Source organism: Pan troglodytes, chromosome 18 (genome assembly GCF_028858775.2).
Source record: "Pan troglodytes isolate AG18354 chromosome 18, NHGRI_mPanTro3-v2.0_pri, whole genome shotgun sequence".
NCBI classification, from domain to species: domain Eukaryota; kingdom Metazoa; phylum Chordata; class Mammalia; order Primates; family Hominidae; genus Pan; species Pan troglodytes.
The window spans coordinates 90,013,708-90,085,796 of record NC_072416.2 but is presented as its reverse complement, the minus strand read 5'-3'; positions in this window follow the sequence as shown (position 1 = coordinate 90,085,796).

Below are 72,089 nucleotides of genomic sequence, written 5' to 3'. Positions count from 1 at the left end.
AGAGATATCTACACAGCCCTCTGTATAAATATGGAAATATCTGCATAGGCATCTGTGTAAACATGGAAATATCTGCACCGCTATCTGTATAAACATGGAAATACCTACACCGCTGTCTCTATAAACATGGAAATATGTACACCGCTATGTGTATAAACATGGAAATATCTCCACTGCTCTCTGTATAAACATGGAAATATCAACAGCGCCATCTATATAAACAATGAAATATCTACACTGCCATCTGTAAAAACATGGAAATATCTACACAGTCATCTGAATAAATATGGAAATATCTACACCACCATCTGTATAAACATGGAAATAGCTACAATACCATCTGTATACACATGGAAATATCTACACCGATATCTGTAAAAACATGGAAATATCTACACCGCCATCTGTATAAACATGGAAATACTTACAAAGTTATCTGTATAAACATGGAAATATCTACACCGCCTTCTGTATAAACATGGAAATATCTACACAGCCATGTGTACATACATGGAAATATCTACACCGCTATCTATATAAACATGGAAATAACTACACCGCTATCTGTATAAACATGGAAATATCTACACCGCCATCTACACATCCATGGATATATCTGCGCCGCCATCTGTATAAACATGGAAATATCTACACGGTCATCTGTGTATAGATGGAAATATCAACACCGCCATCTGTACAAACATGGAAATATCTGCACCGCTATCTGTATAAACATGGAAATATCTACACCGCGGTCTGTATAAACATGGAAATATCAACACCGCTATCGGTATAAACATGTAAATATCTACACCCCTATCTCTATAAACATGGAAATATCTACACCGTGATCTGTATAAACATGGAAATATTTACACCGCTATCTGTATAAACATGGAAACTTCTACACCGTTATCTGTATAAATATGGAAATATCTACACCGCTATCTCTATAAACTTGGAAATATCTACACCGCCATCTGTATAAACATGGAAATACCTATACAGTCATCTGTGTAAACATGGAAATATCTACACCACCATCTGTATAAACATGGAAATATCTACAATGCCATCTGTATACACATGGAAATACCTACACGGCAATCAGTGTATAGATGGAAACATCAACACCGCCATCTGTACAAACATGGAAATATCTACACTGCTATCTCTATAAACATGGAAATATCTACACTGCGGTCTCTATATACATGGAAATATCTACACCATGATCTGTAAAAACATGGAAATATATACACCGCTATCTTTATAAACATGGAAATATCTGCACCGCTATCTCTATAAACATGGAAATAACTACAAAGACATCTGTATAAACTTGGAAATACCTACACAGTCATGTGTAGGAACATTTAAATATCTACACTGCCATCTGTATAAATATAGAAATATCTACACAGCCCTCTGTATAAATATGGAAATATCTGCATAGTCCTCTGTGTAAACATGGAAATACCTGCACCGCTATCTGTATAAACATGGAAATAACTACACCGCTGTCTCTATAAACATGGAAATATGTACACCGCTATGTGTATAAACATGGAAATATCTCCACTGCTCTCTGTATAAACATGGAAATATCTCCACCGTTATCTGTATAAACATGGAAATATCAACAGCGCCATCTATATAAACATTGAAATATCTACACTGCCATCTGTAAAAACATGGAAATATCTACACATTCATCTGAATAAACATGGAAATATCTACACCACCATCTGTATAAACATGGAAATAGCTACAATACCATCTGTATACACATGGAAATATCTACACCGACATCTGTATAAATATGGAAATATCTACACGGCCATCTGTATAAACATGGAAATATCTACACTGCCATCTGTAGAAAGATGGAAATATCTACACCGCTATCTCTATAAATATGGAAATATCTACACCGCCATCTGTATGAACATGAAAATATCTACACTGCCATCTCAATAAAGATGGAAGTATCTACTCCGCCATGTGTATAAACACGGAAATATCTACACCACCATCTGTGTAAACATGGAAATACCTACACCGCTATCTGTATAAACATGGAAATAACTACACCACCATCTGCATGTCCTTGGAAATATCTACGCCGCCATCTGAATAAACATGGAAATATCTACACGGCCATCTGTGTATAGCTGGAAATATCAACACCGCCATCTGTACAAACATGGAAATATCTACACCGCTATCGCTATAGACATGGAAGTATCTGCACCGCCATCTGTAAAAACATGGAAATACCTATACAGTCATCTTTATAAACATGGAAATATCTACAATGCCATCAGTAGAAAGATGGAAATATCTACACCGCAATCAGTGAAAACATGGAAATATCTACACCGATATCTGTAAAAACATGGAAATATCTACACCGCGATCTGTATAAACATGGAAATATCTACACCGCGATCTGTATAATCATGGAATTATCTACACCGCGATCTGTATAAACATGGAAATATCTACACCGCGATCTGTATAAACATGGAAATATCTACACCGCGATCTGTATAAACATGGAAATATCTACACAGTTATCTCTATAAACATGGATATAACTACACCGCCATCAGTATAAACATGGAAATACCTACAAAGTCATCTGTATAACATGGAAATATCTACACAGCCATCTGTATAAACATGGAAAAATCTACACAGCCAGCTGTATATACATGGAAATATCTACACAGCCATCTGTATAAACATGGAAATAACTACACCGCTATTTGTATAAACAAGGAAATATCTACACTGTGATCTGTATAAACATGGATATATCTACACCGCCATCTCTATAAACAGGGAAATATCTACACCCCTATCTGTATAAACATGGAAATATACACACCTCTATCTCTATAAACATGGAAAAATCAACACCGCTATCTCTATGAACATGGAAATATCTACACCGCCATCTCTATAAACATGGAAATGTCTACACCACGATCAGTATAAACATGGAAATATCTACACCGCTATCTGTATAAACATGGAAATATCTCCACTGCTATCTCTATAAACATCGAAATATCTACACCGCCATCTGTATAAACATGGAAATACTTACAAAGTTATCTGTATAAACATGGAAATATCTACACCGCCATCTCTATAAACATGGAAATATCTACACAGCCATGTGTACATACATGGAAATATCTACACCGCCATCTACATATACATGGAAATATCTGCGCCGCCATCTGTATAAACATGGAAATATCTACACGGTCATCTGTGTATAGATGGAAATATCAACACCGCCATCTGTACAAACATGGAAATATCTGAACCGCTATCTGTATAAAGATGGAAATATCTACACCGCGGTCTGTATAAACATGGAAATATCAACACCGCTATCGGTATAAACATGGAAATATCTACACCGCTATCTCTATAAACATGGAAATATCTACACCGTGATCTGTATAAACATGGAAATATTTACACCGCTATCTGTATAAACACGGAAACTTCTACACCGTTATCTGTATAAATATGGAAATATCTACACGGCCATCTGTATAAACATGGAAATATCTACACTGCCATCTGTAGAAAGATGGAAATATCTACACCGCTATCTCTATAAATATGGAAATATCTACACCGCCATCTGTATGAACATGAAAATATCTACACTGCCATCTCAATAAAGATGGAAGTATCTACTCCGCCATGTGTATAAACACGGAAATATCTACACCACCATCTGTGTAAACATGGAAATACCTACACCGCTATCTGTATAAACATGGAAATAACTACACCGCCATCTGCATGTCCTTGGAAATATCTACGCCGCCATCTGAATAAACATGGAAATATCTACACGGCCATCTGTGTATAGCAGGAAATATCAACACCGCCATCTGTACAAACATGGAAATATCTACACCGCTATCTCTATAGACATGGAAATATCTGCACCGCCATCTGTAAAAACATGGAAATACCTATACAGTCATCTGTATACACATGGAAATATCTACAATGCCATCTGTAGAAAGATGGAAATATCTACACCGCATTCTGTGTAAACATGGAAATATCTACACCGATATCTGTATAAACATGGAAATATCTACACCGCGATCTGTATAAACATGGAAATATCTACACCGCGATCTGTATAAACATGGAAATATCTACACCGCGATCTGTATAAACATGGAAATATCTACACAGTTATCTCTATAAACATGGAAATATCTACACCGCCATCTGTATAAACATGGAAATACCTACAAAGTCATCTGTATAAACATGGAAATATCTACACAGCCATCTGTATAAACATGGAAATATCTACACAGCCATCTGTATATACATGGAAATATCTACACCATTATCTGTATAAACATGGAAATAACTACACCGCTATTTGTATAAACAAGGAAATATCTACACTGTGATCTGTATAGACATGGAAATATCTACACCGCCATCTACATATCCATGGAAATATCTGCGCCGCCATCTGTATAAACATGGAAATATCTACACGGTCATCTGTGTATAGATGGAAATATCAACACCGCCATCTGTACAAACATGGAAATATCTGCACCGCTATCTGTATAAAGATGGAAATATCTACACCGCGGTCTGTACAAACATGGAAATATCAACACCGCTATCGGTGTAAACATGGAAATATCTACACCGCTATCTCTATAAACATGGAAATATCTACAGCGTGATCTGTATAAACATGGAAATATTTACACCGCTATCAGTGTAAACATGGAAACTTCTACACCGTTATCTGTATAAATATGGAAATATCTACACCGCTATCTCAATAAAATTGGAAATATCTACACCACCATCTGTATAAACATGGAAATACCTATACAGTCTTCTGTGTAAACATGGAAATATCTACACCACCATCTGTATAAACATGGAAATATCTACAATGCCATCTGTATACACATGGAAATACCTACACGGCAATCAGTGTATAGATGGAAACATCAACACCGCCATCTGTACAAACATGGAAATATCTACGCTGCTATCTCTATAAACATGGAAATATCTACACTGTGGTCTCTATATACATGGAAATATCTACACCATGATCTGTATAAACATGGAAATATATACACCGCTATCTTTATAAACATGGAATTATCTGCACCGCTATCTCTATAAACATGGAAATAACTACAAAGACATCTGTATAAACTTGGAAATACCTACACAGTCATGTGTAGGAACATTTAAATATCTACACTGCCATCTGTATAAATATAGAAATATCTACACAGCCCTCTGTATAAATATGGAAATATCTGCATAGGCATCTGTGTAAACATGGAAATACCTGCACCGCTATCTGTATAAACATGGAAATAACTACAACGCTGTCGCTATAAACATGGAAATATGTACACCGCTATGTGTATAAACATGGAAATATCTCCACTGCTCTCTGTATAAACATGGAAATATCTCCACCGTTATCTGTATAAACATGGAAATATCAACAGCGCCATCTATATAAACATTGAAATATCTACACTGCCATCTGTAAAAACATGGAAATATCTACACATTCATCTGAATAAACATGGAAATATCTACACCACCATCTGTATAAACATGGAAATAGCTACAATACCATCTGTATACACATGGAAATATCTACACCGACATCTGTATAAATATGGAAATATCTACACGGCCATCTGTATAAACATGGAAATATCTACACTGCCATCTGTAGAAAGATGGAAATATCTACACCGATATCTCTATAAATATGGAAATATCTACACCGCCATCTGTATGAACATGAAAATATCTACACTGCCATCTCAATAAAGATGGAAGTATCTACTCCGCCATGTGTATAAACACGGAAATATCTACACCACCATCTGTGTAAACATGGAAATACCTACACCGCTATCTGTATAAACATGGAAATAACTACACCGCCATCTGCATGTCCTTGGAAATATCTACGCAGCCATCTGAATAAACATGGAAATATCTACACGGCCATCTGTGTATAGCTGGAAATATCAACACCGCCATCTGTACAAACATGGAAATATCTACACCGCTATCTCTATAGACATGGAAATATCTGCACCGCCATCTGTAAAAACATGGAAATACCTATACAGTCATCTTTATAAACATGGAAATATCTACAATGCCATCAGTAGAAAGATGGAAATATCTACACCGCAATCAGTGAAAACATGGAAATATCTACACCGATATCTGTATAAACATGGAAATATCTACACCGCGATCTGTATAAACATGGAAATATCTACACCGCGATCTGTATAAACATGGAAATATCTACACCGCGATCTGTATAAACATGGAAATATCTACACAGTTATCTCTATAAACATGGAAATATCTACACCGCCATCTGTATAAACATGGAAATACCTACAAAGTCATCTGTATAAACATGGAAATATCTACACAGCCATCTGTATAAACATGGAAATATCTACACAGCCATCTGTATATACATGGAAATATCTACACCACTATCTGTATAAACATGGAAATAACTACACCGCTATTTGTATAAACAAGGAAATATCTACACTGTGATCTGTATAAACATGGAAATATCTACACCGCCATCTCTATAAACAGGGAAATATCTACACCCCTATCTGTATAAACATGGAAATATCCACACCGCTATCTCAATAAACATGGAAAAATCAACACCGCTGTCTCTATGAACATGGAAATATCTACACTGCCATCTCTATAAACATGGAAATGTCTACACCACGATCAGTATAAACATGGAAATATCTACACCGCTATCTGTATAAACATGGAAATATCTCCACTGCTATCTCTATAAACATCGAAATATCTACACCGCCATCAGTATAAACATGGAAATACTTACAAAGTTATCTGTATAAAGATGGAAATATATACACCGCCATCTGTATAAACATGGAAATATCTACACAGCCATGTGTACATACATGGAAATATCTACACCGCTATCTATATAAACATGGAAATAACTACACCGATATCTGTATAAACTTGGAAATATCTACACCGCCATCTACATATCCATGGAAATATCTGCGCCGCCATCTGTATAAACATGGAAATATCTACACGGTCATCTGTGTATAGATGGAAATATCAACACCGCCATCTGTACAAACATGGAAATATCTGCACCGCTATCTGTATAAGCATGGAAATATCTACACCGCGGTCTGTATAAACATGGAAATATCAACACTGTTATCGGTATAAACATGGATATATCTACACCGCTATCTCTATAAACATGGAAATGTCTACACCGTGATCTGTATAAACATGGAAATATTTACACCGCTATCTGTATAAACATGGAAACTTCTACACCGTTATCTGTATAAATATGGAAATATCTACACCGCTATCTCAATAAACTTGGAAATATCTACACCACCATCTGTATAAACATGGAAATACCTATACAGTCATCTGTGTAAACATGGAAATATCTACACCACCATCTGTATAGACATGGAAATATCTACCATGCCATCTGTATACACATGGAAATACCTACACGGCAATCAGTGTATAGATGGAAATATCAACACCGCCATCTGTACAAACATGGAAATATCTACACTGCTATCTCTATAAACATGGAAATATCTACACTGCGGTCTCTATAAACATGGAAATATCTACACCATGATCTGTATAAACATGGAAATATATACACCGCTATCTGTATAAACATGGAAATATCTGCACCGCTATCTCTCTAAACATGGAAATAACTACAAAGACATCTGTATAAACTTGGAAATACCTACACAGTCATGTGTAGGAACATTTAAATATCTACACTGCCATCTGTATAAATATAGAAATATCTACACAGCCCTCTGTATAAATATGGAAATATCTGCATAGGCATCTGTGTAAACATGGAAATATCTGCACCGCTATCTGTATAAACATGGAAATACCTACACCGCTGTCTCTATAAACATGGAAATATGTACACCGCTATGTGTATAAACATGGAAATATCTCCACTGCTCTCTGTATAAACATGGAAATATCTCCACCGTTATCTGTATAAACATGGAAATATCAACAGCGCCATCTATATAAACATTGAAATATCTACACTGCCATCTGTAAAAACATGGAAATATCTACACATTCATCTGAAGAAACATGGAAATATCTACACCACCATCTGTATAAACATGGAAATAGCTACAATACCATCTGTATACACATGGAAATATCTACACCGACATCTGTATAAATATGGAAATATCTACACGGCCATCTGTATAAACATGGAAATATCTACACTGCCATCTGTAGAAAAATGGAAATATCTACACCGCTATCTCTATAAATATGGAAATATCTACACTGCCATCTCTGTGAACATGAAAATATCTACACTGCCATCTCAATAAAGATGGAAGTATCTACTCCGCCATGTGTATAAACACGGAAATATCTACACCACCATCTGTGTAAACATGGAAATACCTACACCGCTATCTGTATAAACATGGAAATAACTACACCGCCCTCTGCATGTCCTTGGAAATATCTACGCCGCCATCTGAATAAACATGGAAATATCTACACGGCCATCTGTGTATAGCTGGAAATATCAACACCGCCATCTGTACAAACATGGAAATATCTACACCGCTATCTCTATAGACATGGAAATATCTGCACCGCCATCTGTAAAAACATGGAAATACCTATACAGTCATCTGTATAAACATGGAAATATCTACAATGCCATCTGTAGAAAGATGGAAATATCTACACCGCAATCTGTGTAAACATGGAAATATCTACACCGATATCTGTATAAACATGGAAATATCTACACCGCGATCTGTATAAACATGGAAATATCTACACCGCGATCTGTATAAACATGGAAATATCTACACCGCGATCTGTATAAACATGGAAATATCTACACAGTTATCTCTATATACATGGAAATATCTACACCGCCATCTGTATAAACATGGAAATACCTACAAAGTCATCTGTATAAACATGGAAATATCTACACAGCCATCTGTATAAACATGGAAATATCTACACAGCCATCTGTATATACATGGAAATATCTACACCATTATCTGTATAAACACGGAAATAACTACACCGCTATTTGTATAAACAAGGAAATATCTACACTGTGATCTGTATAAACATGGAAATATCTACACCGCCATCTTTATAAAGAGGGAAATACCTACACCCCTATCTGTAAAAACATGGAAATATCCACACCGCTATCTCTATAAACATGGAAAAATCAACACCGCTATCTCTATGAACATGGAAATATATACACCGCCATCTCTATAAACATGGAAATGTCTACACCACGATCAGTATAAACATGGAAATATCTACACAGCTATCTGTATAAACATGGAAATATCTACACCGCCATCTGTATAAACATGGAAATACCTACAAAGTCATCTGTATAAAAATGGAAATATGTACACAGCCATCTGTATAGACATGGAAATATCTACACAGCCATCTGTATAAACATGGAAATATCTACACAGCCATCTGAATATACATGGAAATAACTACACCACTATCTGTATAAACATGGAAATAACTACACCGCTATTTGTATAAACAAGGAAATATCTACACCTTGATCTGTATAAACATGGAAATATCTACACCGCCATCTCTATAAACATGGAAATAACTACACCGCTATTTGTATAAACAAGGAAATATCTACACCGCAATCTGTATAAACATGGAAATATCTACACAGTTATCTCTATAAACATGGAAATATCTACACCGCCATCTGTATAAACATGGAAATACATACAAAGTCATCTCTATAAACATGGAAATATCTACACAGCCATCTGTATAAACATGGAAATATCTACACAGCCATCTGTATATACATGGAAATATCTACATCACTATCTGTATAAACATGGAAATACCTACAAAGTCATCTGTATAAACATGGAAATACCTACAAAGTCATCTGTATAAACATGGAAATATCTACACAGCCATCTGTATAAACATGGAAATATCTACAAAGCCCTCTGTATAAATATGGAAATATCTGCATAGGCATCTGTATAAACATGGAAATATCCACACCGCTATCACTATAAACATGAAAAAATCAACACCGATATCTCTATGAACATGGAAATATCTACACCGCCATCTCTATAAACATGGAAATGTCTACACCATGATCAGTATAAACTTGGAAATATCTACACCGCTATCTGTATAAACATGGAAATAACTCCACTGCTATCTCTATAAACATCGAAATATCTACACCGCCATCTGTATAAACATGGAAATACTTACAAAATTATCTGTATAAACATGGAAATATCTACACCGACATCTGTATAAACATGGAATATCTACACAGCCATGTGTACATACATGGAAATATCTACTCCGCTATCTATATAAACATGGAAATAACTACACCGCTATCTGTATAAACATGGAAATATCTACACTGCCATCTACATATCCATGGAAATATCTGCACCGCCATCTGTATAAACATGGAAATACCTACAAAGTCATCTGTATAAACATGGAAATATCTACACAGCCATCTGTATAAACATGGAAATATCTACACAGCCATCTGTATATACATGGAAATATCTACACCATTATCTGTATAAACACGGAAATAACTACACCGCTATTTGTATAAACAAGGAAATATCTACACTGTGATCTGTATAAACATGGAAATATCTACACCGCCATCTCTATAAACAGGGAAATACCTACACCCCTATCTGTATAAACATGGAAATATCCACACCGCTATCTCTATAAACATGGAAAAATCAACACCGCTATCTCTATGAACATGGAAATATCTGCACCGCCATCTCTATAAACATGGAAATGTCTACACCACGATCAGTATAAACATGGAAATATCTACACAGCTATCTGTATAAACATGGAAATATCTACACCGCCATCTGTATAAACATGGAAATAACTACAAAGTCATCTGTATAAAAATGGAAATATCTACACAGCCATCTGTATAGACATGGAAATATCTACACAGCCATCTGTATAAACATGGAAATATCTACACAGCCATCTGAATATACATGGAAATAACTACACCACTATCTGTATAAACATGGAAATAACTACACCGCTATTTGTATAAACAAGGAAATATCTACACCTTGATCTGTATAAACATGGAAATATCTACACCGCCATCTCTATAAACATGGAAATAACTACACCGCTATTTGTATAAACAAGGAAATATCTACACCGCAATCTGTATAAACATGGAAATATCTACACAGTTATCTCTATAAACATGGAAATATCTACACCGCCATCTGTATAAACATGGAAATACATACAAAGTCATCTCTATAAACATGGAAATATCTACACTGCCATCTGTATAAACATGGAAATATCTACACAGCCATCTGTATATACATGGAAATATCTACACCACTATCTGTATAAACATGGAAATACCTACAAAGTCATCTGTATAAACATGGAAATACCTACAAAGTCATCTGTATAAACATGGAAATATCTACACAGCCATCTGTATAAACATGGAAATATCTACAAAGCCCTCTGTATAAATATGGAAATATCTGCATAGGCATCTGTATAAACATGGAAATATCCACACCGCTATCACTATAAACATGAAAAAATCAACACCGATATCTCTATGAACATGGAAATATCTACACCGCCATCTCTATAAACATGGAAATGTCTACACCACGATCAGTATAAACATGGAAATATCTACACCGCTATCTGTATAAACATGGAAATAACTCCACTGCTATCTCTATAAACATCGAAATATCTACACCGCCATCTGTATAAACATGGAAATACTTACAAAATTATCTGTATAAACATGGAAATAATTACACCGACATCTGTATAAACATGGAATATCTACACAGCCATGTGTACATACATGGAAATATCTACTCCGCTATCTATATAAACATGGAAATAACTACACCGCTATCTGTATAAACATGGAAATATCTACACTGCCATCTACATATCCATGGAAATATCTGCACCGCCATCTGTATAAACATGGAAATATCTACACCGCGGTCTGTATAAACATGGAAATATCAACACCGCTATCGGTATAAACATGTAAATATCTACACCGCTATCTCTATAAACATGGAAATATCTACACCGTGATCTGTATAAACATGGAAATATTTACACCGCTATCTGTATAAACATGGAAACTTCTACACCGTTATCTGTATAAATATGGAAATATCTACACCGCTATCTCTATAAACTTGGAAATATCTACACCGCCATCTGTTTAAACATGGAAATACCTATACAGTCATCTGTGTAAACATGGAAATATCTACACCACCATCTGTATAAACATGGAAATATCTACAATGCCATCTGTATACACATGGAAATACATACACGGCAATCAGTGTATAAATGGAAACATCAACACCGGTATCTGTATAAACATGGAAATATCTACACCATGATCTGTATAAACATGGAAATATATACACCGCTATCTGTATAAACATGCAAATATCTGCACCGCTATCTCTATAAACATGGAAATAACTACAAAGACATCTGTATAAACATGGAAATACCTACACAGTCATGTGTAGGAACATTTAAATATCTACACTGCCATCTGTATAAATATAGAAATATCTACACAGCCCTCTGTATAAATATGGAAATATCTGCATAGGCATCTGTGTAAACATGGAAATATCTGCACCGCTATCTGTATAAACATGGAAAAATCAACACCGCTGTCTCTATAAACATGGAAATATGTACACCGCTGTGTGTATAAACATGGAAATATCTCCACCGTTATCTGTATAAACATGGAAATATCAACAGCGCCATCTATATAAACATTGAAATATCCACACTGCCATCTGTAAAAACATGGAACTATCTACACAGTCATCTGAATAAACATGGAAATATCTACACCACCATCTGTATAAACATGGAAATAGCTACAATACCATCTGTATACACATGGAAATATCTACACCGCCATCTCTATAAACATGGAAATATCTACACCACTATCTGTATAAACATGGAAATATCCACACCGCTATTTCTATAAACATGGAAAAATCAACACCGCTATCTCTATGAACATGGAAATATCTACACCGCCATCTCTATAAACATGGAAATGTCTACACCACGATCAGTATAAACATGGAAATATTTACACCGCTATCTGTATAAACATGGAAACTTCTACACCGTTATCTGTATAAATATGGAAATATCTACACCGCTATCTCCATAAACTTGGAAATATCTACACCGCCATCTGTATAAACATGGAAATACCTATACAGTCATCTGTGTAAACATGGAAATATCTACACCACCATCTGTGTAAACATGGAAATATCTACAATGCCATCTGTATACACATGGAAATACCTACACGGCAATCAGTGTATAGATGGAAACAACAACACCGCCATCTGTACAAACATGGAAATATCTACACTGCTATCTCTATAAACATGGAAATATCTACACTGCGGTCTGCATAAACATGGAAATATCTACACCGGTATCTGTATAAACATGGAAATATCTACACCATGATCTGTATAAACATGGAAATATATACACAGCTATCTGTATAAACATGGAAATATCTACACCATGATCTGTATAAACATGGAAATATATACACCGCTATCTGTATAAACATGGATATATCTGCACCGCTATCTCTATAAACATGGAAATAACTTCAAAGACATCTGTATAAACATGGAAATACCTACACAGTCATGTGTAGGAACATTTAAATATCTACACTGCCATCTGTATAAATATAGAAATATCTACACAGCCCTCTGTATAAATATGGAAATATCTGCATAGGCATCTGTGTAAACATGGAAATATCTGCACCGCTATCTGTATAAACATGGAAATACCTACACTGCTGTCTCTATAAACATGGAAATATGTACACCGCTATGTGTATAAACATGGAAATATCTCCACTGCTCTCTGTATAAACATGGAAATATCTCCACCGTTATCTGTATAAACATGGAAATATCAACAGCGCCATCTATATAAACATTGAAATATCTACACTGCCATCTGTAAAAACATGGAACTATCTACACAGTCATCTGAATAAACATGGAAATATCTACACCACCATCTGTATAAACATGGAAATAGCTACAATACCATCTGTATACACATGGAAATATCTACACAGACATCTGTATAAATATGGAAATATCTACACGGCCATCTGTATAAACATGGAAATATCTACACTGCCATCTGTAGAAAGATGGAAATATCTACACCGCTATCTCTATAAATATGGAAATATCTACACCGCCATCTCTATGAACATGAAAATATCTACACTGCCATCTCCATAAAGATGGAAGTATCTACTCCGCCATGTGTATAAACACGGAAATATCTACACCACCATCTGTGTAAACATGGAAATACCTACACCGCTATCTGTATAAACATGGAAATAACTACACCGCCATCTGCATGTCCTTGGAAATATCTACGCCACCATCTGAATAAACATGGAAATATCTACACGGCCATCTGTGTATAGATGGAAATATCAACACCGCCATCTGTACAAACATGGAAATATCTACACCGCTATCTCTATAGACATGGAAATATCTGCACCGCCATCTGTAAAAACATGGAAATACCTATACAGTCATCTTTATAAACATGGAAATATCTACAATGCCATCTGTAGAAAGATGGAAATATCTACACCGCAATCTGTGTAAACATGGAAATATCTACACCGATATCTGTATAAACATGGAAATATCTACACCGCCATCTGTATAAACATGGAAATATCTACACAGCCATGTGTACATACATGGAAATATCTACTCCGCTATCTATATAAACATGGAAATAACTACACCGATATCTGTATAAACATGGAAATATCTACACCGCCATCTGTGTAAACATGGAAATATCTACAATGCCATCTGTATACACATGGAAATACCTTCACGGCAATCAGTGTATAGATGGAAACATCAACACCGCCATCTGTACAAACATGGAAATATCTACACTGCAATCTCAATAAACATGGAAATATCTAGAGTGCGGTCTGTATAAACATGGAAATATCTACACCGGTATCTGTATAAACATGGAAATATCTACACCGGTATCTGTATAAACATGGAAATATCTACACCATGATCTGTATAAACATGGAAATATATACACCGCTATCTGTATAAACATGGAAATATCTGCACCGCTATCTCTATAAACATGGAAATATCTACAAAGACATCTGTATAAACATGGAAATACCTACACAGTCATGTGTAGGAACATTTAAATATCTACACTGCCATCTGTATAAATATAGAAATATCTACACAGCCCTCTGTATAAATATGGAAATATCTGCATAGGCATCTGTGTAAACATGGAAATATCTGCACCGCTATCTGTATAAACATGGAAATACCTACACTGCTGTCTCTATAAACATGGAAATATGTACACCGCTGTGTGTATAAACATGGAAATATCTCCACTGCTCTATGTATAAACATGGAAATATCTCCACCGTTATCTGTATAAACATGGAAATATCAACAGCACCATCTATATAAACATTGAAATATCTACACTGCCATCTGTATAAACATGGAACTATCTACACAGTCATCTGAAAAAACATGGAAATATCTACACCACCATCTGTTTAAACATGGAAATAGCTACAATACCATCTGTATACACATGGAAATATCTACACAGACATCTGTATAAACATGGAAATATATACACGGCCATCTGTATAAACATGGAAATATCTACACTGCCATCTGTAGAAAGATGGAAATATCTACACCGCTATCTCTATAAATATGGAAATACCTACACCGCCATCTCTATGAACATGAAAATATCTACACTACCATCTCCAAAAAGATGGAAGTATCTACTCCGCCATGTGTATAAACACGGAAATATCTACACCACCATCTGTGTAAACATGGAAATACCTACACCGCTATCTGTAAAAACATGGAAATAACTACACCGCCATATGCATGTCCTTGGAAATATCTACGCCGCCATCTGAATAAACATGGAAATATCTACACGGCCATCTGTGTATAGATGGAAATGTCAACACCGCCATCTGTATAAACATGGAAATATCTACACCGCTATCTCTATAGACATGGAAATATCTGCATCGCCATCTGTAAAAACACGGAAATACCTATACAGTCATCTGTATAAACATGGAAATATCTACAATGCCTTCTGTAGAAAGATGGAAATATCTACACCGCAATCTGTGTAAACATGGAAATATCTACACCGATATCTGTAAAAACATGGAAATATGTACACCGCGATCTGTATAAACATGGAAATATCTACACCGCGATCTGTATAAACATGGAAATATCTACACAGTTATCTCTATAAACATGGAAATATCTACACCGCCATCTGTATAAACATGGAAATACCTACAAAGTCATCTGTATAAACATGGAAATATCCACACCGCTATCTCTATAAACATGGAAAAATCAACACGGCTATCTCTATGAACATGGAAATATCTACACCGCCATCTCTATAAACATGGAAATGTCTACACCACGATCAGTATAAACATGGAAATATCTACACCGCTATCTGTATAAACATGGAAATATCTCCACTGCTATCTCTATAAACATGGAAATATCTACACCGCCATCTGTATAAACATGGAAATACTTAGAAAGTTATCTGTATAAACATGGAAATATCTACACCGCCATCTGTATAAACATGGAAATATCTACACAGCCATGTGTACATACATGGAAATATCTACACCGCTATCTATATAAACATGGAAATAACTACACCGCTATCTGTATAAACATGGAAATATCTACACCGCCATCTACATATCCATGGAAATATCTGCGTCGCCATCTGTATAAACATGGAAATATCTACACGGTCATCTGTGTATAGATGGAAATATCCACACCGCCATCTGTACAAACATGGAAATATCTGCACCGCTATCTGTATAAACATGGAAATATCTACACCGCGGTCTGTATAAACATGGAAATATCAACACCGCTATCGGTATAAACATGGAAATATCTACACCGCTATCTCTATAAACATGGAAATATCTATACCGTGATCTGTATAAACATGGAAATATTTACACCGCTATCTGTATAAACATGGAAACTTCTACACCGTTATCTGTATAAATATGGAAATATCTACACCGCTATCTCTATAAACTTGGAAATATCTACACCGCCATCTGTATAAACATGGAAATACCTATACAGTCATCTGTGTAAACATGGAAATATCTACACCACCATCTGTATAAACATGGAAATATCTACAATGCCATCTGTATACACATGGAAATACCTACACGGCAATCAGTGTATAGATGGAAACATCAACACCGCCATCTGTACAAACATGGAAATATCTACACTGCAATCTCAATAAACATGGAAATATCTACACTGTGGTCTGTATAAACATGGAAATATCTACACCCGTATCTGTATAAACATGGAAATATCTACACCATGATCTGTATAAACATGGATATATATACACCGCTATCTGTATAAACATGCAAATATCTGCACCGCTATCTCTATAAACATGGAAATAACTACAAAGACATCTGTATAAACATGGAAATACCTACACAGTCATGTGTAGGAACATTTAAATATCTACACTGCCATCTGTATAAATATAGAAATATCTACACAGCCCTCTGTATAAATTTGGAAATATCTGCATAGGCATCTGTGTAAACATGGAAATATCTGCACCGCTATCTGTATAAACATGGAAATACCTGCACCGCTGTCTCTATAAACATGGAAATATGTACACCGCGGTGTGTATAAACATGGAAATATCTCCACTGCTCTCTGTATAAACATGGAAATATCTCCACCGTTATCTGTATAAACATGGAAATATCAACAGCGCCATCTATATAAACATTGAAATATCTACACTGCCATCTGTAAAAACATGGAACTATCTACACAGTCATCTGAATAAACATGGAAATATCTACACCACCATCTGTATAAACATGGAAATAGCTACAATACCATCTGTATACACATGGAAATATCTACACAGACATCTGTATAAATATGGAAATATCTACACGGCCATCTGTATAAACATGGAAATATCTACACTGCCATCTGTAGAAAGATGGAAATATCTACACCGCTATCTCTATAAATATGGAAATACCTACACCGCCATCTCTATGAACATGAAAATATCTACACTACCATCTCCATAAAGATGGAAGTATCTACTCCGCCATGTGTATAAACACGGAAATATCTACACCACCATCTGTGTAAACATGGAAATAGCTACACCGCTATCTGTATAAACATGGAAATAACTACACCGCCATATGCATGTCCTTGGAAATATCTACGCCGCCATCTGAATAAACATGGAAATATCTACACGGCCATCTCTGTATAGATGGAAATATCAACACCGCCATCTGTATAAACATTTAAATATCTACACCGCTATCTCTATAGACATGGAAATATCTGCATCGCCATCTGTAAAAACATGGAAATACCTATACAGTCATCTGTATAAACATGGAAATATCTACAATGCCTTCTGTAGAAAGATGGAAATATCTACACCGCAATCTGTGTAAACATGGAAATATCTACACCGATATCTGTAAAAACATGGAAATATCTACACCGCTATCTGTATAAACATGGAAATATCTACACCGCGATCTCTATAAACATGGAAATATCTACACCGCGATCTGTATAAACATGGAAATATCTACACCGCTATCTGTATAAACATGGAAATATCTACACAGATATCTCTATAAACATGGAAATATCTACACCGCCATCTGTATAAACATGGAAATACCAACAAAGTCATCTGTATAAACATTAAAATATCTACACAGCCATCTGTATAAACATGGAAATAACTACACAGCCATCTGTATATACATGGAAATATCTACACCACTATCTGTATAAACATGGAAGTAAATACACAACTATTTGTATAAACAAGGAAATATCTACACCGTGATCTGTATAAACATGGAAATATCTACACCGCAATCTGTGTAAACATGGAAATATCTACACCGATATCTGTATAAACATGGAAATATCTACACCGCGATCTGTATAAACATGGAAATATCTACAACGCGATCTGTATAAACATGGAAATATCTACACCGCGATCTGTAAAAACATGGAAATATCTACACAGTTATCTCTATAAACATGGAAATATCTACACCGCCATCTGTATAAACATGGAAATACCTACAAAGTCATCTGTATAAACTTGGAAATATCTACACTGCCATCTGTAGAAAGATGGAAATATCTACACCGCTATCTCTATAAATATGGAAATATCTACACCGCCATCTCTATGAACATGAAAATATCTACACTGCCATCTCCATAAAGATGGAAGTATCTACTCCGCCATGTGTATAAACACGGAAATATCTACACCACCATCTGTGTAAACATGGAAATACCTACACCGCTATCTGTATAAAAATGGAAATAACTACACCGCCATCTGCATGTCCTTGGAAATATCTACGCCGCCATCTGAATAAACATGGAAATATCTACACGGCCATCTGTGTATAGCTGGAAATATCCACACCGCCATCTGTACAAACATGGAAATATCTACACCGCCATCTGTATAAACATGGAAATACCTATCCAGTCATCTGTGTAAACATGGAAATATCTACACCACCATCTGTATAAACATGGAAATATCTACACCGCTATCTCTATAGACATGGAAATATCTGCATTGCCATCTGTAAAACCATGGAAATACCTATACAGTCATCTGTATAAACATGGAAATATCTACAATGCCATCTGTAGAAAGATGGAAATATCTACACCGCAATCTGAGTAAACATGGAAATATCTACACCGCGATATGTATAAACATGGAAATATCAACACCGCTATCTGTATAAACATGGAAATATCTACACAGTTATCTCTATAAACATGGAAATATCTACACCGCCATCTGTATAAACATGGAAATTCCTACAAAGTCATCTGTATAAACATGGAAATATCTACACAGCCATCTGCATAATCATGGAAATATCTACACAGCCATCTGTATATACATGGAAATATCTACACCGCTATCTGTATAAACATGGAAATATCTACACAGTTATCTCTATAAACATGGAAATATCTACACCGCCATCTGTATAAACATGGAAATACCTACAAAGTCATCTGTATAAACATGGAAATATCTACACAGCCATCTGTATAAACATGGAAATATCTACACAGCCATCTGTATATACATGGAAATATCTACACCACTATATGAATAAACCTTGAAATAACTACACCGCTATTTGTATAAACAAGGAAATATCTACACCGTGATCTGTATAAACATAGAAATATCTACACCGCCATCTCTATAAACAGGGAAATATCTACACCCCTATCTGTATAAACATGGAAACATCCACATCGCTATCTCTATAAACATGGAAAAATTAACACCGCTATCTCTATGAACATGGAAATATCTACACCGCCATCTCTATAAACATGGAAGTGTCTACAACACGATCAGTATAAACATGGAAATATCTACACCGCTATCTGTATAAACATGGAAATATCTCCACTGATATCTCTACAGACATCGAAATATGTACACCGCCATCTGTATAAACATGGAAATATCTACACGGTCATCCGCATATAGATGGAAATAACAACACCGCTATCTGTACAAACATGGAAATATCTGCACCGCTATCTATATAAACAATGAAATATCTACACCGCGGTCTGTATAAACATGGAAATATCAACACCGCTATCTGTATAAACATGGAAATATCTACACCGCTATCTTTATAAACATGGAAATATCTACACCGTGATCTGTATAAACATGGAAATATTAACACCGCTATCTGTATAAACATGGAAACTTCTACACCGTTATCTGTATAAATATGGAAATATCTACACCGCTATCTCTATAAACTTGGAAATATCTACACCGCCATCTGTATAAACATGGAAATACCTATACAGTCATCTGTGAAATCATGGAAATATCTACACCACCATCTGTATAAACATGGAAATATCTACAATGCCATCTGTATACACATGGAAATACCTACACTGCAATCAGTGTATAGATGGAAACACCAACACCGCCATCTGTACAAACATGGAAATATCTACACTGCTATCTCTATAAACATGGAAATATCTACACTGTGGTCTGTATAAACATGGAAATATCTACACCGGTATCTGTATAAACATGGAAATATCCACACCATGATCTGTATAAACATGGAAATATATACACCGCTATCTGTATAAACATTGAAATATCTGCACCGCTATATCTCTAAACATGGAAATAACTACAAAGACATCTGTATAAACATGGAAATACCTACACAGTCATGTGTAGGAACATTTAAATATCTACACTGCCATCTGTATAAATATAGAAATATCTACACAGCCCTCTGTATAAATATGGAAATATCTGCATAGGCATCTGTGTAAACATGGAAATATCTGCACCGCTATCTGTATAAACGTGGAAATACCTACACCGCTGTCTCTATAAACATGGAAATATGTACACCGCTATGTGTATAAACATGGAAATATCTCCACTGCTCTCTGTATAAACATGGAAATATCACCACCGTTATCTGTATAAACATGGAAATATCAACAGCGCCATCTATATAAACATTGAAATATCTACACTGCCATCTGTAAAAACATGGAACTATCTACACAGTCATCTGAATAAACATGGAAATATCTACACCACCATCTGTATAAACATGGAAATAGCTACAATACCATCTGTATACACATGGAAATATCTACACAGACATCTGTATAAATATGGAAATATCTACACGGCCATCTGTATAAACATGGAAATAACTACACTGCCATCTGTAGAAAGATGGAAATATCTACACTGCTATCTCTATAAATATGGAAATATCTACACCGCCATCTCTATGAACATGAAAATATCTACACTGCCATCTCCATAAAGATGGAAGTACCTACTCCGCCATGTGTATAAACACGGAAATATCTACACCACCATCTGTGTAAACATGGAAATACCTACACCGCTATCTGTATAAACATGGAAATAACTACACCGCCATATGCATGTCCTTGGAAATATCTACGCCGCCATCTGAATAAACATGGAAATATCTACACCGCCATCTGTGTATAGATGGAAATATCAACACCGCCATCTGTACAAACATGGAAATATCTACACCGCTATCTCTATAGACATGGAAATATCTGCACCGCCATCTGTAAAAACATGGAAATACCTATACAGTCATCTGTATAAACATGGAAATATCTAAAATGCCATCTGTAGAAAGATGGAAATATCTACACCGCAATCTGTGTAAACATGGAAATATCTACACCGATATGTGTAAAAACATGGAAATATCTACACCGCTATCTGTATAAACATGGAAATATCTACACAGTTATCTCTATAAAGATGGAAATATCTACACCGCCATCTGTATAAACATGGAAATACCTACAAAGTCATCTGTATAAACATGGAAATATCTACACAGCCCTCTGTATAAACATGGAAATATCTACACAGCCATCTGTATATACATGGAAATATCTACACCACTATCTGTATAAACATGGAAATAACTACACCGCTATTTGTATAAACAAGGAAATATCTACACCGTGATCTGTATAAATATGGAAATATCTACACCGCCATCTCTATAAACAGGGAAATATCTACACCCCTATCTGTATAAACATGGAAATATCCACACCGCTATCTCTATAAACATGGAAAAATCAACACGGCTATCTTTATGAACATGGAAATATCTACACCGCCATCTCTATAAACATGGAAATGTCTACACCACGATCAGTATAAACATGGAAATATCTACACCGCTATCTGTATAAACATGGAAATATCTCCACTGCTATCTCTATAAACATCGAAATATCTACACCGCCATCTGTATAAACATGGAAATACTTACAAAGTTATCTATATAAACATGGAAATAACTACACCGCTATCTGTATAAACATGGAAATATCTACACCGCTATCTGTATAAACATGGAAATATCTACACCGCGATCTGTATATACATGGAATTATCTACACCGCGATCTGTAGAAACATGGAAATATCTACACTTCTATCTGTATAAACATGGAAATATCTACACAGTTATCTCTATAAACATGGAAATATCTACACCGCCATCTGTATAAACATGGAAATACCTACAAAGTCATCTGTATAAACATGGAAATATCTACACAGCCCTCTGTATAAACATGGAAATATCTACACAGCCATCTGTATATACATGGAAATATCTACACCACTATCTGTATAAACATGGAAATAAATACACCGCTATTTGTATCAACAAGGAAATATCTACACCGTGATCTGTATAAATATGGAAATATTTACACCGCCATCTCTATAAAGAGGGAAATATCTACACCCCTATCTGTATAAACATGGAAATATCCACACCACTATCTCTATAAACATGGAAAAATCAACACGGCTATCTTTATGAACATGGAAATATCTACACCGCCATCTCTATGAACATGAAAATATCTACACTGCAATCTCCATAAAGATGGAAGTATCTACTCCGCCATGTGTATAAACACGGAAATATCTACACCACCATCTGTGTAAACATGGAAATACCTACACCGCTATCTGTATAAACATGGAAATAACTACACCGCCATCTGCATGTCCTTGGAAATATCTACGCCGCCATCTGAATAAACATGGAAATATCTACACCGCCATCTGTGTATAGATGGAAATATCAACACCGCCATCTGTACAAACATGGAAATATCTACACCGCTATCTCTATAGACATGGAAATATCTGCACCGCCATCTGTAAAAACATGGAAATACCTATACAGTCATCTGTATAAACATGGAAATATCTACAATGCCATCTGTAGAAAGATGGAAATATCTACACCGCAATCTGTGTAAACATGGAAATATCTACACCGATATGTGTAAAAACATGGAAATATCTACACCGCTATCTGTATAAACATGGAAATATCTACACCGCGATCTGTATAAACATGGAATTATCTACACCGCGATCTGTAGAAACATGGAAATATCTACACCGCTATCTGTATAAACATGGAAATATCTACACAGTTATCTCTATAAAGATGGAAATATCTACACCGCCATCTGTATAAACATGGAAATACCTACAAAGTCATCTGTATAAACATGGAAATATCTACACAGCCCTCTGTATAAACATGGAAATATCTACACAGCCATCTGTATATACATGGAAATATCTACACCACTATCTGTATAAACATGGAAATAACTACACCGCTATTTGTATAAACAAGGAAATATCTACACCGTGATCTGTATAAATATGGAAATATCTACACCGCCATCTCTATAAACAGGGAAATATCTACACCCCTATCTGTATAAACATGGAAATATCCACACCGCTATCTCTATAAACATGGAAAAATCAACACGGATATCTTTATGAACATGGAAATATCTACACCGCCATCTCTATAAACATGGAAATGTCTACACCACGATCAGTATAAACATGGAAATATCTACACCGCTATCTGTATAAACATGGAAATATCTCCACTGCTATCTCTATAAACATCGAAATATCTACACCGCCATCTGTATAAACATGGAAATACTTACAAAGTTATCTATATAAACATGGAAATAACTACACCGCTATCTGTATAAACATGGAAATATCTACACCGCTATCTGTATAAACATGGAAATATCTACACCGCGATCTGTATATACATGGAATTATCTACACCGCGATCTGTAGAAACATGGAAATATCTACACCGCTATCTGTATAAACATGGAAATATCTACACAGTTATCTCTATAAACATGGAAATATCTACACCGCCATCTGTATAAACATGGAAATACCTACAAAGTCATCTGTATAAACATGGAAATATCTACACAGCCCTCTGTATAAACATGGAAATATCTACACAGCCATCTGTATATACATGGAAATATCTACACCACTATCTGTATAAACATGGAAATAAATACACCGCTATTTGTATAAACAAGGAAATATCTACACCGTGATCTGTATAAATATGGAAATATTTACACCGCCATCTCTATAAAGAGGGAAATATCTACACCCCTATCTGTATAAACATGGAAATATCCACACCGCTATCTCTATAAACATGGAAAAATCAACACGGCTATCTTTATGAACATGGAAATATCTACACCGCCATCTCTATGAACATGAAAATATCTACACTGCCATCTCCATAAAGATGGAAGTATCTACTCCGCCATGTGTATAAACACGGAAATATCTACACCACCATCTGTGTAAACATGGAAATACCTACACCGCTATCTGTATAAACATGGAAATAACTACACCGCCATCTGCATGTCCTTGGAAATATCTACGCCGCCATCTGAATAAACATGGAAATATCTACACCGCCATCTGTGTATAGATGGAAATATCAACACCGCCATCTGTACAAACATGGAAATATCTACACCGCTATCTCTATAGACATGGAAATATCTGCACCGCCATCTGTAAAAACATGGAAATACCTATACAGTCATCTGTATAAACATGGAAATATCTACAATGCCATCTGTAGAAAGATGGAAATATCTACACCGCAATCTGTGTAAACATGGAAATATCTACACCGATATGTGTAAAAACATGGAAATATCTACACCGCTATCTGTATAAACATGGAAATATCTACACCGCGATCTGTATAAACATGGAATTATCTACACCGCGATCTGTAGAAACATGGAAATATCTACACCGCTATCTGTATAAACATGGAAATATCTACACAGTTATCTCTATAAACATGGAAATATCTACACCGCCATCTTTTTAAACATGGAAATACCTACAAAGTCATCTGTATAAACATGGAAATATCTACACAGCCCTCTGTATAAACATGGAAATATCTACACAGCCATCTGTATATACATGGAAATATCTACACCACTATCTGTATAAACATGGAAATAACTACACCGCTATTTGTATAAACAAGGAAATATCTACACCGTGATCTGTATAAATATGGAAATATCTACACCGCCATCTCTATAAACAGGGAAATATCTACACCCCTATCTGTATAAACATGGAAATATCCACACATCTATCTCTATAAACATGGAAAAATCAACACGGCTATCTGTATGAACATGGAAATATATACACCGCCATCTCTATAAACATGGAAATGTCTACACCACGATCAGTATAAACATGGAAATATCTACACCGCTATCTGTATAAACATGGAAATATCTCCACTGCTATCTCTATAAACATCGAAATATCTACACCGCCATCTGTATAAACATGGAAATACTTACAAAGTTATCTATATAAACATGGAAATAACTACACCGCTATCTGTATAAACATGGAAATATCTACACCGCTATCTGTATAAACATGGAAATATCTACACCGCGATCTGTATATACATGGAATTATCTACACCGCGATCTGTAGAAACATGGAAATATCTACACCGCTATCTGTATAAACATGGAAATATCTACACAGTTATCTCTATAAACATGGAAATATCTACACCGCCATCTGTATAAACATGGAAATACCTACAAAGTCATCTGTATAAACATGGAAATATCTACACAGCCCTCTGTATAAACATGGAAATATCTACACAGCCATCTGTATATACATGGAAATATCTACACCACTATCTGTATAAACATGGAAATAAATACACCGCTATTTGTATAAACAAGGAAATATCTACACCGTGATCTGTATAAATATGGAAATATTTACACCGCCATCTCTATAAAGAGGGAAATATCTACACCCCTATCTGTATAAACATGGAAATATCCACACCGCTATCTCTATAAACATGGAAAAATCAACACGGCTATCTTTATGAACATGGAAATATCTACACCGCCATCTCTATGAACATGAAAATATCTACACTGCCATCTCCATAAAGATGGAAGTATCTACTCCGCCATGTGTATAAACACGGAAATATCTACACCACCATCTGTGTAAACATGGAAATACCTACACCGCTATCTGTATAAACATGGAAATAACTACACCGCCATCTGCATGTCCTTGGAAATATCTACGCCGCCATCTGAATAAACATGGAAATATCTACACCGCCATCTGTGTATAGATGGAAATATCAACACCGCCATCTGTACAAACATGGAAATATCTACACCGCTATCTCTATAGACATGGAAATATCTGCACCGCCATCTGTAAAAACATGGAAATACCTATACAGTCATCTGTATAAACATGGAAATATCTACAATGCCATCTGTAGAAAGATGGAAATATCTACACCGCAATCTGTGTAAACATGGAAATATCTACACCGATATGTGTAAAAACATGGAAATATCTACACCGCTATCTGTATAAACATGGAAATATCTACACCGCGATCTGTATAAACATGGAATTATCTACACTGCGATCTGTAGAAACATGGAAATATCTACACCGCTATCTGTATAAACATGGAAATATCTACACAGTTATCTCTATAAACATGGAAATATCTACACCGCCATCTGTATAAACATGGAAATACCTACAAAGTCATCTGTATAAACATGGAAATATCTACACAGCCCTCTGTATAAACATGGAAATATCTACACAGCCATCTGTATATACATGGAGATATCTACACCACTATCTGTATAAACATGGAAATAACTACACCGCTATTTGTATAAACAAGGAAATATCTACACCGTGATCTGTATAAATATGGAAATATCTACACCGCCATCTCTATAAACAGGGAAATATCTACACCCCTATCTGTATAAACATGGAAATATCCACACAGCTATCTCTATAAACATGGAAAAATCAACACGGCTATCTTTATGAACATGGAAATATATACACCGCCATCTCTATAAACATGGAAATGTCTACACCACGATCAGTATAAACATGGAAATATCTACACCGCTATCTGTATAAACATGGAAATATCTCCACTGCTATCTCTATAAACATCGAAATATCTACACCGCGATCTGTATAAACATGGAAATACTTACAAAGTTATCTATATAAACATGGAAATAACTACACCGCTATCTGTATAAACATGCAAATATCTACACCGCCATCTACATATCCATGGAAATATCTGCGCCGCCATCTGTATAAACATGGAAATACCTACACGGTCCTCTGTGTACAGATGGAAATATCAACACCGCCATCTGTACAAACATGGAAATATCTGCACCGCTATCTGTATAAACATGGAAATATCTACACCACGGTCTGTATAAACATGGAAATATCAACACCGCTATCGGTATAAACATGGAAATATTTACAACGCTATCTCTATAAACTTGGAAATATCTACACCGTGATCTGTATAAACATGGAAATATTTACACCGCTATCTGTATAAACATGGAAACTTCTACACCGTTATCTGTATAAATATGGAAATATCTACACCACTATCTCTATAAACTTGGAAATATCTACACCGCCATCTGTATAAACATGGAAATACCTATACAGTCATCTGTGTAAACATGGAAATATCTACACCACCATCTGTATAAACATGGAAATATCTACAATGCCATCTGTATACACATGGAAATACCTACACGGCAATCAGTGTATAGATGGAAACATCAACACCGCCATCTGTACAAACATGGAAATATCTACACTGCTGTCTCTATAAACATGGAAATAAGTACACTGTGGTCTGTATAAACATGGAAATATCTACACCGGTATCTGTATAAACATGGAAATATCCACACCATGATCTGTATAAACATGGAAATATATACACCGCTATCTGTATAAACATGGAAATATCTGCACCGCTATCTCTATAAACATGGAAATAACTACAAAGACATCTGTTTAAACATGGAAATACCTACACAGTCATGTGTAGGAACATTTAAATATCTACACTGCCATCTTTATAAATATAGAAATATCTACACAGCCCTCTGTATAAATATGGAAATATCTGCATAGGCATCTGTGTAAACATGGAAATATCTGCACCGCTATCTGTATAAACGTGGAAATACCTACACCGCTGTCTCTATAAACATGGAAATATGTACACCGCTATGTGTATAAACATGGAAATATCTCCACTGCTCTCTGTATAAACATGGAAATATCTCCACCGTTATCTGTATAAACATGGAAATATCAACAGCGCCATCTATATAAACATTGAAATATCTACACAGCCATCTGTAAAAACATGGAAATATCTACACAGTCATCTGAATAAACATGGAAATATCTACACCACCATCTGTATAAACATGGAAATAGCTACAATACCATCTGTATACACATGGAAATATCTACACAGACATCTGTATAAATATGGAAATATCTACACGGCCATCTGTATAAACATGGAAATATCTACACTGCCATCTGTAGAAAGATGGAAATATCTACACCGCTATCTCTATAAATATGGAAATATCTACACCGCCATCTCTATGAACATGAAAATATCTACACTGCCATCTCCATAAAGATGGAAGTATCTACTCCGCCATGTGTATAAACACGGAAATATCTACAAAACCATCTGTGTAAACATGGAAATACCTACACCGCTATCTGCATAAACATGGAAATAACTACACCGCCATCTGCATGTCCTTGGAAATATCTACGCCGCCATCTGAATAAACATGGAAATATCTACACGGCCATCTGTGTATAGCTGGAAATATCAACACCGCCATCTGTACAAACATGGAAATATCTACACCGCTATCTCTATAGACATGGAAATATCTGCACCGCCATCTGTAAAAACATGGAAATACCTATACAGTCATCTGTATAAACATGGAAATATCTACAATGCCATCTGTAGAAAGATGGAAATATCTACACCGCAATCTGTGTAAACATGGAAATATCTACACCGATATCTGTATAAACATGGAAATATCTACACCGCGATCTGTATAAACATGGAAATATCTACACCGCGATCTGTATAAACATGGAAATATCTACACTGCGATCTGTATAAACATGGAAATATCTACACAGTTATCTCTATATACATGGAAATATCTACACCGCCATCTGTATAAACATGGAAATACCTACAAAGTCATCTGTATAAACATGGAAATATCTACACAGCCATCTGTATAAACATGGAAATATCTACACAGCCATCTGTATATACATGGAAATATCTACACCATTATCTGTATAAACACGGAAATAACTACACCGCTATTTGTATAAACAAGGAAATATCTACACTGTGATCTGTAAAAACATGGAAATATCTACACCGCCATCTCTATAAACAGGGAAATACCTACACCCCTATCTGTATAAACATGGAAATATCCACACCGCTATCTCTATAAACATGGAAAAATCAACACCGCTATCTCTATGAACATGGAAATATCTACACCGCCATCTCTATAAACATGGAAATATCTACACCACGATCAGTATAAACATGGAAATATCTACACAGCTATCTGTATAAACATGGAACTATCTAAACCGCCATCTGTATAAACATGGAAATACCTACAAAGTCATCTGTATAAAAATGGAAATATGTACACAGCCATCTGTATAGACATGGAAATATCTACACAGCCATCTGTATAAACATGGAAATATCTACACAGCCATATGAATATACATGGAAATAACTACACCACTATCTGTATAAACATGGAAATAACTACACCGCTATTTGTATAAACAAGGAAATATCTACACCTTGATCTGTATAAACATGGAAATATCTACACAGTTATCTCTATAAACATGGAAATATCTACACCGCCATCTGTATAAACATGGAAATACATACAAAGTCATCTCTATAAACATGGAAATATCTACACAGCCATCTGTATAAACATGGAAATATCTACACAGCCATCTGTATATACATGGAAATATCTACACCACTATCTGTATAAACATGGAAATACCTACAAAGTCATCTGTATAAACATGGAAATACCTACAAAGTCATCTGTATAAACATGGAAATATCTACACAGCCATCTGTATAAACACGGAAATATCTACAAAGCCCTCTGTATAAATATGGAAATATCTGCATAGGCATCTGTATAAACATGGAAATATCCACACCGCTATCACTATAAACATGAAAAAATCAACACCGATATCTCTATGAACATGGAAATAACTACACCGCCATCTCTATAAACATGGAAATGTCTACACCACGATCAGTATAAACATGGAAATATCTACACCGCTATCTGTATAAACATGGAAATAACTCCACTGCTATCTCTATAAACATCGAAATATCTACACCGCCATCTGTATAAACATGGAAATACTTACAAAATTATCTGTATAAACATGGAAATATCTACACCGACATCTGTATAAACATGGAAATATCTACACAGCCATGTGTACATACATGGAAATATCTACTCCGCTATCTATATAAACATGGAAATAACTACACTGCTATCTGTATAAACATGGAAATATCTACACCGCCATCTACATATCCATGGAAATATCTGCACCGCCATCTGTATAAACATGGAAATATCTACACGGTCATCTGTGTATAGATGGAAATATCAACACCGCCATCTGTACAAACATGGAAATATCTGCACCGCTATCTGTATAAACATGGAAATATCTACACCGCGGTCTGTATAAACATGGAAATATCAACACCGCTATCGGTATAAACATGGAAATATCTACACCGCTATCTCTATAAACATGGAAATATCTACACCGTGATCTGTATAAACATGGAAATATTTACACCGCTATCTGTATAAACATGGAAACTTCTACACCGTTATCTGTATAAATATGGAAATATCTACACCGCTATCTCTATAAACTTGGAAATATCTACACCGCCATCTGTATAAACATGGAAATAACTATACAGTCATCTGTGTAAACATGGAAATATCTACACCACCATCTGTATAAACATGGAAATATCTACAATGCCATCTGTATACACATGGAAATACCTACACGGCAATCAGTGTATAAATGGAAACATCAACACCGCCATCTGTACAAACATGGAAATATCTACACTGCAATCTCAATAAACATGGAAATATCTACACTGCGGTCTGTATAGACATGGAAATATCTACACCGGTATCTGTATAAACATGGAAATATCTACACCATGATCTGTATAAACATGGAAATATATACACCGCTATCTGTATAAACATGGAAATATCTGCACCGCTATCTCTATAAACATGGAAATAACTACAAAGACATCTGTATAAACATGGAAATACCTACACAGTCATGTGTAGGAACATTTAAATATCTACACTGCCATCTGTATAAATATAGAAATATCTACACAGCCCTCTGTATAAATATGGAAATATCTGCATAGGCATCTGTGTAAACATGGAAATATCTGCACCGCTATCTGTATAAACATGGAAAAATCAACACCGCTGTCTCTATAAACATGGAAATATGTACACCGCTGTGTGTATAAACATGGAAATATCTCCACCGTTATCTGTATAAACATGGAAATATCAACAGCACCATCTATATAAACATTGAAATATCTACACTGCCATCTGTAAAAACATGGAACTATCTACACAGTCATCTGAATAAACATGGAAATATCTACACCACCATCTGTATAAACATGGAAGTAGCTACAATACCATCGGTATACACATGGAAATATCTACACCGCCATCTCTATAAACATGGAAATATCTACACCACTATCTGTATAAACATGGAAATATCCACACCGCTATCTCTATAAACATGGAAAATTCAACACCGCTATCTCTATGAACATGGAAATATCTACACCGCCATCTCTATAAACATGGAAATGTCTACACCACGATCAGAATAAACATGGAAATATTTACACCGCTATCTGTATAAACATGGAAACTTCTACACCGTTATCTGTATAAATATGGAAATATCTACACCGCTATCTCCATAAACTTGGAAATATCTACACCGCCATCTGTATAAACATGGAAATACCTATACAGTCATCTGTGTAAATATGGAAATATCTACACCACCATCTGTGTAAACATGGAAATATCTACAATGCCATCTGTATACACATGGAAATACCTACACGGCAATCAGTGTATAGATGGAAACAACAACACCGCCATCTGTACAAACATGGAAATATCTACACTGCTATCTCTATAAACATGGAAATATCTACACTGCGGTCTGCATAAACATGGAAATATCTACACCGGTATCTGTATAAACATGGAAATATCTACACCATGATCTGTATAAACATGGAAATATATACACAGCTATCTGTATAAACATGGAAATATCTACACCGCTATCTCTATAGACATGGAAATATCTGCATCGCCATCTGTAAAAACATGGAAATACCTATACAGTCATCTGTATAAACATGGAAATATCTACAATGCCTTCTGTAGAAAGATGGAAATATCTACACCGCAATCTGTGTAAACATGGAAATATCTACACCGATATCTGTAAAAACATGGAAATATCTACACCGCTATCTGTATAAACATGGAAATATCTACACCGCGATCTCTATAAATATGGAAATATCTACACCGCGATCTGTATAAACATGGAAATATCTACACCGCTATCTGTATAAACATGGAAATATCTACACAGATATCTCTATAAACATGGAAATATCTACACCGCCATCTGTATAAACATGGAAATACCAACAAAGTCATCTGTATAAACATTAAAATATCTACACAGCCATCTGTATAAACATGGAAATAACTACACAGCCATCTGTATATACATGGAAATATCTACACCGCCATCTATATAAACATGGAAATATCTACACAGCCATGTGTACATACATGGAAATATCTACACCGCTATCTATATAAACATGGAAATAACTACACCGCTATCTGTATAAAAATGGAAATATCTACACCGCCATGTGTACATACATGGAAATATCTACACCGCTATCTATATAAACATGGAAATAACTACACCGCTATCTGTATAAACATGGAAATATCTACACCGCCATCTACATATCCATGGAAATATCTGCGGCGCCATCTGTATAAACATGGAAATATCTACATGGTCATCTGTGTATAGATGGAAATATCAACACCGCCATCTGTACAAACATGGAAATATCTGCACCGCTATCTGTATAAACATGGAAATATCTACACCGCGGTCTGTATAAACATGGAAATATCAACAACGCTATCGGTATAAACATGGAAATATCTACACCGCTATCTCTATAAACATGGAAATATCTACACCGTGATCTGTATAATCATGAAATATTTACACCGCTATCTGTATAAACATGGAAACTTCTACACCGTTATCTGTATAAATATAGAAATATATACACCGCTATCTCAATAAACTTGGAAATATCTACACCGCCATCTGTATAAACATGGAAATACCTATACAGTCAACTGTGTAAACATGGAAATATCTACAACACCATCTGTATAAACATGGAAATATCTACAATGCCATCTATATACACGTGGAAATACCTACACGGCAATCAGTGTATAGATGGAAACATCAACACCGCCATCTGTACAAACATGGAAATATCTTCACTGCTATCTCTATAAACATGGAAATATCTTCACTGCGGTCTGTATAAACATGGAAATATCTACACCGGTATCTGTATAAACATGGAAATATCTACAGCATGATCTGTATAAACATGGATATATACACACCGCTATCTGTATAAACATGGAAATATCTGCACCGCTATCTCTATAAACATGGAAATAACTACAAAGATATCTGTATAAACATGGAAATACCTACAAAGTCATGTGTAGGAACATTTAAATATCTACACTGCCATCTGTATAAATATAGAAATATCTACACAGCCCTCTGTATAAATATGGAAATATCTGCATAGGCATCTGTGTAAACATGGAAATATCTGCACCGCTATCTGTATAAACATGGAAATACCTACACCGCTGTCTCTATAAACATGGAAATATGTTCACCGCTATGTGTATAAACATGGAAATATCTCCACTGCTCTCTGTATAATCATGGAAATATTTCCACCGTTTTCTGTATAAACATGGAAATATCAACAGTGCCATCTATATAAACATTGAAATATCTACACTGCCATCTGTAAAAACATGGAAATATCTACACAGTCATCTGAATAAACATGGAAATATCTACACCACCATCTGTATAAACATGGAAATAGCTACAATACCATCTGTATACACATGGAAATATCTACACAGACATCTGTATAAATATGGATATATCTACACGGCCATCTGTATAAACATGGAAATATCTACACTGCCATCTGTAGAAAGATGGAAATATCTACACCGCTATCTCTATAAATATGGAAATATCTACACCGCCATCTCTATGAACATGAAAATATCTGCACTGCCATCTCCATAAAGATGGAAGTACCTACTCCGCCATGTGTATAAACACGGAAATATCTACACCACCATCTGTGTAAACATGGAAATACCTACACCGCTATCTGTATAAACATGGAAATAACTACACCGCCATCTGCATGTCCTTGGAAATATCTACGCCGCCATCTGAATAAACATGGAAATATCTACACGGCCATCTGTGTATAGATGGAAATATCAACACCGCCATCTGTACAAACATGGAAATATCTACCCCGCTATCTCTATAGACATGGAAATATCTGCACTGCCATCTGTAAAAACATGGAAATACCTATACAGTCATCTGTATAAACATGGAAATATCTACAATGCCATCTGTAGAAAGATGGAAATATCTACACCGCAATCTGTGTAAACATGGAAATATCTACACCGATATCTGTATAAACATGGAAATATCTACACCGTGATCTGTATAAACATGGAAATATCTACACCGCGATCTGTATAAACGTGGAAATATCTACACCGCTATCTGTATAAACATGGAAATATCTACACAGTTATCTCTATAAACATGGAAATATCTACAACGCCATCTGTATAAACATGGAAATACCTACAAAGTCATCTGTATAAACATGGAAATATCTACACTGCCATCTGTATAAACATGGAAATATCTACAAAGCCATCTGTATATACATGGAAATATCTACACCACTATCTGTATAAACATGGAAATAACTACACCGCTATTTGTATAAGCAAGGAAATATCTACACCGTGATCTGTAGAAACATGGAAATATCTACACCGCCATCTCTATAAACAGGGAAATATCTACACCCCTATCTGTATAAACATGGAAATATCCACACCGCTATCCCTATAAACATGGAAAAATCAACAACGCTATCTCTATGAACATGGAAATATCTACACCGCCATCTCTATAAACATGGAAATGTCTACACCACGATCAGTATAAACATGGAAATATCTCCACTGCTATCTCTATAAACATCGAAATATCTACACCGCCATCTGTATAAACATGGAAATACTTACAAAGTTATCGGTATAAACATGGAAATATCTACACCGCCATCTGTATAAACATGGAAATATCTTCACAGCCATGTGTACTTACATGGAAATATCTACACCGCTATCTATATAAACATGGAAATAACTACACCGCTATCTGTATAAACATGGAAATATCTACACGGTCATCTGTGTATAGATGAAAATATCAACACCGCCATCTGTACAAACATGGAAATATCTGCACCGCTATCTGTATGAACATGGAAATATCTACACCGCGATCTCTATAAACATGGAAATAGATACACCGTGATCTCTATAAACATGGAAATATTTACACCGCTATCTGTATAAACATGGAAACTTCTACACCGTTATCTGTATAAATATGGAAATATCTACACCGCTATCTCAATAAACTTGGAAATATCTACACCGCCATCTGTATAAACATGGAAATACCTATACAGTCATCTGTGTAAACATGGAAATATCTACACCACCATCTGTATAAACATGGAAATATCTACAATGCCATCTGTATACACATGGAAATACCTACACGGCAATCAGTATATAGATGGAAACATCAACACCGCCATCTGTACAAACATGGAAATATCTACACTGCTATCTCTATAAAGATGGAAATATCTACACTGCGGTCTCTATAAACATGGAATATCTACAACATGATCTGTATAAACATGGAAATATATACACCGCTATCTGTATAAACATGGAAATACTTGCAAAGTCATCTGTATAAACATGGAAATATCTACACAGCCATCTGTATAAACATGGAAATATCTACACAGCCATCTGTATAAACATGGAAATATCTACACAGCCCTCTGTATAAATATGGAAATATGTGCATAGGCATCTGTATAAACATGGAAATATCCACACCACTATCTCTATAAACATGAAAAAATCAACACCGCTATCTTTATGAACATGGAAATATCTACACCGCCATCTCTATAAACATGGAAATGTCTACACCACGATCAGTATAAACATGGAAATATCTACACCGCTATCTGTATAAACATGGAAATAGCTCCACTGCTATCTCTATAAACATCGAAATATCTACACCGCCATCTGTATAAACATGGAAGTACTTACAAAGATATCTGTATAAACATGGAAATATCTACACCGCCATCTGTATAACCATGGAAATATCTACACAGCCATGTGTACGTACATGGAAATATCTACTCCGCTATCTATATAAACATTGAAATAACTACACCGCTATCTGTATAAACATGGAAATATCTACACCGCCATCTACATATCCATGGAAATATCTGCGCCGCCATCTGTATAAACATGGAAATATCTACACGGTCATCTGTGTATAGATGGAAATATCAACACCGCCATCTGTACAAACATGGAAATATCTGCACCGCTATCTGTATAAACATGGAAATATCTACACCGCGGTCTGCATAAACATGGAAATATCAACACCGCTATCGGTATAAACATGGAAATATCTACACCGCTATCTCTATAAACATGGAAATATCTACACCGTGATCTGTATAAACATGGAAATATTTACACCGCTATCTGTATAATCATGGAAACTTCTATACCATTATCTGTATAAATATGGAAATATCTACACCGCTGTCTCTATAAACTTGGAAATATCTACACCGCCATCTGTATAAACATGGAAATACCTATTCAGTCATCTGTGTAAACATGGAAATATCTACACCACCATCTGTATAAACATGGAAATATCTACACCGCTATCTCTATAGACATGGAAATATCTGCGTCACCATCTATAAAACCATGGAAATACCTATACAGTCATCTGTATAAACATGGAAATATCTACAATGCCATCTGTAGAAAGATGGAAATATCTACACGGCAATCTGTGTAAACATGGAAATATCTACACCGCGATATGTATAAACATGGAAATATCAACACCGCTATCTGTATAAACATGGAAATATCTACACAGTTATCTCTATAAACATGGAAATATCTACATCGCCATCTGTATAAACATGGAAATTCCTACAAAGTCATCTGTATAAACATGGAAATATCTACACAGCCATCTGTATAAACATGGAAATATCTACACAGCCATCTGTATATACATGGAAATATCTACACCGCTATCTGTATAAACATGGAAATATCTACACAGTTATCTCTATAAACATGGAAATATCTACACCGCCATCTGTATAAACATGGAAATACCTACAAAGTCATCTGTATAAACATGGAAATATCTACACAGCCATCTGTATAAACATGGAAATATCTACACAGCCATCTGTATATACATGGAAATATCTACACCACTATATGAATAAACCTTGAAATAACTACACCGCTATTTGTATAAACAAGGAAATATCTACACCGTGATCTGTATAAACATAGAAATATCTACACCGCCATCTCTATAAACAGGGAAATATCTACACCCCTATCTGTATAAACATGGAAACATCCACATCGCTATCTCTATAAACATGGAAAAATCAACACCGCTATCTCTATGAACATGGAAATATCTACACCGCCATCTCTATAAACATGGAAGTGTCTACAACACGATCAGTATAAACATGGAAATATCTACACCGCTATCTGTATAAACATGGAAATATCTCCACTGATATCTCTACAGACATCGAAATATGTACACCGCCGTCTGTATAAACATGGAAATATCTACACGGTCATCCGCATATAGATGGAAATATCAACACCGCTATCTGTACAAACATGGAAATATCTGCACCGCTATCTATATAAACAATGAAATATCTACACCGTGGTCTGTATAAACATGGAAATATCAACACCGCTATCTGTATAAACATGGAAATATCTACACCGCTATCTTTATAAACATGGAAATATCTACACCGTGATCTGTATAAACATGGAAATATTAACACCGCTATCTGTATAAACATGGAAACTTCTACACCGTTATCTGTATAAATATGGAAATATCTACACCGCTATCTCTATAAACTTGGAAATATCTACACCGCCATCTGTATAAACATGGAAATACCTATACAGTCATCTGTGAAATCATGGAAATATCTACACCACCATCTGTATAAACATGGAAATATCTACAATGCCATCTGTATACACATGGAAATACCTACACTGCAATCAGTGTATAGATGGAAACACCAACACCGCCATCTGTACAAACATGGAAATATCTACACTGCTATCTCTATAAACATGGAAATATCTACACCGCCATCTCTATAAACATGGAAATGTCTACACCACGATCATTATAAACATGGAAATATCTACACCGCTATCTGTATAAACATGGAAATATCTCCACAGCTGTCTCTGTAAACATCGAAATATCTACACCGCCATCTGTATAAACATGGAAATACGTACAAAGTTATCTGTATAAACATGGAAATATCTACACCGCCATCTGTGTATAGATGGAAATATCAACTCCGCCATCTGTACAAACATGGAAATATCTACACCGCTATCTCTATAGACATGCAAATATCTGCACCGCCATCTGTAAAAACATGGAAATACCTATACAGTCATCTGTACAAACATGGAAATATCTACAATGCCATCTGTAGAAAGATGGAAATATCTACACCGCAATCTGTGTAAACATGGAAATATCTACACCGATATCTGTAAAAACATGGAAATATCTACACCGCAATCTGTATAGACATGGAAATATCTACACTGCCATCTGTAAAAACATGGAAATATCTACACAGTCATCTGAATAACCATGGAAATATCTACACCACCATCTGTATAAACATGGAAATAGCTACAATACCATCTGTATACACATGGAAATATCTACAAAGACATCTGTATAAATATGGAAATATCTACACGGCCATCTGTATAAACATGGAAATATCTACACCGATATCTGTAAAAACATGGAAATATCTACACCGCTATCTGTATAAACATGGAAATATCTACACCGCGATCTGTATAAACATGGAAATATCTACACCGCGATCTGTATAAACATGGAAATATCTACACCGCTATCTGTATAAACATGGAAATATCTACAGAGTTATCTCTATAAACAAGGAAATATCTACACAGCCCTCTGTATAAACATGGAAATATCTACACAGCCATCAGTATATACATGGAAATATCTACACCATTATCTGTATAAACATGGAAATAACTACACCGCTATTTGTATAAACAAGGAAATATCTACACCATGATCTGTATAAACATGGAAATATCTACACCGCCATCTCTATAAACACGGAAATATCTACACCCCTATCTGTATAAACATGGAAATATCCACACCGCTATCTCTATAAACATGGAAGAATCAACACCGATATCTCTATGAACATGGAAATATCTACACCGCCATCTCTATAAACTTGGAAATGTCTACACCACGATCAGTATAAACATGGAAATATCTACACCGCTATCTGTATAAACATGGAAATATCTCCACAGCTGTCTCTATAAACATGGAAATATCTACACCGCCATCTCTATAAACAGGGAAATATCTACACCCCTATCTGTATAAACATGGAAATATCCACACCGCTATCTCTATAAACATGGAAAAATCAACACCGCTATCTCTATGAACATGGAAATATCTACACCGCCATCTCTATAAACTTGGAAATGTCTACACCACGATCAGTATAAACATGGAAATATCTACACCGCAATCTGTATAAACATGGAAATATCTCCACTGCTATCTCTATAAACATCGACATATCTACACCGCCATCTGTATAAACATGGAAATAGCTACAAAGTCATCTGTATAAACATGGAAATATCTACACAGCCATCTGTATAAACATGGAAATATCTACACAGCCATCTGTATATACATGGAAATACCTACACCACTATCTGTATAAACATGGAAATAACTACACCGCTATTTGTATAAACAAGGAAATATCTACACTGTGATCTGTATACACATGGAAATATCTACACCGCCATCTCTATAAACAGGGAAATATCGACACCCCATCTGTATAAACATGGAAATATCCACACCGCTATCTCTACAAACATGGAAAAATCAACACCACTATCTCTATGAACATGGAAATATCTACACCGCCATCTCTATAAACATGGAATTGTCTACACCACGATCAGTATAAACATGGAAATATCTACACCGCTATCTGTATAAACATGGAAATATCTCCACTGCTATCTCTATAAACATCGAAATATCTACACCGCCATCTGTATAAACATGGAAATACTTACAAAGTTATCTGTATAAACATGGAAATATCTACACCGCCATCTGTATAAACATGGAAATATCTACACAGCCATGTGTACATACACGGAAATATCTACACCGCTATCTATATAAACATGGAAATAACTACACCGCTATCTGTATAAACATGGAAATATCTACACCGCCATCTACATAGCCATGGAAATATCTGCGCCGCCATCTGTATAAACATGGAAATATCTACACGGTCATCTGTGTATAGATGGAAATATCAACACCGCCATCTGTACAAACATGGAAATATCTGCACCGCTATCTGTATAAACATGGAAATATCTACACCGCGGTCTGTATAAACATGGAAATATCAACACCGCTATCGGTATAAACATGGAAATATCTACACCGCTATCTCTATAAACATGGAAATATCTACACTGTGATCTGTATAAACATGGAAATATTTACACCGCTATCTGTATAAACATGGAATCTTCTACACCGTTATCTGTATAAATTGGGAAATATCTACACAGCTATCTCAATAAACTTGGAAATATCTACACCACCATCTGTATAAACATGGAAATACCTATACAGTCATCTGTGTAAACATGGAAATATCTACACTACCATCTGTATAAACATGGAAATATCTACAATGCCATCTGTATACACATGGAAATACCTACACGGCAATCAGTGTATAGATGGAAACATCAACACCGCCATCTGTACAAACATGGATATATCTACACTGCTATCCCTATAAACATGGAAATATCTACACTGCGGTCTCTATAAACATGGAAATATCTACACCATGATCTGTATAAACATGGAAATATATACACCGCTATCTGTATAAACATGGAAATATCTGCACCGCTATCTCTATAAACATGGAAATAACTACAAAGACATCTGTATAAACTTGGAAATACCTACACAGTCATGTGTAGGAACATTTAAATATCTACACTGCCATCTGTATAAATATAGAAATATCTACACAGCCCTCTGTATAAATATGGAAATATCTGCATAGGCATCTCTGTAAACATGGAAATATCTGCACCGCCATCTGTAAAAACATGGAAATACCTATACAGTCATCTGTATAAACATGGAAATATCTACAATGCCATCTGTAGAAAGATGGAAATATCTACACCGCAATCTGTGTAAACATGGAAATACCTACACCGCTATCTGTATAAACATGGAAATAACTACACCGCCATCTGCATGACCTTGGAAATATCTACGCCGCCATCTGAATAAACATGGAAATATCTACACGGCCATCTGTGTATAGCTGGAAATATCAACACCACCATCTGTACAAACATGGAAATGTCTACACCGCTATCTCTATAGACATGGAAATATCTGCACCGCCATCTGTAAAAACATGGAAATACCTATACAGTCATCTGTATAAACATGGAAATATCTACAATGCCATCTGTAGAAAGATGGAAATATCTACACCGCAATCTGTGTAAACATGGAAATATCTACACCGATATCTGTAAAAACATGGAAATATCTACACCGCAATCTGTATAAACATGGAAATATCTACACCGTGATCTCTACAAACATGGAAATATCTACACCGTGATCTGTATAAACATGGAAATATCTACACAGTTATCTCTATAAACATGGAAATATCTACACCGCCATCTGTATAAACATGGAAATAGCTACAAAGTCATCTGTATAAACATGGAAATATCTACACAGCCATCTGTATAAACATGGAAATATCTACACAGCCATCTGTATATACATGGAAATACCTACACCACTATCTGTATAAACATGGAAATAACTACACCGCTATTTGTATAAACAAGGAAATATCTACACTGTGATCTGTATAAACATGGAAATATCTACACCGCCATCTCTATAAACAGGGAAATATCGACACCCCATCTGTATAAACATGGAAATATCCACACCGCTATCTCTACAAACATGGAAAAATCAACACCACTATCTCTATGAACATGGAAATATCTACACCGCCATCTCTATAAACATGGAATTGTCTACACCACGATCAGTATAAACATGGAAATATCTACACCGCTATCTGTATAAACATGGAAATATCTCCACTGCTATCTCTATAAACATCGAAATATCTACACCGCCATCTGTATAAACATGGAAATACTTACAAAGTTATCTGTATAAACATGGAAATATCTACACCGCCATCTGTATAAACATGGAAATATCTACACAGCCATGTGTACATACATGGAAATATCTACACCGCTATCTATATAAACATGGAAATAACTACACCGCTATCTGTATAAACATGGAAATATCTACACCGCCATCTACATAGCCATGGAAATATCTGCGCCGCCATCTGTATAAACATGGAAATATCTACACGGTCATCTGTGTATAGATGGAAATATCAACACCGCCATCTGTACAAACATGGAAATATCTGCACCGCTATCTGTATAAACATGGAAATATCTACACCGCGGTCTGTATAAACATGGAAATATCAACACCGCTATCGGTATAAACATGGAAATATCTACACCGCTATCTCTATAAACATGGAAATATCTACACTGTGATCTGTATAAACATGGAAATATTTACACCGCTATCTGTATAAACATGGAATCTTCTACACCGTTATCTGTATAAATTGGGAAATATCTACACAGCTATCTCAATAAACTTGGAAATATCTACACCACCATCTGTATAAACATGGAAATACCTATACAGTCATCTGTGTAAACATGGAAATATCTACACCACCATCTGTATAAACATGGAAATATCTACAATGCCATCTGTATACACATGGAAATACCTACACGGCAATCAGTGTATAGATGGAAACATCAACACCGCCATCTGTATAAACATGGAAATATCTACATTGCTATCTCTATAAACATGGAAATATCTACACTGCGGTCTCTATAAACATGGAAATATCTACACCATGATCTGTATAAACATGGAAATATATACACCGCTATCTGTATAAACATGGAAATATCTGCACCGCTATCTCTATAAACATGGAAATAACTACAAAGACATCTGTATAAACTTGGAAATACCTACACAGTCATGTGTAGGAACATTTAAATATCTACACTGCCATCTGTATAAATATAGAAATATCTACACAGCCCTCTGTATAAATATGGAAATATCTGCATAGGCATCTCTGTAAACATGGAAATATCTGCACCGCCATCTGTAAAAACATGGAAATAACTATACAGTCATCTGTATAAACATGGAAATATCTACAATGCCATCTGTAGAAAGATGGAAATATCTACACCGCAATCTGTGTAAACATGGAAATATCTACACCGATATCGGTAAAAACATGGAAATATCTACACCGCAATCTGTATAAACATGGAAATATCTACACCGTGATCTCTATAAACATGGAAATATCTACACCGCGATCTGTATAAACATGGAAATATCTACACAGTTATCTCTATAAACATGGAAATATCTACACCGCCATCTGTATAAACATGGAAATAGCTACAAAGTCATCTGTATAAACATGGAAATATCTACACAGCCATCTGTATAAACATGGAAATATCTACACAGCCATCTGTATATACATGGAAATACCTACACCACTATCTGTATAAACATGGATATAACTACACCGCTATTTGTATAAACAAGGAAATATCTACACTATGATCTGTATAAACATGGAAATATCTACACCGCCATCTCTATAAACAGGGAAATATCGACACCCCATCTGTATAAACATGGAAATATCCACACCGCTATCTCTACAAACATGGAAAAATCAACACCACTATCTCTATGAACATGGAAATATCTACACCGCCATCTCTATAAACATGGAATTGTCTACACCACGATCAGTATAAACATGGAAATATCTACACCGCTATCTGTATAAACATGGAAATATCTCCACTGCTATCTCTATAAACATCGAAATATCTACACCGCCATCTGTATAAACATGGAAATACTTACAAAGTTATCTGTATAAACATGGAAATATCTACACCGCCATCTGTATAAACATGGAAATATCTACACAGCCATGTGTACATACATGGAAATATCTACACCGCTATCTATATAAACATGGAAATAACTACACCGCTATCTGTATAAACATGGAAATATCTACACCGCCATCTACATATCCATGGAAATATCTGCGTCGCCATCTGTATAAACATGGAAATATCTACACGGTCATCTGTGTATAGATGGAAATATCAACACCGCCATCTGTACAAACATGGAAATATCTGCACCGCTATCTGTATAAACATGGAAATATCTCCACCGCGGTCTGTATAAACATGGAAATATCAACACCGCTATCGGTATAAACATGGAAATATCTACACCGCTATCTCTATAAACATGGAAATATCTACACTGTGATCTGTATAAACATGGAAATATTTACACCGCTATCTGTATAAACATGGAATCTTCTACACCGTTATCTGTATAAATTGGGAAATATCTACACAGCTATCTCAATAAACTTGGAAATATCTACACCACCATCTGTATAAACATGGAAATACCTATACAGTCATCTGTGTAAACATGGAAATATCTACACCACCATCTGTACAAACATGGAAATATCTACAATGCCATCTGTATACACATGGAAATACCTACACGGCAATCAGTGTATAGATGGAAACATCAACACCGCCATCTGTACAAACATGGAAATATCTACACTGCTATCTCTATAAACATGGAAATATCTACACTGCGGTCTCTATAAACATGGAAATATCTACACCATGATCTGTATAAACATGGAAATATATGCACCGCTATCTGTATAAACATGGAAATATCTGCACCACTATCTCTATAAACATGGAAATAACTACAAAGACATCTGTATAAACTTGGAAATACCTACACAGTCATGTGTAGGAACATTTAAATATCTACACTGCCATCTGTATAAATATAGAAATATCTACACAGCCCTCTGTATAAATATGGAAATATCTGCATAGGCATCTCTGTAAACATGGAAATACCTGCACCGCCCACTGTAAAAACATGGAAATACCTATACAGTCATCTGATTAAACATGGAAATATCTACAATGCCATCTGTAGAAAGTTGGAAATATCTACACCGCAATCTGTGTAAACATGGAAATATCTACACCGATATTTGTAAAAACATGGAAATATCTACACCGCGATCTGTATAAACATGGAAATATCTACACCGTGATCTCTATAAACATGGAAATATCTACACCGCGATCTGTATAAACATGGAAATATCTACACAGTTATCTCTATAAACATGGAAATATCTACACCGACATCTGTATAAACATGGAAATACCTACAAAGTCATCTGTATAAACATGGAAATATCTACACAGCCATCTGTATAAACATGGAAATATCTACACAGCCATCTGTATATACATGGAAATATCTACACCACTATCTGTATAAACATGGAAATAACTACACCGCTATTTGTACAAACAAGGAAATATCTACACTGTGATCTGTATAAACATGGAAATATCTACACCGCCATCTCTATAAACAGGGAAATATCGACACCCCATCTGTATAAACATGGAAATATCCACACCGCTATCTCTATAAACATGGAAAAATCAACACCACTATCTCTATGAACATGGAAATATCTACACCGCCATCTCTATAAACATGGAAATGTCTACACCACGATCATTATAAACATGGAAATATCTACACCGCTATCTGTATAAACATGGAAATATCTCCACTGCTATCTCTATAAACATCGAAATATCCACACCGCCGTCTGTATAAACATGGAAATACTTACAAAGTTATCTGTATAAACATGGAAATATCTACACCGCCATCTGTATAAACATGGAAATATCTACACAGCCATGTGTACATACATGGAAATATCTACACCGCTATCTATATAAACATGGAAATAACTGCACCGCTATCTGTATAAACATGGAAATATCTACACCGCCATCTACATATCCATGGAAATATCTGCACCGCCATCTGTATAAACATGGAAATATCTACACGGTCATCTGTGTATAGATGGAAATATCAACACCGCAATCTGTACAAACATGGAAATATCTGCACCGCTATCTGTATAAACATTGAAATATCTACACCGTGGTCTGTATAAACATGGCAATATCAACACCGCTATCGGTATAAACATGGAAATATCTACACCGCTATCTGTATAAACATGGAAATATCTACACCGTGATCTGTATAAACATGGAAATATTTACACCGCTATCTGTATAAACATGGAAACTTCTACACCGTTATCTGTATAAATATGGAAATATCTACACCGCTATCTCAATAAACTTGGATATATCTACACCACCATCTGTATAAACATGGAAATACCTATACAGTCATCTGTGTAAACATGGAAGTATCTACACAACCATCTGTATAAACATGGAAATATCTACAATGCCATCTGTATACACATGGAAATACCTACACGGCAATCAGTGTATAGATGAAAACATCAACACCGCCATCTGTACAAACATGGAAATATCTACACTTCTATCTCTATAAACATGGAAATATCTACACTGCGGTGTCTATAAACATGGATATATCTACACCATGATCTGTATAAACAAGGAAACATATACACCGCTATCTGTATAAACATGGAAATATCTGCACCGCTATCTCTATAAACATGGAAATAACTACAAAGACATCTGTATAAACTTGGAAATACCTACACAGTCATGTGTAGGAACATTTAAATATCTACACTGCCATCTGTATAAATATAGAAATATCTACACAGCCCTCTGTATAAATATGGAAATATCTGCATAGGCATCTGTGTAAACATGGAAATATCTGCACCGCTATCTGTATAAACATGGAAATACCTACACCGCTGTCTCTATAAACATGGAAATATGTACACCGCTATGTGTATAAACATGGAAATATCTCCACTGCTCTCTGTATAAACATGGAAATATCTCCACCGTTATCTGCATAAACATGGAAATATCAACAGCGCCATCTATATAAACATTTAAATATACACTGCCATCTGTAAAAACATGGAAATATCTACACATTCATCTGAATAAACATGGAAATATCTACACCACCATCTGTATAAACATGGAAATAGCTACAATACCATCTGTATACACATGGAAATATCTACACAGACATCTGTATAAATATGGAAATATCTACACGGCCATCTGTATAAACATGGAAATATCTACACTGCCATCTGTAGAAATATGGAAATATCTACACCGCTATCTCTATAAATATGGAAATATCTACACCGCCATCAGTATGAACATAAAATATCTACACTGCCATCTCCATAAAGATGGAAGTATCTACTCCGCCATGTGTATAAACACGGAAATATCTACACCACCATCTGTGTAAACATGGAAATACCCACACCGCTATCTGTATAAACATGGAAATAACTACACCGCCATCTACATGTCCTTGGAAATATCTACGCCGCCATCTGAATAAACATGGAAATATCTACACGGCCATCTGTGTATAGCTGGAAATACCAACACAGCCATCTGTACAAACATGGAAATATCTACACCGCTATCTCTATAGACATGGAAATATCTGCACCGCCATCTGTAAAAACATGGAAATACCTATACAGTCATCTGTATAAACATGGAAATATCTACAATGCCATCTGTAGAAAGATGGAAATATCTACACCGCAATCTGTGTAAACATGGAAATATCTACACCGATATCTGTATAAACATGGAAATATCTACACCGCGATCTGTATAAACATGGAAATATCTACACGGCGATCTTTATAAACATGGAAATATCTACACCGCGATCTGTATAAACATGGAAATATCTACACAGTTATCTCTATAAACATGGAAATATCTACACCGCCATCTGTATAAACATGGAAATACCTACAAAGTCATCTGTATAAACATGGAAATATCTACACAGCCATCTGTATAAACATGGAAATATCTACACAGCCATCTGTATATACATGGAAATATCTACACCACTATCTTTTTAAACATGGAAATAACTACACCGCTATTTGTATAAACAAGGAAATATCTACACTGTGATCTGTATAATCATGGAAATATCTACACCGCCATCTCTATAAACAGGGAAATATCTACACCCCTATCTGTATAAACATGGAAATATCCACAACGCTATCTCAATAAACATGGAAAAATCAACACCGCTATCTCTATGAACATGGAAATATCTACACCGCCATCTCTATAAACATGGAAATGTCTACACCACGATCAGTATAAACGTGGAAATATCTACACCGCTATCTGTATAAACATGGAAATATCTCCACTGCTGTCTCTATAAACATCGAAATATCTACACCGCCATCTGTATAAACATGGAAATACTTACAAAGTTATCTGTATAAACATGGAAATATCTACACCGCCATCTGTATAAACATGGAAATATCTACACAGCCATGTGAACATACATGGAAATATCTACACCGCTATCTATATAAACATGGAAATAAGTACACCGCTATCTGTATAAACATGGAAATATCTACACCGCCATCTACATATCCATGGAAATATCTGCGCCGCCATCTGTATAAACATGGAAATATCTACACGGTCATCTGTGTATAGATGGAAATATCAACACCGCCATCTGTACAAACATGGAAATATCTGCACCGCTATCTGTATAAACATGGAAATATCTACACCGCGGTCTGTATAAACATGGAAATATCAACACCGCTATCGGTATAAACATCGAAATATCTACACCGCTATCTCTATAAACATGGAAATGTCGACACCGTGATATGTATAAACATAGAAATATTTACACTGCTATCTGTATAAACATGGAAACTTCTACACTGTTTTCTGTATAAATAGGGAAATATCTACACCGCTATCTCAATAAACTTGGAAATATCTACACCACCATCTGTATAAACATGGAAATACCTATACAGTCATCTGTGTAAACATGGAAATATCTACACCACCATCTGTATAAACATGGAAATATCTACAATGCCATCTGTATACACATGGAAATACCTACACAGCAATCAGTGTATAGATGGAAACATCAACACCGCCATCTGTACAAACATGGAAATATCTACACTGCTATCTCTATAAACATGGAAATATCTACATTGCCATCTCCATAAACATGGAACTAACTACTCCGCCATCTGTATAAACATGGAAACATCTACAACGCCATCTGTGTGAATAAGGAAATATCTACACTGCCATCTGTATAAAGATATAAATATCTGCACCGCGAGCTGTATGAACATGGAAATATCTACATCGCTATCTGTATAAACGTGGAAATACCAACACCGCTATCGGTATAAACATGCAAATATCTACAACGCCATCTATATAAACATGGAAATATCTACACCGCTATGTCTATAAACATGGAAATACCTGCACCGCTATCTCAATAAACATAGAAATATCTACACCACTATCTGTATAAACATGGAAATATCTACACCGCTATCTGTATGAACATGGAAATATCTACACCGCGATCTGTATAAACATGGAAATATCTACACTGCGATCTGTATAAACATGGAAATATCTACACCGCTATCTGTATAAACATGGTAATATCTACACCGCCATCTATATAAACATGGAAATATCTACACCGCCATCTGTATAAACATGGAAATATCTACAATGCCATCTGCAGAAAGATGGAAATATGTGCACCGCAATCTGTGTAAACATGCAAATATCTACACCAATATCTGTAAAAACATGGAAATATCTACAACGCCATCTATATAAACATGGAAATATCTACACCGCTATGTCGATAAACATGGAAATACCTACACCGCTATCTCAATAAACATGGAAATATCTACACCGCTATCTCTATAAACATGGAAATATCTACACCGCTATCTGTATAAACATGGAAATATCTACACCGCGATCTGTATAAACATGGAAATATCTACACCGTGATTTGTATAAACATGGAAATATCTTCACCACGATCTGTATAAACATGGAAATATCTACACTGCTATCTGTATAAACATGGTAATATCTACACCACCATCTATATAAACATGAAAATATCTACACCGCCATCTGTGTAAACATGGAAATATCTACAATGACAACTGTAGAAAGATGGAAATATCTACACCGCAATCTGTGTAAACATGGAAATATCTACACCGATATCTGTAAAATCATGGAAATATCAACACCGCTATCTGTAAACATGGAAATATCTACACCGCGATCTGTATAAACATGGAAATATCTACAGCGCCATCTCTAAAAACATTGAAATATCTACACTGCCATCTGTAAAAACATGGAAATATCTACACAGTCATCTGAATAAACATGGAAATATCTACACCACCATCTGTATAAACATGGAAATACCTACAATACCATCTGTATACACATGGAAATATCTACACAGACATCTGTATAAATATGGAAATATCTACACCGCCATCTGTGTAAACATGGAATTATCTACACTGCCATCTGTAGAAAGATGGAAATATCTACACCGCTATCTCTATACATATGGAAATATCTACACCGCCATCTCTATAAACATGAAATTATCTACACTGCCATCTCCATAAAGATGGAAGGATCTACTCCGCCATGTGTATAAACACGGAAATATCTACACCAGCATCTGTGTAAACATGGAAATATCTACGCCGCTATCTGTATAAACATGGAAATATCTACACCGCCATCTGAATGTCCATGGAAATATCTACGCCGCCGTCTGTATAAACATGGAAATATCTACACGGCCATCTGTGTATAGATGGAAATATCAACACCGCCATCTGTACAAACATGGAAATATCTACACCGCTATCTCTATAAACATGGAAATATCTGCACTGCCATCTGAAAAAACATGGAAATACCTATACAGTCATCTGTATAAACATGGAAATATCTGCACCGCTACCTCTATAGACATGGAAATATCTACAAAGCCATCTGTATAAACATGGAAATACCTACACAGACATGTGTAGGAACATGGAAATATCTACGCTGCCATCTGTATAAACATGGAAATATCTACACGGCCATCTGTGTATAGATGGAAATATCAACACCGCCATCTGTACAAACATGGAAATATCTACACCGGTATCTCTATAAACATGGAAATATCTGCACTGCCATCTGTAAAAACATGGAAATACCTATACAGTCATCTGTATAAACATGGAAATATCTACAATGCCATCTGTAAACACATGGAAATATCTACACAGGCATCTGTATAAACATGTAAATATCTACACTGCTATCTCTATAAACATGGAAATATCTACACCTCCATCTCTATAAACATGAAAATATCTACATTGCCATCTCCATAAACATGGAACTAACTACTCCGCCATCTGTATAAACATGGAAACATCTACAACGCCATCTGTGTGAATAAGGAAATATCTACAATGCCATCTGTATAAAGATATAAATATCTGCACCGCGAGCTGTATGAACATGGAAATATATACATCGCTATCTGTATAAACGTGGAAATACCAACACCACTATCGGTATAAACATGCAAATATCTACAACGCCATCTATATAAACATGGAAATATCTACACCGCTATGTCTATAAACATGGAAATACCTGCACCGCTATCTCAATAAACATAGAAATATCTACACCACTATCTGTATAAACATGGAAATATCTACACCGCTATCTGTATGAACATGGAAATATCTGCACCGCGATCTGTATAAACATGGAAATATCTACACTGCGATCTGTATAAACATGGAAATATCTACACCGCTATCTGTATAAACATGGTAATATCTACACCGCCATCTATATAAACATGGAAATATCTACACCGCCATCTGTATAAACATGGAAATATCTACAATGCCATCTGCAGAAAGATGGAAATATGTGCACCGCAATCTGTGTAAACAAGCAAATATCTACACCAATATCTGTAAAAACATGGAAATATCTACAACGCCATCTATATAAACATGGAAATATCTACACCGCTATGTCGATAAACATGGAAATACCTACACCGCTATCTCAATAAACATGGAAATATCTACACCGCTATCTCTATAAGCATGGAAATATCTACACCGCTATCTGTATAAACATGGAAATATCTACACCGCGATCTGTATAAACATGGAAATATCTACACCGTGATTTGTATAAACATGGAAATATCTTCACCACGATCTGTATAAACATGGAAATATCTACACTGCTATCTGTATAAACATGGTAATATCTACACCACCATCTATATAAACATGAAAATATCTACACCGCCATCTGTGTAAACATGGAAATATCTACAATGACAACTGTAGAAAGATGGAAATATCTACACCGCAAACTGTGTAAACATGGAAATATCTACACCGATATCTGTAAAATCATGGAAATATCAACACCGCTATCTGTAAACATGGAAATATCTACACCGGGATCTGTATAAACATGGAAATATCTACAGCGCCATCTCTAAAAACATTGAAATATCTACACTGCCATCTGTAAAAACATGGAAATACCTATACAGTCGTCTGTATAAACATGGAAATATCTACAATGCCATCTATATACACATGGAAATATCTACACAGCCATCTGTATAAACATGGAAATATCTACACTGCTATCTGTATAAACATGGAAATATCTACACCGCCATCTCTATAAACATGAAAAGATCTACACTGCCATCTCCATAAACATGGAACTAACTACTCCGCCATCTGTATAAACATGGAAACATCTACACCGCCATCTGTTTGAATAAGGAAATATCTACAATGCCGTCTGTATAAAGATATAAATATCTGCACCGCGAGCTGTTTAAACATGGAAATATCTACATCGCTATCTGTATAAACGTGCAAATACCAATACCGCTATCGGTATAAACATGGAAATATCAACAATGCCATCTATATAAACATGGAAATATCTACACCGCTATGTCTATTAACATGGAAATGTCTACACCACGATCTGCATAAACATGGAAATATCTTCATGATGATCTGTATAAACACGGAAATATCTACACCGCTATCTGTATAAACATGGTAATATCTACACCGCCATCTATATAAACATGGAAATATCTACACCGCCATCTGTATTAACATGGAAATATCTACAATGCCATCTGTAGAAAGATGGAAATATCTACACCGCAATCTGTGTAAACATGGAAATATCTACACTGATATCTGTAAAAACATGGAAATATCTCCACCGCTATCTGTATAAACATGGAAATATCTACACCGTGATCTGTATAAACATGGATATATCTACACCGCGATCTGTGTAAACATGGAAATATCTACACCGCCATCTGCATATCCATGGAAATATCTGCGCCGCCATCTGAATAAAGATGGAAATATCTACAGGGTCATCTGTGTATAGATGGAAATATCAACACCGCCATCCGTACAAACATGGAAATATCTGCACCGCTATCTGTATAAACATGGAAATATCTACAACGCGGTCTGTATAAACATGGAAATATCTAAACCGCTATCTGTATAAACATGGAAATCTCTACACTGCTATCTTTATAAACATGGAAATATCTACACCGTGATCTGTATAAACATGGAAATATTTACACCGCTATCTGTATAAACATGTAAATTTCTACACCGTTTTCTGTATAAATATGGAAATATCTACACCGCTATCTCTATAAACATGGAAATATCTACACCACCATCTGTATAAACATGGAAATATTTACACCGCTATCTGTATAAACATGGAAATATCTGCACCAGTATCTCTATAGACATGGAAATATCTACAAAGCCATCTGTATAAACATGGAAATACCTACACAGTCATGTGTAAGAACATGGAAATATCTACACTGACATCTGTATAAACATGGAAATATCTACACGGCCATCTGTGTATAGATGGAAATATCAACACCGCCATCTGTACAAACATGGAAATATCGACACCGCTATCTCTATTAACATGGAAATAACTGCAATGCCATCTGTAAAAACATGGAAATACCTATAGAGTCATCTGTATAAACATGGAAATATCTACAATGCCATCTGTATACACATGGAAATATCTTCATAGCCATCTGTATAAACATGTAAATATCTACACTGCTATCTCTATAAACATGGAAATAAGATGGAAGTATCTACTCCGCCATGTGAATAAACACGGAAATATCTACACCACCATCTGTGTAAACATGGATATATCTACACCGCTATCTGTATAAACATGGAAATATCTACACCGCCATGTGCATGTCCATGGAAATATCAATCTACGCCGCCGTCTGTATAAACATGGAAATATCTACACGGCCTTGTGTGTATAGATGGAAATATCAACACCGCCATCTGTACAAACATGGAAATATCTGCACCGCTATCCCTAAAACATGGAAATATCTGCACTGCCATCTGTATACACATGGAAATATCTACACAGCCATCTGTATAAACATGTAAATATCTTCACTGCTATCTCTATAAACATGGAAATATCTACACCGCCATCTCTATAAACATGAAAATATCTACACTGCCATCTCCATAAACATGGAACTAACTACTCCGCCATCTGTATAAACATGGAAACATCTACACCGCCATCTGTGTGAATCAGGAAATATCTACAATGCCGTCTGTATAAAGATATAAATATCTGCACCGCGAGCTGTATAAACATGGAAATATCTACATCGCTATCTGTATAAACGTGGAAATGCCAACACCGCTATCGGTATAAACATGGAAATATCTACAACGCCATCTATATAAACATGGAAATATCTACACCGCTATGTCTATAAACATGGAAATACCTAAAACGCCATCTTTATAAACATGGAAATATCTACACCGCTATCTGTATGAACATGGAAATATCTACACCGCTATATGTATAAACATGGAAATATCGACGCCGCGATCGGTATAAACATGGAAATATCTACACCGCCATCTGCATAAACATGGAAATATCTTCACCACGATCTGTATAAACATGGAAATATTTACACCGCTATCTGTATAAACATAGTAATGTATACACCACCATCTATATAAACATGGAAATATCTACACCGCCATCTGTATAAACATGGAAATATCTACAATGCCATCTGTAGAAAGATGGAAATACCTATACGGCAATCTGTGTAAACATGGAAATATCTACACTGATATCTGTAAAAACATGGAAATATCTACACCGCTATCTGTATAAACATGGAAATATCTACACCGCGATCTGTATAAACATGGAAATATCTGCACCGCGATCTGTGTAAACATGGAAATATCTACACCGCCATCTACATATCCATGGAAATATCTGCGCCGCCATCTGTATAAGCATGGAAATATCTACAAGGTCATCTGTGTATAGATTGAAATATCAACACCGCCATCTGTACAAACATGGAAATATCTGCACCGCTATCTGTATAAACATGAAAATATCTACACCGCGGTCTGTATAAACATGGAAATATCTAAACCGCTATCTGTATAAACATGGAAATATCTACACCGCTATCTGAATAAACGTGGAAATTTCTATACCGTTATCAGTATAAATAAGGAAATATCTACACTGCTATCTCTATAAACATGGAAATATGTACACCGCCATCTGTATAAACATGGAAATCCCTATAAAATCATCTGTGTAAACATGGAAATATCTACACCACCATGTATATAAACATGGAAATATCTACAATGCCATCAGTATACACATGGAAATAACTAAACGACCATCTGTATAAACATGGAAATATCTACAATGCCATCGGTATACACATGGAAATATCTACACAGCCATCTGTATAAACATGTAAATATCTACACTGCTATCTCTATAAACATGGAAATATCTACACCGCCATCTCTATAAACATGAAAATATGTACACTGCCATCTGCGTAAACATGGAACTAACTACTCCGCCATCTGTATAAACATGGAAACATCTACACCGCCATCTGTGTGAATAAGGACATATCTACAATGCCATCTGTATAAAGATATAAATATCTGCACCGCCAGCTGTATAAACATGGAAATATCTACATCGCTATCTGTATAAACGTGGAAATACCAACACCGCTATCGGTATAAACATGGAAATATCTACAACGCCATCTATATAAACATGGAAATATCTACACCGCTATGTCTATAAACATGGAAATACCTACACCGCTATCTCCATAAACATGGAAATATCTACACCGCTATCTCTATAAACATGGAAATATCTACACCATGATGTGTATAAACATGGAAATATCTACACCGCGATCTGTATAAACATGGAAATATCTACACCGCGATCTGTATAAACATGGAAAAATCTTCACCGCTATGTGTATAAACATGGTAATATCTACACCACCATCTATATAAACATGGAAATATAAACACCGACATCTGTATAAACATGGAAATATCTACAATGCCATCTGTAGAAAGATAGAAATATCTACACAACAATCTGTGTAAACATGGAAATATCTACATCGATATCTGTAAAAACATGGAAATATCTACACCGCTATCTGTATAAACATGGAAATATCTACATCGCGATCGGTATCAACATGGAAATATCTACACCGAGATCTGTATAAACATGGAAATATCTACACCACTATCTGTATAAACATGGAAATATCTACAAAGCTATCTCTATAAACATGGAAATATCTACACCGCCATCTGTATAAACATGGAAATACCTACAAAGTCATCTGTATAAACATGGAAATATCTACACAGCCATCTGTATATACATGGAAATATCTACAAAGCCATCTGTATATACATGGAAATATCGACAACGCTATCTGTATAAACATGGAAATATCTACACAGGTATCCCTATAAACATGGAAGTATCTACACCGCCATCTGTATAAACATGGAAATACCTACAAAGTCGTATGTAAAAATGGAAACATCTACACATATATCTGTATACAAATGGAAAAATCTACACAGCCACCTACACAGCAATCTGTGTATAGATGGAAACATCAACACCGCCATCTGAACAAACTTCGAAATATCTACACTGCTATATCTATAAACATGGAAATATCTACACTGCGGTCAGTATAAACATGGAAATATCTACACCGGTATCTGTATAAACAGGGAAATATCTACACCGCCATCTGTATAAACATGGAAATACCTACAAAGTCATCTGTATAAACATAGAAACATCTGCACAGCAATCTGTATAAACATGGAAATATCTACAGGTCAATCTCTATAAACATTGAAAAATCTACACTGCCATCTGTAAAAACATGGAAATATCTACACAGTCATCTGAATAAACATGAAAATATCTACACCACCATCTGTATAAACATGGAAATACCTACAATACCATCTGTATACACATGGAAATATCTACACAGGCATCTGTATAAATATGGAAATATCTACACGGCCATGTGTATAAACATGGAAATATCTACACTGCCATCTGCAGAAAGATGGAAATATCTACACCGCTATCTCTATAAATATGGAAATATCTACATCGCCATCTCTATAAACATGAAAATATCTACACTGCCATCTCCATAAAGATGGAAGTATCTACTTCACCATGTGTATAAACACGGAAATATCTACACCACCATCGGTGTAATCATGGAAATATCTACACCGCTATCTGTATAAACATGGAAATATCTACACCGCCATCTGCATGTCCATGGAAATATCTATGCCGCCATGTGTATAAACATGGAAATATCTACACGGCCATCTGTGTATAGATGGAAATATCAACACCGCCATCTGCAAACATGGAAATATCTACACTGCTATCTCTATAAACATGGAATTATCTGCACGGCCATCTGTAAAAACATGGAAATACCTATACAGTCATCTGTATAAACATGGACATATCTACAATGTCATCTGTATACACATGGAAATATCTACACAGCCATCTGTATAAACATGTAAATATCTACACTGCTATCTCTATAAACATGGAAATATACACACCGTGAGCTGTATAAACATGGAAATATCTACACCACGATCTGTATAAACATGGAAATATCTTCACCACGATCTGTATAAACATGGAAATATCTACACCGCTATCTGTATACACATGGTAATATCTACACCACCATCTATATAAACATGGAAATATCTACACCGCCAACTGTATAAACATGGAAAGATCTACAATGCCATCTGTAAAAAGATGGAAATATCTACACCGCAATCTCTATAAACATGGAAATATCTACACCGTGATCTCTATAAACATGGAAATATTTACACCGCTATCTGTATAAACATGGAAACTTCTACACCGTTATCTGTATAAATATGTAAATATCTACACCGCTATCTCTATATATTTGGAAATATCTACACCGCCATCTGTAAAAACATGGAAATAACTATACAGTCATCTGTGTAAACATGGAAATATCTACACCACAATCTGTATAAACATGGAAATATCTACACTGCCATCTGTAGAAAGATGGAAATATCTACACCGCTATCTCTATAAACATGGAAATATCTACAAAGCCATCTGTATAAACATGGAAATACCAACACAGTCATGTGTAGGAATATGGAAATAACTACACCGCGATCGGTATCAACATGGAAATATCTACACCGCGATCTGTATAAACATGGAAATATCTACACCGCTATCTGTATAAACATGGAAATATCTACACAGCTATCTCTATAAACATGGAAATATCTACACCGCAATCTGTATAAACATGGAAATACCTACAAACTCATCTGTATAAACATGGAAATATCTACACAGCCAACTGTATAAACATAGAACTATCTACACAGCCGTCTGTATATACATGGAAATATCTACTCTGCTATCTGTATAAACATGGAAATAAATACATCGCTATTTGTATAGACAAGGAAATATCTACACCACCATCTGTTGAAACATGGAAATGTCTACACAGACATCTGTTTATACATGGAAATATCTACACCGCTATCTATATAAACATGAAAATATCTACACTGCCAACTCTATAAACATGGAACTAACTACTCCGCCATCTGTATAAACATGGAAACATCTACACCGCCATCTGTGTGAATAAGGAAATATCTACAATGCCATCTGTATAAAGATATAAATATCTGCACCGCGAGCTGTATAAACATGGAAATATCTACATCGCTGTCTCTATAAACGTGGAAATACCAACACTGCTATCGGTATAAACATGGAAATATTTACATTGCCATCTATATAAACATGGAAATATCTACACCGCTATGTCTATAAACATGGAAATACCTACACCGCTATCTCTATAAACATGGAAATATCCACACCGCCATCTGCATATCCATGGAAATATCTACAACGCCATCTGTAGAAACATGGAAATATCTACACTGCTATCTCTATAAACATAGAAATACAAAAACTGCAGTCTGTATAAACATGGAAATATCTACACCGGTATCTGTATAAACATGGAAATATCTACACCACGATCTGTATAAACATGGAAATATTTACACTGCTATCTGTATAAACCTGGAAATATCTACACTGCTATCTCTATAAATATGGAAATATCTACACCGCCATCTGTATAAACATGGAAAAAACTACACAGTCATGTGTAGGAACATGGAAATATCTACACCACCGTTTGTATAAAGATGGAAATATCTACAACGTTATCTGTGTAAACATGGAAATATCTACACAGTGATCTGTATAAACATGGAAATATGTACAACACTCTCTGAATAAACATTGAAATATCTACACTGCTATCTGTAAAAACATGGAAATATCTACACCGCTATCTGTATAAACATGGAAATATCTGCACCGCGGTCTGTATAAACATGGAAATATCTAAACCGCTGTCTGTATAAACACGGAAATATCCTCACCGCTATCTCTATAAACATGGAAATAACTACACCGTGATCTGTATAAACATGGAAATACTTACACCGCTATCTGTATAAACATGGAAATATCTACACCGTTATCTGTATAAATATCGAGATATCTACAATGCTATCTGTATAAACATGGAAATATCTACACATACATCTTTATAAACATGGAAATACCTACACCACCATCTGCAAAAACATGGAAATATCTACAATGCCATCTGTAAACACATGGAAATACCTACACGGCAATCTGTGTATAGATGGAAACATCAAAACCGCCATCTGTACAAACAAGGAAATACCTACACCGCTATCAGTATAAACATGGAAATATCTACACTGCGGTCTGTATAAACATGGAAATTTCTACACCGGTATCTGCATAAACATGGAAATATCTACACCACGATCTGTATAAACATGGAAATATTTACACCGCTATCTGTATAAACATGGAAACATCTCCACCGCTATCTCTATAAACATGGAAATATCTACAAAGCCATCTGTATAAACATGGAAATACCTACACAGTTATGTGAAGGAACATGGAAAAATCTACACTGCCATCTGTATAAACATGGAAATATCTACACAGCCCTCTGTATAAATATGGAAATATCTGCATAGGCATCTTTATAAACATGGAAATATCTGCACCGCTATCTGTATAAACATGGAAATACCTACACAGCTGTCTCAATAAACATGGAAATATGTACACCGCTATGTGTATAAACATGGAAATATCTCCACTGCTGTCTGTATAAACATGGAAATATCTCCACCGTTATCTGTATAAACATGGTAATATCTACAGCGCCATCTCTATAAACATTGAAATATCTACACAGCCGTCTGTAAAAACATGGAAATATCTACGCAGTCATCTGAATAAACATGGAAATATCTACACCACCATCTGTATAAACATGGAAATACCTACAATACCAATTGTATAAACATGGAAATATATACACAGACATCTGTATAAATATGGAAATATCTACACCGCTATCTGTATAAATATGAAATATCTAAACCGCTAACTCTATAAACTTGGAAATATCTACACTGCTATCTGTATAAACATGGAAATATCCTCACTGCTATCTCAATGAACATGGATATATCTACACCGCTATCTCTATAAACATGGAAATATCTACACCGCCAACTCTATAAACATGGAAATATGTACACCGCCATCTGTATAAACATGGAAATATCTACAGCGCTATCTGTATAAACATGGAAATATCTACACCGCTATCTGTATAAACATGGAAATATCTACACCGCGATCTGTATAAACATGGAAATATCTACACCGCTATCTGTATAAACATGGAAATATCTACACAGCTATCTCTATAAACATGGAAATATCTACACCGCCATCTGTATAAACATGGAAATACCTACAAAGACATCTGTATAAACATGGAAATATCTACACAGCCATCTGTATAAACATGGAAATATCTACACAGCCATCTGTATATACATGGAAATATGTACACCGATATCTGTATAAACATGGAAATAACTACACCGCTATTTGTATAAACAAGGAAATACCTACACCGCCATCTGTTTAAACATGGAAATATATACACAGATATCTGTTTATACATGGAAATATCTACACCGCTATCTGTAGAAACATGCTAATAACTACACCGCTATCTGTATAAATGTGGAAATATTTGCACCGCTATCCCTATAAACATGGTAATATCAACACCGCGATCTGTATAAACATGGAAATATCAACACCATGATCTGTATAAACATGGAAACATCTACACCGTGATCTGTATAAACATGGAAATATCTACACCCCTATCTGTATAAACATGGAAATATCCACACCGCTATCCCTATAAACATGGAAAAATCAACACCGCTATCTCTATGAACATGGAAATATCTAAACCGCCATCTCTATAAACATGGAAATATCTACACCGCGATCTGTATAAACATGGAAATATCTACACCGCTATCTGTATAAACATGGAAATATCTCCACTGCGATTTCTATAAACATCGAAATATCTACACAGCCATCTGTATAAACCTGGAAATACTTACAAAGTTATCTGTATAAACATGGAAATGTCTACACAGCCATCTGTATAAACATGTAAATATCTACACAGCCATGTGTATATACGTGGAAATATCCACACCGCTATCTATATAAACATGGAAATAACTACACCGCTTTCTGTATAAACATGGAAATATTTACACCGCCATTTACATATCCATAGAAATATCTGCGACGCCATCTGTATAAACATGGAAATATCTACACGGTCATCTGTGTAGAGATGGAAATATCAACACCGCCATATGAACAAACATGGAAATATCTGCAATGCTATCTGTATAAACATGGAAATATTTACACCGCGGTCTGTATAAACATGGAAATATCTACATCGCTATCTGTATAAACATGGAAATATCTACACCGCTATCTCTATAAACATGGAAATAACTACACCGTGATCTGTATAAACATGGAAATATTTACATGGCTATCTGTATAAACATGGAAATATCTACACCGTTATCTGTATAAATATGTAAATATCTACACCGTTATCTGTATAAATATGGAAATATCTACACCGCTATCTCTATAAACATGGAAATATCTACACCGCCATCTGTATAAACATGGAAATATCTACACTGCTATCTCTTTAAACATGGAAATATCTAGAATGCCATCTGTAAAAACATGGAAATAACTATACAGTCATCTGTATAAAGATGGAAATATCTACACCACCATCTGTATAAACATGGAAATAACTACAATGCCATCTGTATACACATGGAAATACCTACACGGTAATCTGTGTATAGATGGAAACAACAACACCGCCATCTGTACACACATGGAAATACCTACACGGCAATCTGTGTATAGATGGAAACATCAACACCGCCATCTGTACAAACATGGAAATATCTACATCGCTATCTCTATAAAGATGGAAATATCTACACTGCGGTCTGTATAAACATGGAAATATCTACACTAGTATCTGTATAAAGATGGAAATATCTACACCACGATCTGTATAAACATGGAAATATTTAGACCGCTATCTGTATAAACATGGAAATATCTGCACCGCTATCTCTATAAACATGGAAATATCTACAAAGCCATCTGTATAAAGATGGAAATACCTACACAGTCATGTGTAGGAACATGGAAATATCTACACTGCCATCTGTATAAACATGGAAATATCTACACAGCCCTCTGTATAAATATGGAAATATCTGCATAGGCATCTGTATAAACATGGAAATATCTGCACCGCTATCTGTATACACATGGAAATACCTACACCGCTATCTCCATAAACATGGAAATATGTATACCGCTATGTGTATAAACATGGAAGTATCTCCACTACTGTCTGTATAAATATGGAAGTATCTACACCGCGATCTGTATAAACATGGAAATATCTACACCGCTATCTGTATAAACATGGAAATATCTACACAGCTATCTCTATAAACATGGAAATAACAACACTGCCATCTGTATAAACATGGAAATACCTACAAAGTCATCTGTATGAACATGGAAATATCTACACAGCCATCTGTATAAACATGGAAATATCTACACAGCCATCTGTATATACATGGAAATATCTACACCGCTATCTGCATAAACATGGAAATAACTACACCGCTATTTGTATAAACATGGAAATATCTACACCGCGGTCTGTATAAACATGGAAATATCTAAACCGCTATCTCTATAAACATGGAAATATCTACACCGTAATCTGTATAAACATGCTAATAACTACACCGCTATCTGTATAAATGTGGAAATATTTGCACCGCTTTCCCTATAAACATGGTAATATTAACACTGCGATCTTTATAAACATGGAAATATCTACACCATGATCTGTATAAACATGGAAATACCTACACCGCTATCTCTATAAACATGGAAATATCTACACTGCTATCTGTATAAACATGGAAATACCTACACCGCTATCTGTATAAACATGGAAATATCTACACCGCAATCTGTATAAACATGGAAATATCCACGCCGTGATCTGTATAAACATGGAAATATCTTCACCACGATCTGTATAAACATGGAAATATCTACACCGCTATCTGTATAAACACGGTAATATCTACACCACCATCTATATAAACATGGAAATATCTACACCACCATCTGTATAAACATGGAAATATCTACAATGCCATCTGCAGAAAGATGGAAATATCTACACCCCAATCTGTGTAAACAAGGAAATACCTATACAGTCATCTGTGTAAACATGGAAATATCTACACCACCATCTGTATAAACATGGAAATATCTACAATGCCATCTGTATACACATGGAAATAACTACACGGCAATCTGTGTATAGATGGAAACATCAACACCGCCATCTGTACAAACTTGGAAATATGTACACTGCTATCTCTAAAAACATGGATTTATCTACACTGCGGTCTGTATAAACATGGAAATATCTACACCAGTATCTGTATAAACATGGAAATATCTACACCACGATCTGTATAAACATGGAAATATCTGCACCGCTATCTCTATAGACATGGAAATATCTACAAAGCCATCTGTATAAACATGGAAATAACTACACTTTCATGTGTAGGAACATGGAAATATCTACACTGACATGGAAATATGTACACCGCTATGCGTATAAACATGGAAATATCTCCAATGCTGTCTGTATAAACATGGAAATATCTCCACCGTTATCTGTATAAATATGGAAATATCTACAGCGCCATCTCTATAAACATTGAAATATCTACACTGCCATCTGTAAAAACATGGAAATATCTACACAGTCATCTGAATAAATATGGAAATATCTACACCACAATCTGTATAAACATGGAAATAGCTACAAAACCATCTGTATACACTTGGAAATATCTTCACAGACATCTGTATAAATATGGAAATATCTACACCGCCATCTGTATAAACATGGAAATATCGACACTGCAATCTGTAGAAAGATGGAAATATCTACACCGCTGTCTCTATCAATTTGGAAATATCTACACCGCCATCTCTATAAACATGAAAATAGCTACACTGCCATCTCCATAAAGATGGAAGTATCTACTCCGCCATGTGTATAAACACGGAAATATCTACACCACCATCTGTGTAAACATGGAAATATCTACACCGCTATCTCTATAAACATGGAAATAACTTCACCGCCATCTGCATGTCCATGGAAATATCTACGCCGCCATCTGTATAAACATGGAAATATCTACACGGCCATCTGTGTATAGATGGAAATATCAACACCGCCATCTGTACAAACATGGAAATATCTACACCGCTATCTCCATAAACATGGAAATATCTGCACGGCCATCTGTAAAAACATGGAAATACCTATACAGTCATCTGTATAAACATGGAAATATCTACAATGCCATCTATATACACATGGAAATATCTACACAGCCATCTGTATAAACATGTAAATATCTACACTGCTATCTCTATAAACATGGAAATATCTACACCGCCATCTCTATAAACATGAAAATATCTACACTGCCATCTCCATAAACATGGAAGTAACTTCTCCGCCATCTGTATAAACATGGAAACATCTTCACCGCCATCTGTGTGAATAAGGAAATATCTACAATCCCATCAATATAAATATATAAATATCTGCACTGCGAGCTGTATAAACATGGAAATATCTACATCACTATTTGTATAAACGTGGAAATACCAACACTGCTATCGGTATAAACATGGAAATATCTACAACGCCATCTATATAAACATGGAAATGTCTTCACAGCTATGTCTATAAACATGGAAATACCTACACCGCTGTCTCTATAAATATGGAAATATCCACACCCCCATTAGCATATCCATGGAAATATCTACAACGCCATCTGTATAAAGATGGAAATATCTACACGGCAATCTGTGTACAGATGGAAATGTCAACAACGCCATCTGTACAAACATGGAAATATCTACACCGCTATCTCTATAAACATAGAAATACCTACACTGCAGTCTGTATAAACATGGAAATATCTACACCGGTATCTGTATAAACATGGAAATATCTACAATGCCATCTGTAGAAAGATGGAAATATCTACACCGCAATGTGTGTAAACATGGAAATATCTATACCGATATCTGTAAAAACATGGAAATATGTACACCCCTATCTGTATAAACATGGACATATCCACACCGCTATCTCTATAAACATGGAGAAATCAACACCGCTATCTCTATGAACATGGAAATATCCACTCCGCCATCTCTATAAACATGGAAATATCTACAGCACGATCAGTATAAACATGGAAATACCTCCACCGCTATCTGTATAAACATGGAAATATCTCCACTGCTGTCTCAATAAACATGGAAATACCTCCACCGCCATCTGTATAAACATGGAAATATCTACACCGATATCTGTATAAACATGGAAATATCTACACCGCGATCTGTATAAAAATGGAAATATCTACACCCCGATCTGTATAAACATGGAAATATCTAGACTGCTATCTGTGTAAACATGGAAATGTTTACACAGCTATCTCTATAAACATGGAAATATCTACACCGCCATCTGTATAAACATGGAAATATCTACACAGCCATGTATATATACATGGAAATATGTACATTGCTATCTGTATAAACATGGAAATATCTACACCACTATTTGTATAAACAAGGAAATATCTACACCGCCAACTGTTTAAACATGGAAATATATACAGAGACATCTGTTTATACATGGAAATATCTACACCGCTATCTGTATAAACATGCCAATAACTACATCGGTATCTGTATAAATGTGGAAATATTTGCACCGCTATCCCTATAAACATGGTAATAACAACACCGCGATCTGTATAAACATGGAAATACCTACACCGTGATCTCTATAAACATGGCAATATCTACACCGACATCTCTATAAACATGGAAATATCTACACCCCTATCTGTATAAACATGGAAATATCCACACAGCTATCTCTATAAACATGGAAAATCAACACCGCTATCTCTATGAACATGGAAATATCTACACCGCCATCTCTATAAACATGGAAATATGTACACGGCGATCAGTATAAACATGGAAATACGTACACTGGATCTGTATAAACATGGAAATACCTCCACTGCTGTCTCTATAAACATCGAAATATCTACACCGCCATCTGTATAAACATGGAAATATTACAAATTTATCTGTATAAACATGGAAATATCTACACCGCCATCTGAATAAACATGGAAATACCTACACCTCTACCTGTATAAATATGGAAATGTCTACACTGCTATCTCTATAAACATGGAAATACCTACACCACTTGCACTATAAACATGGAAATATCTACACCGCAATCTCTGTAAACATGGAAATATCTACACCGCCATGTATGTAAACATGAAAATATCTACACTCCCATATTCAGAAACATGGCTGTATCTACACCGCCATCTGTATAAACATGGAAATATCTACAACACTATCTGTATAAAGATGGAAATATTTAAACCGCTATCTCTATAAACATGGAAATATATACACCGCTATCTCTATAAACATGAAAATATCTACACCGCCGTCTGTATAAACCTGGAAATATCTACACTGTCATCTATATAAACATGGAAATATCTACAGAGAACTCTGTATAAACATGGAAATATCTACACCGCTATCCGTATAAACATGGAAATATCTACACCGCTATGTGAATTAACGTGGAAATATGTCCATTGCTGTCTGTATAAACATGGACAAATCTCCACTGCAATCTGTATAAACATGAAAATATCTACACCGCTATCTGTATAAACATGGAAATATCTACACTGCCATCTGTACAAACATGAAAATATCTACACAGTCATCTGTAGAAACATGGAAATATCTACACCGCTATCTCTATAAACATGGAAATAACTACACCGCTATCTCTATAAACATGGAAATATCTACACCGCTATCTCCATCAACATGGAAATATACACACCGCCATCTCTTTAAACATGGAGGTATCTACAACTCCATCTCCATAAACAAGAAAATATCTACCCTGCCATCTATATAAACATGGAAATATCTACACCGCCATCTCTATAAACATGGAAATATCTACATTGCCATTTGTAGAAATATGGAAATATCTACACCGCCATCTGCATAAACGTGGAAATATCTACACCGCTATCTGTATAAACATGGAAATATCTACACCGCTATCTGTATAAATATGAAATATCTAAGCTGCTATTTCTATAAAAGTGTAAATATCTACACTGCTATCTGTATAAACATGGAAATATCCTCACTGCTGTCTCTATGAACATGAATATATCTACACCGCTATCTCTTTAAACATGGAAATATCTACACCGCCATCTCTATAAACCCGGAATTATCTACACCACCATCTGTATAAACATGGAAATATCAACACCGATATCTGTACAAACATGGAAATATCTGCACCGATATCTGCATAAACATGGAAATATCTACACCGCTATCTCTATAAACATGGAAATGTCTACACTGTGATCTGTAAAAACATGGAAATATTTACACCGCTATCTGTATAAGCATGGAAATTTCTACACCGTTACCTGTATAAATATGGAAATATCTTCAACGCTATCTCTATAAACATGGAAATATCTACACCGCCATCTGTATAAACATGGAAATAACTATAAAGTCATCTGTGTAAACATGGAAATATCTACACAACCATCTGTATAAACATGGAAATGTCCACAATGCCATCTGTATACACATGGAAATACCTACACGGCAATCTGTGTATAGATGGAAACATCAACACCGCCATCTGTACAAACATGAATATATCTACACTGCTATCTCTATAAATTGGAATTATCTACACTGCGGTCTGTATAAACATGGAAATATCTACACCGGTATCTGTAAAAACATGGAAATATCTACACCACGATCTGTATAAACATGGAAATATATACAGCGCTATTTGTATAAACATGGAAATATCTGCACCGCTATCTCTATAAACATGGAAATATCTACAAAGCCATCTGTATAAAGATGGAAATACCTACACAGTCATGTGTAGGAACACGGAAATATCCACACTGTCATCTGCATAAACATAGAAATATCTACACAGCCCTCTGTATAAATATGGAAATATCTGCATAGGCTTCTGTGTAAACATGGAAATATCTGCACCGCTATCTGTATAAACATGGAAATACCTACACCGCTGTCTCTATAAACCTGGAAATATGTACACCGCTATGTGTATAAACATTGAAATATCTCCACTGCTCTCTGTATAAACATGGAAATATCTCCACCATTATCTGTTTAAACATGGAAA